The sequence below is a fragment of the Spermophilus citellus genome (genome assembly GCF_964194105.1).
Source record: "Spermophilus citellus genome assembly, chromosome: 17".
Classification (NCBI taxonomy): Eukaryota; Metazoa; Chordata; class Mammalia; order Rodentia; family Sciuridae; genus Spermophilus; species Spermophilus citellus.
Genome location: NC_138199.1, coordinates 57,404,781 through 57,464,458, shown reverse-complemented (window position 1 = coordinate 57,464,458; position 59,678 = coordinate 57,404,781). Strand labels below are relative to the sequence as shown.

The following is a 59,678-nucleotide window of genomic DNA, read 5'->3' as shown; positions in this document are numbered from 1 at the left end:
TCCTGATTTTAAAGATTTAGTGAAAAAAAAAGAAAAGAAAAGAGAACCTAACATCCCAATAATTATTTTTTTGTTGATTACATGTAGAGGTGAGAATGGTTTGGATATATCAGATTTAATAAAATGTATTATCTTTATCTGTTTCTTTTTAAACTAGGCTACTAGAAAATTTAAAAACTCACCTGTAGCTTGCTGTGAGGCCTACATTCTATCCTGTGGGACACAGGTCTAGACCCAGGGATGAGCCATGATGAATGTGTCATTGTTCCTTCAACTCAACAGGTAGACTTTCTGAGCACCTGCAAGGTGCAGAGAGGGCTTCCTGACCTCAGCTCTCCATCCTGGCCACCTTCAACAGGAGAGGGCAGGCAGTGAGCAGCCATGTCAACCTGAGCAGACAGCTGGGAACTGGAATCCGTACCTGTGACCCATCCAGAAATCCTATGGGGTGTGTGCTAACTCATTTGTGGGGGGACTCAGAGGCAGCTGGGGGTTGTGATCTAATAGAAGGACTTTCTACTTTGGAAAAAACACCCCTGAGTATTTCTTGCAATAGGTGAGCTTCCCAGCAATTTCAAATTCTTGGTCCCACTCCCCACTCTTTAGGAATCACTCCTCCGAACTGCCTGTGACGTCTTCTGAGTAAAAGTCACTCCTCTCAGATGATCAACCTGTTTGGGACACACCTGAAGCTCCATTCCAGCCCACAGGCATTTATTTCCTCCTGGAAAGTTTCAGAAAGAGGTGCTGGCATCATAGGCAGGGAGGCCAGAGGCAGAAGGCATGGGCACCTCCTGGCACTCCCATTGCCAGCCAGCGCCTGCTCTTTCCTGAAGCCTCTGCTTCTGTAGGCACTCAAAGATAACACAGCACCAAGGCAGGGAGGTGGCAGGTGACCCTGCACTGACCTTCAGAGCTAGAACTGCTGAACCTCCCCCGTGCCCTCTCTGCCAACTATCTACTAATAGCCTCAAATTTCAGTCGTTCAGGGGCCAGCAGTGGACTCAGCAGACCAGCAACTGGGAACCGAGAAGGGGTTAAGTATAGAGATGGAGCTGTTGAGAGGCAGGAGCAATGGAAAAAGTTAAAAATAGGGTATCCAGCCCAGAGCAAGGAAGCAAGGGACACTCAGACTTGGGTCCTTGACTGACGGGTTTGAGAATGCCTCTTGCCTTTTCACCCTGCACACTGAATGGAAAAGCTGCCCATCAGCCTCTGGAGATGCCTCAGGTGTTCCCTGCATCGGGGGCACTGAGACGCTGCAGTAGGGTGGGGACCGGGAATCTAAGTTTAACGTGACCCTGGGTCCTATCCCTGTGTATGAGTTCAGGTGGTCCTGGGAGTTCTGCCATTTGGGACTAGGGCTCTGATCTTGGCCCTCCTAGCTGCCCTCTCCCCAGGACCCTGCCTGGTGCTGCACGATCTCCTCCCTGTCCTGTTGTCCCTCCTTTTCCTGCTCCCACCTCCTTTCTTTTTTCTCTCCCCTGACTGCACCAGACTTCCAGTGCCGATGGACCCTCCCAGGGTAAGTCCTTCCCTCCACCTCCCCAGACAGAGCACCTCCTGGCCCAGAGGGGACTGACATGCCAGAGTAGGGTGGAAAAGAGGTTCTGGGCTCAGACTGCGGCCACTAACCAGTCTTGCCCACCCCAGCTGGGCAGAGAGAGTAGAGGGTGGGAACCAAGCACTGTGCCCTAAGAGTACAGCTGGTACTGGGCTGGTCCAGCTTTCTGGAGTCTCTGGAGTGAAGAGAGACTTTTTTGGCATTGGCCTTAACAGGGAGGTTGAGTGTCCTGCCTGCTTCGCCCTGTGCTCGGCAGAAGCCAGAGCAGGGGCAGTGTCTTTGTTGGGGCAGGCAAGGAAGGGAGGGCTGGGCCTCCACCCGGTGTCTGTTTCCTCGCCCGGAATGGGAGAGAATGGGAAGTCATGCCCCTTCCTCTCCTTGTGTTCCTGGGGGCTCCCTTCCTGCCCCCAGCTCCCTGCTCCCCCCCCCCCCCAGTAGTCAAGCTCCTTGCCAAGCCCCAGGAGGGAGAGGGCCTGAGTCACACATTAAGGCCATTTACAGAAAGGAGAGACACAGGTTGGTGTGAGCTCCGTGGAAGCCCCAGGATGTGATCTTTAATTGATATTCCTGGCCCTGCCTCCCCACCCCAAGCCCCAGATGACCTATGTACAGAATGCATAGGGAGCCAGGTCCAGGCCAGGCCAGAGAAGTCCCCACTCCCCACTGGGCACCGCCAGGCTGTACCGTCAGGGCGGGACAGGAGGATGCAGACAGTTGGGAGCCAGGATCCACTGGTCACAGGAAGTCTCTTCTCCATGTCCCCACCCCCACGGGCACGTGAGCACACAGACATGCCCATGTGTGCGGAGGCATTCACACTTGTGCAGAGATGTGGGTCCACATGCTTGTGCCCAGATGCATTGCCACTTGTGTGCCCATGTGCCACCTGAGAATGGAGGCCTCAAGGTATCATGGCGAGAGTGCAAAACCCAGCCCTTGACCAGCCTCAGGTTGTGGAGCAGAACTGGAAAAAGGGGCCACCTGCTCAGCCCCCTCACTTGGGCCGGCACAGTACTGAGGACCTCACTGTAGCTGATGTCACCCAGTCACCCAAAAGGCTGTCAATGGGTCCCAGACTCATTTGCCTCTGAGGGTGCTTTGGATAAGTAGGGAGCCATTTCCTCCTTGATTCCTCTTCAAAGAGGCCCCAGAAAGAGGGACACAAGCAGGCAACTTAGAGACCCTGGGGTGTTCAGAAATCCCTTCTGAGTCTAGATGGTGAACCCTGGGGTGGGGCGACTCCATCCATTGTGGCTTTCATCCAAAAGGTAGCCCTCTGCTCATCACTTTTAGGGTCACAGAGCCAGAGCTCCTGCATCTCAAGTGAGGGCCATGAGGGCAGGCTGGGGGCAGGCCTGTTTGTGGGAGGGCTGAGGAGAGCTGCAGGCCTTAGTCAGGCTCTCAGGCGTGGCCACATCAGGGTCAGAGGAGGACAGATAGGGACTCATCTGTAAACTTACTGGTTGGGCCTGGAAGGGATCAGGGAGTAGAAAGGGTTTGATGAGGCCTTGAGAACTTTTCTAGAAACCTAGGATGGTCCCCAAGACCTGCCCTTTCCTCATCTTCTCTTACCTCAGAGGCACTACCCCTCCAGGCACCGGGACACTGCTGGCCCTACCCACCTAAAGAGCCCTCCCTGGGAGGATGACCTGGCCTGGGACTGCCAGGCCCCGTCAGGGGGCACCTAAACCCTGAGTCAGCCCCAGAATTACCCTTATCGAAAGGGGAAGGTGTCATTTTATTTCAGGGACTGTATTTTCTGGTCCCCTGCCCCCACAGTACATGTGTCGAGGCGGGAACCAGATTGTTGTTTTGGAATTGAAGACAATCTGGGACATGTGGTCACCGTACCCACAACCTAGCCTTGGGCACGGGACAGGCAGCTTTGGTTTGAGATCAGCACACATACTTCTAAGCTCCTCAAGGCTGGGGTTGGGGGTGGGGCAAGCGGGACGTCCAGCCACTGGGTGCAGTGACAGGATTCCAGGTGGGAGCATCCCAGGGGAGGGGCTCCCTGAGATGACCGTACCTCAGTTCCTCCAGGCCCTCTGGTAAATGTCAAAATATCCCTATAGCTGCCCTGGCCCCAGCACCCCCAAGGTTACATTCATTAGTTAATATTCAATTAAAAATAAAAAGTAGATGTCAGCCCCTTCCTGCTAGGTCCTAGAGAGCTGAGTCCCTGGTACCAGCTGTCTAGTTCTGAAGAGGGGCCATCCCAGGCCGTGTCCGCTGGTGGCTGCCTGCCCCCATTGGGGCACCACTCCAGGCCCCCCCACTTGAGCTGTGGCAAACTGTGATGAAGGAAGCTACATTCACAGGGAGAGTTGGTGTGCAAGGCCAAAGCCGCATGAGGTGGGGTGGGACCGTGAAGGAAATGCCCTCCAGGCCTGGGCCACCCTGGTGGTTCGAAGGGCAGGGCCACAGCCCCCACTCCAAACCCCTGTGGAGCCAGGAGTTGAAGGGTTGGACCTGGAAGACATTTGCACGGTGCCTCCCTCTGTGGCTGGGTGGGGGCAGCCTCGTGGTTCAGGGCCGAGACGGTGGGTGCCAGGCTCGGAGGGAGGGGGGTGGCGCTTAGGCCCCTCCGGACCTGGAACGGAGAGGGGGCATCAGGGGAGGGTATGAGGCAGGGCCCAGAGGGAGAGCCCTCCAGCTGGGGAGTCAGTGCTGGGCCCTGGAGGCAGCAAGTCACAGGCTGGCCGGGAGGGGGTCTGGTGGGAGGTAAGACAGCGGTGACATGGAAGACAAAACAGATGGGACGCAAAAGGAGGATCCCTTCCCAGGGAACTGGGGCTGCAGGGGGCACAGCTCCAGGGCCCACCTGGCCAGGTGGTCAGGCCGTGGGAGGGGCAGCAGAAGATGACCGCGGCCCCAGAGGACGAGGGGGCAAGAGGAAGGGGTGGGGCAGGCTGAGAGCGTTCATCCCAGGCCGCCTGCAGGGCTGGGGAATCGGCCCCCAGCTCCCGTCAACAGAATGCCAGAGCACAAATGAGATGGAGGAAACAAGGACAGCGGGAGGGATGATGTGGCCGGCGTCACACTGCCCCCTGCTGGGTCGGGTCGTACCTTCCTCTGCGGATGTTTCTTCAGGAGCCAAGGCAAGACAGGGGAGAGAGAGAGAGGAAAAGGAAATCTGACCTTCCCCTGCTCTCCAGGGAGGGGCCTCCCAGCCCTTGTGAGACTCCCTGACCTAGAGAGAGGCCTGGGTCACCAAGACCTGGACAACTAAGGACAGGGCCAGTGGGCAATACTGAGATCTACCAAAAATGGGCACTGGGTTCAATTCCTGACTCTGCCACTAACTCACCATTTGACCCAGTGCCTCAGGTTCCTCCTTCGTATATCAAGGGGGTTGGATCAACTCCAGGGCCCCACACTTAGATGACCAAGGGGCTCTTAGGTTCAGTGGGGACTAGGGATAAGAGAACACACACCCTGGCACAGGTGAGCCTTGCAAGCCTCCACCCGGCTGTGCTGAGATACACTGAGGCACACTGGGGCCCAACATATATATTATAGTACTGGGGAGTGAACCCCAGGGTATCCTTCCACTGACCTCCATCCTAGCACCACCTCCCTTGTTTTTTGTTTTTTAATTTTGTGACAGAGTCTTGTTGCCGAGGCTGGCCTCAGACTTGAGATCCTCCTGTCATAGCCTCCAGAGTCATTGGGATTATAAACATGTACCACCACTCCAGCCAATCTTTATATTTTTCAAGAGAGGCTGGCAGTTGGGATTGTTAAACGTGAAATTTCTTGGTTTCTAAATGTGAGCAATTGTTCAAATGTTGCAACGAGACCCTGTGGGCTGACTTGGACTGGTGATGTGTGAGCTCTGGTTTATGTAACCTCTCAGGGAAGTCCCCCTCAGCTCCGACAGTCTGAGAAGACACCAGGGAGTCTAGGGTGCATGTATGTGTGTGTGCATGTCTCTTACTTAAATCCCCAGCCCGTGCCGCCCAGGACGATGGCTGCAACCAGGACAGCCCCGGCGATGGAGCCAATGATGATGTTGGTACCGCTGGGACCTGGGGAGGAGGGCAGGGCTTGGTTGGCAGGGACAGGAATGGAGAATGGGAAAGACAGACCCGCCCTGGCCAGCTTGAGCCTCACCTTTATATCGCTCTGTCTCCCCGGTGGGTGGGGATGTGGGCAGGGGGTTGTGGATGCTGCAGTCTTTGCCTGTCCAGTCAGGCTGACAGATGCACTTCCCTTCATTGCTACAGACCTAGAGGTGGGGTGGCGCCAGCAGAGGTGAGTAGATCTGTGTCCCCTCTTGTAAGCCTCTCTCACCATCCCTGGCCTCCAGGCACCCACCCCGTGGTGGGAGCAGATCCGGCGTTCCCCACTGCCTGGGCAGGTGCTGAAGTTGAAGGCAGAGGCTGGCAGGCAGCGGTGGTCCAGGCACAGCATGTTGGGCCCACAGGCCGTGCCATCCTCCACATAGCTCAGGTCTGAGCCATCAGCCAGCTGCACATGGCCTCCCCTGGGAGATGATACAGCCAGCTTCAATCCCCATCCCCTAGCCTCCATCAGAGCTGCCACCTCCCCTTCCCCAGCCATGGTCCCAACCAACACCTGCAGTCCAGCTCCTTGCCCTGGTGGTAGAAGGTAACACTGCTGATGTCTCCCCCTAGGTCCCCTAGCCGAGGTGCTCCAGAGATGTTGACACAGAGGAGGAAGCCACAGAGCACATCCCTGTTGGGGCATGTGGAGATAGTGAGCCCAAGTTTGGTTCCAGACCCAACTACTGAACTCTGTTCTGCCCTTTCCACTGGGCTTCGGGCTCCTCCTAGAAGAACCTGAATATCACTTCCCTCCCCAGAGCTGGGGAGGCTCAGTAGGTGCCTTGACTACTCACTGCTTATTGCACTGGACCCAGCCTGACCCCTTGCGCCCACAGTTCCCACGCTCTGTCCCCTCCACATTCAGCTTCTCATAGCAGAAGCGATCAGCAGCCACTGGGGAAAGATGATGCCAGGTGTCACCCCACCCACCCCAGGACCTCAGGCCCACACCTCCCCGACTGTGGTTTGATTTCCAGGCCAGTTGGCTCTCTGAGATCCTGGGAGCCTCTCAATTCTGGGTCCCTCAGAGTCCCCTCTCCACACTTAGCCAGACTCACCATGGCCCCAAAGGGCCTGGCACTGTCGGTCCCGAGTTTTGCAGCGACCTCCATAGCAACGACCCTGAAGGAGCAGCAAACGAGACAAGAGATGGAGAGAGACACTGGGGGACCAGGTGGAGACGAGAGATTGCAATGAGCCATGAGGGGAAGGAGCCCCCTCCCCTCATACCTGCTCATGATCACAGTAGTAACCATCCAGCTTGTGCAAGTTAGGGGGACACTGTGGAAAGAGGGCTGACTGAGCAGACACCCCAGGGAGGCATACAGGCTTGCCAAATGCCTGGGGGCTGAGAATATAGCTCAACTGGTAGAGTGCTTGCCTTGCATGCACAACGCCCTCAGTTAAAATAAAAAAAAAAGCCTCCCCTGGGAATGGGGCTCATGTTACAGGGTTCTTGAACCTTAAGGACAAAAGGGATGTGTCTGGTTCTGGATTTAACCATGTAGATTCAAAAATCCTTTGGCCTCTCCAGCTTTCCTCAGTCTTCTACACCCCCCCCCCCCATCTCTGAGGACAGGGAGAAAAAAATGCCTATCACATAATTACCACTTAATTGATGTTAACCAATATTATTATCCACTCTGATCCCTAGCATACACTAGGTGCTGTGCCAGGCGCTGGAAATACCAGCCAGACTGTAAATGCTGGTTTAATGATTGAAGGAACAAAGCCAGGAGGCATGAAGAACCCCTTTTTCAGATAAGGAAATGAGATGATGAGCGGCTAGTGTCGCCAGCTGCGAAGCGAAGGGGCTCAGAGAGCTGTCACAGAGCCAAACCGATAGGGGTAGGGTCTGCCTTGCCCGGGGCTCCGTAGGACGACTTGGCCAGGCGGACCTGGCTTGAGTCTCCAGTGCAGGTCTCCGCGATGTCGCATTCGTTCACCGCCTCTCGGCAGGAGACACCTCGCGGCTCGTACTAAGGAAGGGATGTATTTCGGGGCTATAGATACCTCGGCGCCGTCCTCTCCGGGACCACACCCTCTTCCCCATGGGTTCTCATTTCCCTGTCCCCCCCCCCCCACTTAGGGGCTGCTCACCCCTCACCCCCATCCCACTCCTCAGAGCCAGGCTTTCAACAGTCCAGGGTGGCCGAACTCCCCGCCCCCAATCGCTCATTGGTGCTTCTTTCGCGCCAAGTCCCGCCCATATAAGTGCTCCGCCCTTAACAGTTCCGCCTCCCGTGTGTGTGTGTGTGTGTGTGTGTGTGTGTGTGTACACACGCGCACGCACGAGATGGAACCCAGAACCTCATGCTTACCAGGCAAGCGCGCTGTACCACCGAACTACACCCTGAACCACATCCCCAGCCCCTGCCGCCTCTTATCTAAAGTCGTCCCACCGTCCCTCCGTGGTCCCGGCCCCGCCCGATCGCTCCTCCTCACCTTGCAGCGGCGACAGCAGAGCCCGTCGCTGCACATGGCATCGTGAGTCAGAGTGCACTTCTTGCAGCAGTTGCCACCCGCTCGGCTGCATTCCTGAGGGTCGCGAAGAGTAGCGGAGGGAAGCGGGAAAGTCCTAATTCTCTCCACTCCGACCCTCCCCCGCGCCCACCTCCGCCTCCCTGGTCCCATCTGGTGGACGCATCGGCCGCTCACCTGCACCGAGCCGCAGTCACATTCCTCCCCCGCCTCCACGAAGCCGTTTCCGCACTCGGGGGGGTCCAGAAGCTGGACCGGGAGGGGGTGTCGGGAGTCTGGCTAGGACCTTGCCCAAGCCCGCCTCCCCTGTTCCCCGCCCCGGGGTTGGTACCTTGAGGGGCTTGTTGAAGAGGCAGCTCCCGCCGCCCTCCTGCAGAAACTGGTTGTACTCATCGATGCTGCAGCGCGAGAACTTGCGGGGCAGGTAGAACCTGGGCGATGGTGAGGGGATGGATGATCCCCCCCAGCCCGCCCTCTCGCCCTTGTTAACTCTGGGGAGCGGGCACACCAGGATCTCGGTCACCATCGAAAGGCGGCTGAATGTACTACAATCCTCCCGCCTGCCCTTCAAGGAATGAGCGGAGGACGTAGCTCCCGCCATCTCTGCGGAATCTCAGGATTCCGAGCACTCAGAAGGGACCGCGCCTCCACACGACGCTCGGGCGGCGCCCAGTGGCGAACGCGTGCACTACAGTCTGGCCAAGTTTCGTGTCCCAGCAGGGAAATCTGGGCCTTCTGAGTAGTGTTCGAAGAGAACTGGGCTTCTTGGAATCCCGTGTGGTCCCGTGAGCTGGGCTTTGGGGGCGCGGATTACATACAGTGCCTTCTCTGGGATTCCCCTCAAGACCCTCTCCCCAGTTCGTGCCCAAGAACTCACCCAGTATCCTCCATGATGCAGCCCAGCCAGATGTCTGGACACTTGCAGTCCCCTGAGAGGTGAGCCAGGAGGATATGAGGGAGGGTGGGGGACCGCTCCCTCCCACTTACACCCTCTTTACTTCTAGAGTTGCTGGGTGTGGGTCGAGGCTGGCTGTGGGATCACTTGGTGTTCTCTAAGGGTTGATACCTGCTGAGCTCCTGTGTTTGTTCCACATCATGCCCAGGTTCTGCCCCAGCGTCTGGGCCAGGGTCACTGCCATGGCCCCCATGTTGCCATACTAGGGGTGGGGAAGATGGAGCACAAAGATGTCTCCATCCTCCCAACAGGCAACTTGGGCACTGTATCCCCTCTCCCTCAACCCCACCTCAGCCAGGCCCCCCCTACTCACCTCGTTGACACCCCCACCCCTGGACAGGGAGCATATGCCCCCCACGTAGGCTGCACCACTGCTGGTGCTCTGGAAGGTCCTGCCCCTGGAAGGAAAGGGTTGTTAGGGTGATCTCCTGCCTTCCCTATGAGACTCCCTGGGGTGGTAGGAGGTCAGGGGCGGGGGACCCTGACACTAGAGTCCTTCCTTGGGGAAGCAGGCAAGCCCCCCGCCTTGGGCCTCATTTGCCTGAAAGTCAAGTAAGAGATTCCTATTAGATCATCTCTAGTTGCAAGGCCCTGTAATTAGATCCCCCCCACCCCATCAGGGTACTGGGTCTCTGAGGAAGGGATAATGGGACAGTCTGAAGGGGAAAGAGGGGACTGTGGGGAGGTAAGGGTATATGAAGGACCCCCTCCCCCAGGGCTAAGGCAATGGGACCCAGCCTAAGATGCAGGGGATGCCCAGCCAGTTGCATTTGGCTGGGGCAGGTGTCAAGTGCAAGGTGAGCCTGGCCCTCAGACTCCCCAGGCTCTGAGGAGAACACCTGCACAGGCAGGTGTTAAGAACCCTAAGCACCACAGAAGGAGCCCAGGCCAAGTGCATGGGTCAAGGGACTCACGAGAAGAGGTGGGTGGCATCACTGGGCTCAGGCAAACCCTCCCGCCGGTAGACCATGAGCCGGGCCAGGGTTTCCAGGAGGTCATCCTGCACCTGGATCTTGTCCCCATCTGCCCATGTTTCCATGGCAACCAGCACAATGCGGGTGTTGAGCTGCTCCTTGTATATCTGGTACCAGAGAGAAGAAGATGAGGAGGGTTGGACGGTGGGAGTGGTTGTGGGGGGACAGGGATATCCCTCCAGGAAGTGGGGGTCAGAGGCTGAAAGTGACCCCTGGATGTGTGGAAGAGTGTGGTGAAGATGGAGGAAGGGCTGCTCACCACATCTGCCAGGTTCACCACGGACTTGGCAAAGTTGCTGGTGAGGACCACAGACTGTCGCATCTGCTCAAACTGCAAAAGAGAAGAGGGGAGGGAGGGAGGCTTCTTCCTGGCCCCTCCTCCTGGTGTCACCCCCCAAGTCTGGGAACTTACCAGCTGGTGGTCATTGATTACAATCAGCTCCACATACTTGGTCTCACTGTGTACAGTGGGGTGGCCCCTGCGGACCTGGGGGGTGGGTGGGCACTTGGAATCAGTCCCTCCATGTTTGGCCTCATGGCCAAGCCATGGAAGACTCGATGTATGTGGGGTGATCTGGACTGCAGCGGGGGACAGTGCCAGCCTCCACTGTAGCGTATCCCATCCCTCCCCAGCCTGAGAATGGGCACAGAGGGCCAGCAGCCTTTGCTTGCCTGAGATGGGGACCTGTGTAGACATCAGTGTTAGGGAGGAGTTGGGGGACTCTTCCCAGAGATGGCTCCCTGGCCATAGGTGGGAGTTCCTGCCCTGGACCACAGCCTGATGTCTCTGCAGCCCGAGGTCTGAGCGGGCCCCGTACCTGCCTTTTCCTTCTCAGCCTAGGCCGGTTTGGAGGAGCAGAATGGGCGGGGTCAGCAAACAGGCAGCCTGTGGGGAAGGGCAGGTGAGGGGGGCACGGCCCACCCCCACCCCAGCCCAACCTTCCCTCCCTTACCTGGTTCCCTGCATCCGAGGGGGGCTGGGAGGAGAGGGGTCCGGTAAATGAGGTGGGGAAGGGGTCCCTGCAATGAGGGGGGATTAGTTCTTGGGGAGCCGAGCAGGTCTGCTCTGGGCCCAGTTGAGGGGGTAGCTCCAGCCCTTCTCTCCATGCCAACCTAGGGTGACCCAGAACTGGCCAGAGCTCCCATGTCGGATCTGATCTCCCAGACGCTCAGATTCCGGGGTCAAGACCTGGGGGTGCCCTGAGAGACATGGGGCAAAGGACACTGGAGCCCAATTGGAGGTCACTCAGGGGACAGAGGGGACATTGGAGCTGGGGGCATAGGGCGAGGGAACCAGAGCTGGGATCACTGAAGAGGGCAGTGAGTCTGAGGTTACTGAGGGAGGGAGGGAGGAGGAGGCAGAGACAGCTGTTGGGACGTCACAGCATGGCCATCAGAGGGGGTGGTGAGGGCTTACCTGGGGGGCTCCCCAAGGCCCAGCCATCTCTTGGGGCTCCACAATGTAAGTCAGGTTCCCATCAGAGAAGACCCCACTGTGGAGAGAGAGGCACAGATCCCCACCGTCCCAGACTGGGCAGGAGGCTCTCCCTGCCACCCAGCCCTTCGAGTACTCACTGCAGCCCCCGGCAGGTGGAGATGGCGGCAAAGGAGTGCGGGCTGCCCCGGAGCCTCCCCTGGTAGTAGCAGTGGTCTCCAGCCCCCTGGGGAGCAGCAGAACAGTAAGCAGAAGGCAACCCACCCTGGCACGGAGGCAGGAGGATGGTGGGGGAGCACAGAAAGCTCCCTGTGTGCAGGTGACTGGAGTCCCAGGTATACCTGGGCTTCTGGGGTCTGGTTCTATGCTGCTGGTGCTCCTCATTGGCTGTTTCCTAACCCTCTCTGTGCCAAGTTCACCTCTCCTATAAAATGAGGAAGTTGGACCATGGCAGGGGTTCTTAGCCATTTGTTGGTCACAGACTCCTTTGAGACTAATATCTAACATTTATATAGCACCTGCTGTGTGTCAGGCCCTCTTCTACGCACTTACCATGTATTATCTCATTTAATAAGATGACTGCAATGGACTCACCCTAACCCACACCATCTCACTTGAACACTGCCTCTATGGCACACACCTGGACATGTGGTCTGTGGCTGAGGAATTCTAAGCAGCATGGGTCCTCCTGGCCAGGCTCATGGGTCAGAGGACCAGCAGCACCCCCTTCCCCAACTCTGCTTCCTGCAGAATTACTTGTGCTCCAGTTACTGAACAGGCTGGGAGGGGGCAGCCTATTTATAGATACTCATTCATCTTTGTTCAGGCTCCAGGGCCTCCAGGGCTGGGACCCTGGTGTGGCAGGCAGCTGGGAATCCCAGGGCAAGAGAGGGCACTTCCTCCACTGCCTCCTCCCAGGAGATCCTAGGGAGACAGCCAGCAGGGCACAGTGAGGGCCCCTGTGTGCCCCCCACAAAAGGCGGAGCTGGCTTGGAGGCGGACTCCCGGGGCTGGGCAGGGGGCTTCAGGTCCCACACTGTGCGACCTGCCTACCCAAATGGCGATTCTCAGGGCTTCCAAGGTGAGGAGAGATAGAAGATCTCTAGGAGTCAGGCCCTCCTGAGTATCTCACTGACCTCCCTTCCACCAGCCGTCTGTCCCTCCATCTTTTGTCCCCTCAGGGCTGGGGATTGAACCCAGGGCCTCATGCATGCCAGGCAAGCACTTAACCTCAGAGCTCCACAGCAAGTCCTGTCCCTATACCTGTCCCTATACCCACAGAAACAGCAGCCCTATCCCACCTCCCTGTTCCCTTCCGAAGGTACTCACAGTACTGTGCTGGGTTGTCCCCTCCCTGCTGAAGTGGCGCTCTACATATTGTGAGGAGAGGAGGTGACTGAAACAGCAGACAGATTGGCAGAAGGAAGGAGAGGGTTGTTGGTGAGGTCGGGTCAGGCTTGGGGCCTGCCCCCAGCTCCAGGATCCCCGCTCCCACCCTCCACCTGGCACCAGCAGCCACGCCCAGGCACCTGCTGCCCACCCTCCCGCTGCCCTTCCTCCTGGGCTCAAGGCCACACTCACTGGTTCAGCTCCAGGTCCAAGGTGAAGTTTGAGTTGAAGGCTGGGATGACGAAACTCACCTGGGCCAGATGGACAGGCTGAGGTGGGGAAGGGCAAAGGGGAATCAGTCTGAGGCCCCTGGACGGAAGGAGCCCTGGGGAGGGTGCTGGCCCCAACATCTGAGGGGACCCCTCTTTCGGAAGATGCTTTGCACAAGGTCCTCTTCCTCCAAGACCCTGTTCCTTTCCTGGGGGGCAGGGCAGGGTGCTCACCCCTGGGCATGGCCGGCCCCACCCCCTGCCTCTGGGTTGAACTCCTGGGACCAGGTTCCTGGAGCAGCTGGGCCAGCGGGTGGGAGTGTCCCTCAGCCTGCTCATGGCCTCATCCAGGTGCTCCCTGCTGCTGGTAGGACCACCCCAACCTCAGGTGGAGTAAAGGAAAGGTCCCCAGAAGTAACAGAGATAGGGAGAAGAGTCCTGTCCAGGAAAAGTGAAGCAGGCCCTTTGCTTCCTGCCCAGCCCCAGTCCACACGGGAAGCCGTGGACTGTGCGGATATGGACGGAGTGGGCAGGAGCTGATCAGGGTGCCCTGGATGTTGGGCAACAGGCAGGTGCCATCCTCTGAGGAGGTAAGGACTTGGCTCCTCTACTCCCAAATCCATTGCCCTCGGCCTTGCCCAAAGCAGTTCATCTTTAATATTTCAATTCCATGGTTAATTTTTAAACACGGAAGTTTTCCTGATAAATTTTTCAGAGGGGCCTATGCAGTGGGGCTGGGAGGTTCCAGGTTGTCATGGCAACGTACCAGGCCTGAGCAAGATGGCTGCCCTCCCAGGCCTGGGCACCGGTTGCCGGGAGGGGATGGAGACTTCAGATCCTGGAGGGAGAGTCACTCCAAGAGAGGAAGGCAGGAAAGCCCAGCTTAGGGAGTGTCAGCCTTCTTGGGCCCTGAGTCACAATCACCCTAGGGGTACCTCTGGAGGCTCCTGCCTCCTCCCCAACTGGAGTATATGGCCTCAGGTCTTAGGAAGGCTGGAGGGTTCAGGAGCTGGAGCCTCCTTTCTGCCTGTCCATTTAAGAAAACTGAGTTCCAGATACCAAGGTGAGGGTCACAGCACTCTGCCCTGAGGATGGGAAGCTTTTGTTTCCTGCCTGGCTCTCATGGTAGGGGAGCAGGTCGCAGGAAAAAACGGGAGCCTGACATCGATGTCATGAAATTCCATAGCCTGCTGCCTGGTCTAGCTGCTCAACCACCTGACCATGACTAATCCTCACTGAGCACTTCTTATGCACCAGGCACCGGTCTGTCTTTGATGAGCATTATCATATTCGATCTTCACAACAACCCTGTAGGATAGCTGCTACTGTCATTCCCACCTGACAAACAGGGAAATTGAGGCACAGACAGGCTGATAAATTGGCCCAAGGTCACACATCTGAGAAGTGGTGGAGCTGAGAGTCAAACCTAGGGAATCCATTTCCAGGGCCTTCCCAAACCAAAGGTGAAATAAGATGGAAGTTGGCCTGGGGTCCATGAGAGACCCTGGGAGAGACAGCGAGGTGGGGCGGAGTGCCGAGCCTGGGTAGCAGATCTTTGAGCCCCAAGGACACTGACTCTTCCCCTCCCGGCTGACCAAGGCTCCAAGTCCCATTCTGAGCCCCTAGAACATCGATCAGACTCGAAATAGAAAGTCAAGGACAAGGAGTGACTGCTTTTCTCCCCACCCCTGCCCAGGGCCTCCTTGCTCTCCCCTCCCTCCCTCGGAACCAGGACTGGCTCTATCCCTGCCCCTCCCCAGCCCTTCCTGGACCATCTCTGCCCTCCCCTCCTCTTGGACGGATCCTGCTTGTTCTGTCGGTCCTCCACTGACAAGCCCCTACGCCAGCCCAGAGAAGCAGCTTGCCCCTGCCGCGTTGCCCTGATTCTCTGTCTCAGGATGTGCATCAGGGACCTAGCAACTTCTCTGAATTTCAAATTTTCCTGCTAAAAGTGATGAAGATGAAGGCCACTTTTGAGACTGAGTGGTTGATGTTGTTGTGGGAGGTCGTCCCGGGCCTGGAGGAGTCTGGCACTTTTAGAACTTTCTCTACTTGGGAGGTCAGCAGGCTGACCTCACTGTCCCCCTCTGTCTGTGGAGGCCAGGCTGGCCCGCTCTAGGGCATGCCCAAGACAGATGGGGGTGCAGTGCCAGAGACTGCAGAGTCCCTTCTGGCCCCACCTCTATAGCCTGTGAGGCTGAACTGTGGGAGAAGATCCCCGTTCCCCAGCAAGATATGGGGCTCAGGCCAGAGAAGGCAGGACAGCACATGCCCTGAGGCTGGTCCTGACAGAGGCAGATTTGGGAGCTGCCAAAAGGTGGTGGAAGAGAGAGGAGAGGAGCAGACTCCTTGCATGCTCGGAGGACACAGCTCTGAACGCTGTCTGAAGGAAGAGCTAGATCAGGCAGGGCCCCCTCAGTCCCAGGACTTCTGTGTCTCAGACACCAGAGTCCCCAGAGCTCCCAGCCAAGTTTTTCAGGCCAATGTTCTATCAAAGTCCAACTGTTCTCCTGGCCTACGCCTGTCTTATGCCCCTGACCTGCCCCTGGCCTCATTCCATCGCCTCCCAGGCCCTGGTGGACTTTCCAGTCTTGAGGTCACACCAGTCATCCAGAGACCACACCTCCCCCCCCGCCCCCAGTAACCAGCACAGCATGGCAGGGCCAACTCTGCATCCTGCACTGGCCTCTTGCTGCCCTGGCCACCGGCACAGTCACGTGCTCCACCTCATTTGATCTCGACCCACCCAGGCCGTCTGGACCTCATTTTACAAATGCTGGACCGAGGCTTAGCGAGGGACACTTGGAGGTGACAGGCTCAGGGTCATGGCCGGGGAGCCAGCTGTCGGGCCAAGTCTCACCCTTGAGCTGGGGGTTGCAGCTGGCAGGATGACGTTTCACCTCTCCACCTGAGCTTTCCCTATTCCTCATCCCCCACTTTCCCAGACACCTGCTTCAGGGGGACCATACCTCATTCTCTCTGAGCTCTGTGTGGGGCACGACCATGTTCAGGGTGCAGAGAGAAGGAGGCAAAGACTCTGCTGGCATCCCCCCTGAATAATTACAAACACAGATGCTGGTCTCAGACCCAGACCTGCAGGATCTGTTCTTGGGAAAGAGGAGATCAAAGATCTTTAGGGTTCTTAAGTACCCTAGAAAATCTGAACATACAGACCCCTGCTCCCTATGACCTGCAGGCTCTGCCCTTCACGCATGGGCCCAGGAACCCCCAACGGCACCTCTACTTCCCCACAGCCCTTCCATCCCACCCTCATCTGCATGGTTGGTGCCCACAACCTTGACTACCCCCTTGCCCTCTGGTCCTTTAAGCAAACAGTGTATATATACACATACACACTTTTTTCTTCAGAATCTCACTATGTTGCCCAGGCTGCCCTTGAACTCCTGGGCTCAAATGATCCACCTTAGCCTTAGTCTCCCTAATGCTGGGACTACAGGTTCATACCGCCATGCCTAGCCACACTCGTTCTTGATGTGTTTTTGTTTTGTTTTAATGACTGATTCACCATTTCACGAGGGCCACCTTTAATCCCCTGGAGCAAGGGGCTCAGCATTCAGTGGAGTGAAAGCAGCAGGAAGCCTAGGTGAGTTGCTTAATCCTCGGCCTCAGTTTCCCCATTGGTAGGATGGGACTGTCAGGAGGAGGAAGAGGAAGCCCTGCTCAGTGTGCTGTTATCATGAAGATGCGTGATAATAAATGAGAAAGGATATAGAAAACAATCCAGCTGAAGGGGGCTTTGAGTACCTGGATAAAAGACCCCCTTAGGCAGGGACAGGCTCCAGATCTGGGTGACTGATTTATCTGTGAGGTGTCTCTCACCTGCGGGCTTCTTTCCAGAATCCTCTCCAGCCAGCTGGGCTTGGAGACACCACCACCTCCTAGGCTGGGTGGCTGCACATGGGGGAGGGGCTAGGGAGGCAGGGGCCCCCCACGGGGGCGTGTCCTGGCTGGAAGACCCTTCTTTTCACCCCCCAACTGACTCGCTGCAGGGTCCCCAGCAAGGTGCTAATGCTGTATTTATCAACAGGACCAGGGGATTCCCAGACACTGAGAACAGTTGGACAAATTTCTGATGATGAGATTTGACCTAAATTTTTGAAGACAGAGTCACCTCCTCACAAGGTCATCAGTCCTTCTGGGGGAAGGTGCTGGGCAGCTGGGTTCCTCTAGGCAGCCAGGAGGGGTGCTTGGGAGAGGCCAAGCCCACAGGCTGGAGTCTGGCTGGGGAGGACTTGAGACGCCCGGCCTGCCCTGTGCCTCCTGGAGCCCCACCTGGCGCCTGATGGGTAACCCCCAAAGCCCCGACTCCTGTTCCTCACGCCCATCCCTCAGGCCAGCACCCGGGTGCCCCACTCAGGGGTGCTGGGAACGGGGCTCTGGCTGGATCCCAGACTGGACACCTGACACACATCATCTCTAGCTCTTGCAGCAGCCCTAGGAGTGGGACTGTCATCATCCCCGTTTTATGGAGGAGGAAGGGGGCTTCTCAGAACACAGGAAGACACGGTGGAGCAGGATCTGCACTGAGGTTCGCTCGCCCCAAAGCCACAGCCAACAGCCTTTCAGACCACAGTCCGCAGACCCTCCCGCCTGTGGGGCTCAGCACGTGGCCCTTGGGAACAAGCTGGGTCCACGGGTCCTGGCCATGGCTTTTAGCCACCATGTGCCTCCCAGGAACCTCTCCTTCCCCCACCCCAGGTTAGATCTGCAACTCTGGCCACAGACCACAGCTAGCCTTGGCTCTAGCAGGTGACAGCACTGGGTGATCACTCTGGGCTGCTGCCTGTGACACCCATCTTCCCAGGGCTGGAGGTTGAGCCTCCCTCAGTCGCCCCCACCTCTGTACAGCAGGGAAGCAAGAGGCTCTCTGCGCAGGGCTTCTGGGGCAGCATTTCCAGTAAATGCTGCTGTGGGCAGCTCTCAGAGGCCCAGCTCAAGGAGGAGGCCCCCTCCCCCTGCTGGCTCACATGAGCACTGTCTCCTGGGCCTGGGACCCCTTCACTCCAGACCCTGTTCGCTTCCCTCCATCCAGCCTCTCCTTGCTTCCCAAGGATTCTGGGTTCCCCATGGCCAGCTTCGTGTGAATCAAAGAAAGGTGACCCTCAGGACACATGCAGCCTCTTGGGCCCATGGATTTCATTCAGCTCTCTTACCCCTTGCTTGGGTGACTTGCACAGTCAACAACCAGTCTGATGGTACACTGTGGGCCTCTTATCCTCCTGCCTTACCCTTAGCTGTGGGCTGCTTGTGACCAGGCATTTCTGCACTTTCAGAAGCCCCTCACTTTTCTGGGTCACAGGCCTAACCTACTTACAAACTGGACAGAAGTTGAGGGGTTGAGAGCAAAGAGAAAGCAAGGGGTCCCTCATGTCCCTTTTCTATACAACCCTGAGTGAGGTGGGCAGTCCACCAGCTAAGCGTGCCACTCTGGGTTTCTTTCCCTTTCTCTCTTTCATACCAGGGATCAAACCCAGGGGTGCTCTACCACTGAACTACACCTCTAATCCTATTTATTTACTTCTTGGTCCTGGGATTGAACCTAGGGTCACTTAACCATGTAGCCAAATCCCCAGCTCTTTTTTTTTTTAATGTTTTTATTTTGAGAGTTTATGGCTAAGTTTTTAAGGTCTTGCTAATTTGCTGAAGCTGGTCTTCAACTTGCCATCCTCATGCCTCAGCTTTGTGAGTTGCTGGGATTACAGGTGTGTGCCACCACGCCCGGCACCCTTTATATTTTTTATCTTAAAATAGGGTCTCACTAAGTTGCCCAGGCTTGCCTTGAACTTACCATCCTCTTGCCTGGGCCTGCAAAGTCCCTAGGATTATGGGCATGGGTCACTGCACCTGGCTGGATATCAATGTTGACCCAGCTACTGATGTGACTTGGGAGAGTTACTTCCTCTCTCTTTGCCTGTTTTCCCCATCTGTGAAATGGAAATCATGGTCCCATCTCCTGGAGTCGGGATGAGGATTAAATAGACTCATATGTGTAAAGGCACAAGTGTGCCTGCCTTAATGGACTGGTAATTGTGACCTCTCTATCATCTGATTCTTTCCTGGTCACCTTCTCTTTCCCCTGTGCTAGTCCCATGTCCACTCCCACCAAGCCAAGGATCCCCAGCAACCAAGCCCTTTCCCATAGCCGCCTCCTGGAGCTAAGAGGGGCTGAGATTTATGATATCTTCATCCAGAAGAGGCTCAGAAAGGTGAACGGATCAGCCCAACACCAGGGCAGGTCAGTGCCCAAGGTTCCCCCGCCCCAGCCCTGCGCAGCAACACGTGCCCCAGGCTGCCCACGTGGCCAGAGACCTCGATGCCTGTCCAACTGCTCAATTGGAAGTCCTCACCAGGGAGATAACTTGGGACAGAAACCAAGCAGCACGGGTGTAGAGAGCTTCCTGCTGGACCAGGGTGGTCAAGGCTGCCCTGACACCACCATCAGCCCCAGAAGTGCCCCAACCCTGGGGACAAATGCTGGGTGGGAGATTGAAAGTCAGAGAAAACCTTCTGGACAGGTCACTTGTCTCCTTTGGTCTTCTTCCATCCTTCTTGCTCTAGGTGCAGTTGGGGAAGTGCCCCTTGACCCAGATCCAGAGAGCCCTGGAGGCAGAACAGTGCAGTGCAGGAGCCCTGGTCTTGGAGAAAATTACTCCCAGCTCCACTAATTAAGATCTGATTGATTTGGGGTAAGTTACTTAACCTCTCTGAGCCTGAGTTTGTTCATCTGCAAAACGGAGCAGACAGATGTTACCTGCCTCCCAGAGTTGCAAGACTTAAATGATGTGCTCACAAAGCTCAGCAGAATGCCTGGCCCAGAGAAGTCCAAGGGAAACTGAGGCAGGGCCCTAAGTCCCCTGAGGAGGCTATGAGAGAAGTCTCAGTCCCAGAGAGACCCCTACTGCAGATGACTACTGCCCACAGACCCACAGGACTCTCCACTCCCACCCCCGCCCCCAGGCACCCCTTAGGTGTATTCAGATTTGGTCACTAACATATACGCCACACATGCACACAGGCCACCCACTCACCCAGCAGAACAACACTCAAAGAGACACCCCACCATCCAGTCCCACTGCACCTCCCTGATCTCCCTCACAGCTACAGGCGCCTCCTCTCCAAAAAGGACCAGGCCCAAGAAGCCACTTGGATCCCCGACTTTTCAACCCTACCAGGCTCCCGTGATTCCCCTCATCTCTGCCCCCTGACCCCAAGGTGACATCACTCCTTCCCCAACCTGTCATCCGCTAAAGCACAATCAGAGTCCCAGCAGACAGGCAGGGTCACCAAGGCCCTACCAAGGCAGCCGTGGGGTGCACAATTCACAGAAAGCCAGTCTAAGAACCAAACTGCAGCTGGGACACCACATCCCCGCTTCGAGGACCATCCTTATGCCCACCCACCTGCTCCCAGGGAGCCTGGGCAGGCGCCGCCAAAGCTGGTCTCTCCCCCCTGGCTCAGCCACCAGCTCAGGACCATCAGCCCCCTCCTCTCCGGGTCCCCATCACTGCCCTGAGTGATGGCGCATCTATTATGCATGTTCCCTTCCTGCTCCACTCCATTTCACAGTACTCCCCACCCCTGCACCACCCCACACCCCCTCCCCCTTAAGGGCTTTTAACCAAGTACATTAGGCAGGGCCAGATGCCAGTCTGACAGATGTCTGTAATGTTAGCCTCCGTTTCCCTCCTTCCTCCCTCTGCCCAGCCCAATTTACCTCCCACCACTCGCAGCTGCCAAAACTTCCCAGACTTTGTTGTGCCCCTCCTCTGAGTCTCTCCTGACACCCCCTGTTTCTGTTGGGCCTTCATCATCCAGCCCTCTGCCGCCCCCATTGGCCTGGCTAACTTTCAGCATCAAGGTCCTGGAGAACTGAGGCACGCTGAATGGATATTCCATCTGGATGATTATTATTCACATGATATTAATTAATTATTAATTGCAATTAATCTCTTTCATTCCTAACCTTCCTGTGGGAGGCAGGAAGGGCCTGGCAGCTGAAAAGGACAGGGGCAGGTAGAGCTGGTGTTGGTGGGTGAGCTTGAGTCCTCCAACCATTTTCCAAGGTCCCACCTTCAGCCAGGACAGGAAGGCAGATCAAGTTTGTGCACAGTGGGAAACTGAGGCAGGAGCACATACTAAAGTTGTTCTAAGAAAGCTGAGGGTGGCTTTAGCGAACCTGGAAGTCAGAGTCCCTGATTGGGCACTGGGCAGCTTCTCCCTGGCCCGCACTGTTCTGTCCAAGCCCCATTTTAAGCAGAACCACTAGATGGGTCAGGGAGGGGGTGCTAGTGGAAGGCTGACCCATGACAGAACTGAGGCCTGGGTGAGCCAGTGTCCCTGAGGGCTGACAGCAGGGGGTCTCCACAATGATGGAAGGGACCAGGATGGGCAGGCCCAGGGCTTCCCACAGCCCATTGTACAGAAGGGGAAGCTGCCACGGCCAGCTGCTGAGGTGGTGCCCAACCCTTGGCTACCCAGTTGCTTCCCTTGGGTTCTGAGGCCTGCTTCAGCCCCCTTCCCTCACCACCAGCCCCACTCACCGGGCCCCCAGGTGGCTCCTGGCGCACCCTGGTATCCAGCTGCTGCTTTCGGACCTCTCCCCCGGAACTCTCCCCTACCAGACGGCTGGGCTCTGTGACCTCGGGGGCTTCTACAATCCCCACCTGGGGTGAGCCCCTCCAGCGCAGAGCTCCTACAGGATCCCGGGCCCCAAGACCTGAGAAGACAAGGCCATAGCTGCAGGCAGATGCCCTCCACGGGGCAGGAGACTTGGGAAGCGGGTGGGCACACCCCAGCCCCCAATCTGGTGTGGCCCTTGGAGCCTTGGATCTTAATCGGGTGGGAGGATCTGGCTGCCCTGCAGGGGAAGAACCCCAAGGGGAGGGGACCAGGAGCTTCGTCCTGCCCAACCGTCACGACTGCCCCCCCAAACCTGCAGAGACCTGCAGAGTCGGCCGGCCAACGGCAGGGGAATGGCCGCGGTGAGGCCGGCCAGATGGAGACAGGTGGGTGGACGCACCTTGCCTCTTCTCCCGTTCCCCCACCCTCCCGAGCTCTGGATCGGCTGTCACCCGGGGCACTGCAGGAAAATGTGGCTGCAGCAGAAACCGCCGCAAAGCCCGGGGCGGGGGCCGGACGGGGGTACCCGGCAAGGCGGGGGTCACTTACCGGGCGCGGGGAGCAGCGGCAGCAGCAGCAGCAGAGCCGCGATCGCCCGGCGCCGCAGCCGCCTCATGGTTCGCTCATAATCCTCCGGGTCCGGGGGCTGCGGCTGCCAGCGGCGCGGCGGAGAGCGGGAGGCGGGCCGGGGGCGGGAGGCGCTGGCGGCCGGCGGGCGGGGGCGCGAGCGGGCGGCGGGGGTCCGCAGGGCGGGGGCGGCAGGGAGGCGCCGGCTCAGCGCGCTCCGGCCGCGGCCATCCCGGCGGGGCGGCGGGGCAGGGTTAAGAGCGGCGCGGCGAGCACGTGAGCCCAGGGCCCGCCCCCCACCCCGCCCCCCAGCCCGCTGGCCGGGCCGCCGCGACGGGAGGACAAAAGAGGCGCCGCCCCGGGGGTCGCTTCCGACACCTCCTCTGCCCCCTCGGCAGGTGCACGGCCGGAGTGCACTCCCTCTCCGTCGGTCCCTTCCTCGGCCACCCGTTGCCTGAGGATCCGCGAGGACCCATAGATTCGTAGGGGGATGGAGGCAGGGTGCAGAGGGGGCCCTGGGTCTGTGACTCGATGGCCAAAGACAGCCAGTCTGGGCACCTGATGCCGGGGCGTGGCGGCCGGACCCGGTTTCACCCACTGGTGTTGCACACCTGCCATTCCAGCCCCAGATGCTCAGCAAGACTGCCCTGGCCTCAGCCTGAGTGTCCCGGCTGACCTAAGGCTGCGGGAGCCCGGAAGGTGGAGAGATGGACAGAGGTTTTGTTGTTGTTTTGGCGAACGCCCTGCTCCATGCCTTCCGGATCTCTTGTCCATCTGCAGCAGAGCAGGTCACTGCAGTCCTCCCACACCTGCGGTTGGGACCCCTTCCCACTTGGCAGGCTACTTCTTCTGGTCAAAGACTCCCCTGCCTCTAGGAGGGTATCAGGGATTGCTGCCATCACAACCACCAGGAAAGGCTGGCTTTCCTGTCTGGGCTCCTAAGTCTTTGGCATAGGGAACCTCCCCCTAAATAAAATATAAACCACCCAGGTGTTCCCATGCTGTTAGCATGCCCCATTTCTGCCCCTTTTGTGGTTGTCCAAATCTTTAAGGAACAGAAGATGCTTTTGCAGACTACCACCTCCCCTCTGGTCAGAATAGGTTGCCTTAAACTTGACCGCCCAACCCACCTTCCCAGCTGCGCCCTCAACCCAGTTACTGAGCTCCTGGGTAAGATGGGTTCCAGAACTAGAGGCTGGCATCCCTGACCTCTGCTAGGAGCCCCAAGAGCCCAATGCCTGGGTGCCTGGGGTGTGGTAGGGCATGGCAAGGGTAGATAAGCAACTGATGAGCTCTCACCTTGACTTTCCCAAGGCCAGAGCATCTTTATACACACCCTGGGGGACCACAGGTCCCTGAGGAGCAAGAGTGGAGGCAGGGAAGTCCTTCCTGGTTGTTCTGCTTCCCCAGGGCCTCTGATGGGAACCTGGGAGGTGCCTCTGGCTTGTGACAACCTCCCCTCTCCCCCAGCTCTATTTTAGGCCCAGGAGAGGTGAGAAGGCAATTTCCCAGGAGGCGCTGACATCAATGCTTGGAATGAGGTGACTATCCCCCCCCCCCACAACCACCTGCCATTCCAGCCCCAGATGCTCAGCAAGACTGAGCAAATTCTTTCTTCATTCTGGAGATATTTTGAAAACCTCCTCCAGGATGTAGGGAAAAGGAGGTTCTGGGAACGATGGCCTACTATGTGGTATTCCCTAGAAACTCATGACTGGTAATCCAGGATGGAAAGATGATCCTCTCCATTGTATGGATGGGGAAACTGAGGCTCTGGGACTACATGAGCTTCTTCAAATCACAGGGTCACTCAGTGAAAGATATATTCAAAATGCTAGGGCTCCAGTCCCTTCTGGCCAGTCCTATCCCACCTCCACCTCTACCTCTATTTGGGACTAGAGGGGACTGGTACATCTGGTTCCTTACCCTCCACCTATTTGGCACTCCAGATACCAAAGTGACTGTCCTGCCACTGTGCCATGCCATGTCCCAGGGCCACATCAGTAAGCCCTGACTCTCCAGGGCTGGTGAGGCTTGTTTCATGGTGCTGGGGCTGGAGGAATCCAAGCCTTCCATTTATTCAAGACCACACAGCAAGCCTAGACCTGAGGTCCAGCTGTTTTTCAGCTACCACCTACCACATCTGTGGTCCTGGTGCCCTTGGCTTCCTGTTGGGGTAAACTTCCCAGCCTTGGGGTGACTTTTGAGTCACCTGGCCAAACAGGAAGCTTGCTTCAATTTCCCTTTCCCTTTTTCCCTCCTAAGGTTGGGGGCTGTCTTCCAACTAGCCACCTCCATCACACAGGGACTCACAAGGGTGGGATTGCATTCCTCATCAGACCTGAACAAAAGGGCTGTTTGCGCCTTAGGTTGGGGAAGGCTTGTGACCTGTTCCTTTGGTCCCTGTGGCCATCACTTGAGAATGATGGCCTCTGTTTCTGCCATCCTGATGGCACCCTTGGGGTCACCTTTGCTGTGTGGCTCTGCTCAGGGCTGGGGCTCTGATCTCCACCTTCAGTCTTCCCTCAGGAATGACCGTCATCAGGAGGCCTGGGCTCAGCCCTGCAGCTCTTTCTGCCCTCTGGCTAATTCTTCCCTCACAAGGTTCAAGCTGGAGTAATTTGGAACTCGGACTTTGTCACAGCAACTGCAAGGTGAGGGAGCCCACTGCAGCGGGATGACAGGGATTCCTGGAAGTGGAGGATGGTGCAGCGGGCAACAGCAGGCCCTGGGCTCCTGGTTGGAGGCCCAGCTTCCCCTAGCTAATGAATGTGACCTTGAGCAGGTGCCCCAGCCAGGTTCCTCACAGTGCTTCCCGAGAGGGAGGATAGGCAGCTGAGCCTCACGGGCTTCAAGCAGTGCCTGGCACACGGAAGATGCCATCAACCTGATCTGGTGTCAAAGGTGCCCAGGAACTAGCTCCCCGACCCTTGTCCAGGACAAAAGGCCCCGTTATGGCTTGGGAGCCTCAGGACCCTTTCTATGCCGTGCACATGCAGACAGTGGGCCTGATGTGATCATGGTGAGGAGTGGGGAGCACAGGGAGTGCCACAGTGCCACCACTCCAAGAGACACCTCATGCTCTTCCTCCCTCTCCTGGAATCTATGGAGTTCTCAGGCTTTGCCCAGGCACCTGGGGCACCAGATCCAAGGCACATCTGTCTTTTCAAAGGCTTGTGGGGCACAAATGCCCCTTCCTCACACAAGAGATCCTCCAAGCTCTGGAGAGCCAGACTTTGGAAGGTGAGTATGGGGACAGGGTATCTTCCAGTGCTTCTTCATCCACAAATTTACCCTGGGGGTGAGGATATAGGTCACAGAGGGACATCACAAGATGGAAGATTAGTGAAGTAAGCTCAATTTAGGAGGGAAAATGCACAGGTGTGTAGGGGGTAATAAGTGGGTTTGCTAATGTGCCAAGTACCTCACACAGATGCAGTTTGATTCTTTGACTTCCTAGCGAGTAGGAAGTAATGTTACCTCCACTTCACATTAAGAAAACAGTTTCGGGCTGGGGATGTGGCTCAAGCGGTAGCATGCAGCGCGGCCCAGGTTCGATCCTGAGCACCACATACAAACAAAGATGTTGTGTCTGCTGAGAACTAAAAGATAAATATTAAAATTCTCTCTCTCTCTCTCTCTCCCCCCTCACTCTCTCTAAAAAAAAAAAAAAAGAGTTTCAGGGGCTGGGGATGTGGCTCAAGCGGTAGCGCGCTCGCCTGGCATGCGTGCGGCCCGGGTTCGATCCTCAGTACCACATACAAACAAAAATGTTGGGTTCACCAAAAACTAAAAAATATAAATATTAAAAATCTCTTTCTCTCGCTCTCTCTAAAACAACAACAACAAAAAAAAAAAAAAAAAAAAAAAAAACAGTTTCAGGAGTTTGCCAAAGGTCAGAGGTAAGTAGCAGGACCTGGACTTGGACTTAGGCCCTCATGGCTCCACACTATAGGGGAACATGGAACTTGGCCTTGAACTGTGGGCATTTGAGGGTGGGACCAGGGCAAACTTGGAAGCTGAACTGCCTATGGCGTTCAGACAAGTGGGCTTACCAGGCTGGATGGGACTGGGGCTGGGAGGTGGCAGAGACAAAGAGAAGAGTGGGTGTGTGGAGTAGGACATTCAGGAGGGAGGAAACAGGACTTGGGACTGATTGGATGTGACTTAGAGGTTGCAGTTGGAGAAGCTGGGGAAATGAGCACAAAGGGGGCCCTGGGTCTTGTTTTGAGTTGTCTCAGGTCTGTGCATGTGGCGGTCGGAAAGGGAAGTGATTTGGTGGGGTCATGGCATTTTATTATTGAGAGGACCTTTGAAATCATTTCATCCATGCCCCTCATTTCAAGATGAGGAAACTGAGGCCAGAGTAGTGAGTTTGGGGAGCAGCGAGATCCTGCTTTTGCTCAGCAGAACCACCCTTCTATGAAACTGGAATTCAGAGGGGATGAGAGGAGGGATTACCTGTGCAGGTCACACTGTAGTGAAGTGAAAGGATGGTGAGAAGAGAGAGTGCAGGTCCTGGAGCTCGTGTGGGGAAAGCAGTTAGAGCTGAGGGCTCATCCAGGTCGGGGGCTGACTTGAGGGGGACACCTAAGGTCTGGGCTGAATGATGGCCAGGTGGCTGAGTGGGCAGGCAATGGTCAGCAATGGGGCGGGGGTAGACCCAGGCTAAGATGGGTTTGCTAGGACTGAGGTTTCAAAAGGAGGAACTTGACTTTAGCAGGCTATCCAATGACCTTGGAATAGACAATCCCAAAGGCAATGCTTCAGTCAGAACCACCAAGGAAGTTCAGAAGGGGAAGAAAGGCAAGATGGAGGCAGCTTCAGGAAGGAGCCAGAGAACAGGAGGAGGAGCCCTCAAGCTGCCAAGTCAACTCAAGTTACCTTCTAGGATGGACAGGCATTGAGTTTTCAGGCAAAGGAGAGGTGGCGAGTTGAGGAAACCAAGGTGGCTGGAGAGCATAGGGTCAGTGTGACTTGGGGAAAAAGGACAGAGTTTCCTTTGAAAGAGAAACAATGAGCAAGATAATGTTAAAGGGGATGTCAGCAAGATGACCCAGGGCCGAATGAGTCAGAGTCAAGGTCATCTGCTGAGAAGGGGTGTCTGGGGAAAGTAGACTTGAAGAACAGCGGTCTGAACAGTCAAGGAACCACTGAAAGGCCTAACTTTGTCAAGCAGCACCCATAGGTCCTGGGTGTCTCAGGTATTGGCCGTTCCACTCTAAGCCTGGAAACTGGACGGGACAAATGACTGGATACTGTAGCCTGGAGGTTATGGCCTTGCAGAAATGTCTGAGGTCACCGTGATTGAGATGGGTCAGAGATGAGGCGGGAGAAATGGGCCCTGGTGATGGCAAGGAGGGCATCAGAACCCGTGTGATAGGTGTTGAGTGAACAGCTCACAAAGGTAACAGCAAAGTCTGAAAAAGAGGAGAATCGGGTGCCATGATGGGGAAGGCAGTGGGGAGCAGTCATCTCTGTATGTCACAAAAGGAAAGGGACATTCCTAGTAGGGCCCAGAAGTAAGCCATTATCAGGGCCCTGAGGAAGGGGAGAGGATTTGGAGCAGGAATGCCCATTGGGGCAGAGGAGTTTTCTTGGTGGCGGGTGATGGGCATGCCCTCTGCTGGGTAGCAGAGCCAAGTGAGTGCCCAGACGGGAGTAGGAAGAGGCTGAACAAGGATGGGTGCTCCTGTTGCCCTCAGCACCCAGGCCAGGCCACAGGAGGGTGGTGATACTCACATTCCCCACTTGCAGGGGGCCCCATTCTGCTACCCAGCTATTTTCTTGGTATCTGCTGGACCCTCACCCCTGCCTCAGGTCACTGAGGACGGAGACATTGCACTCCATCTCTTTGCTATTTAACAAATTTATTCACATTTCCCAAATCAAGATGAATTGTGAAATTTAACAGGAATGGCATAAAAAGGCCAAACAGGGCCTCTAAGGAGGGCTGCACACAGTTGCTCTATTTCCAAACTAACAACTCAGGTCTTCACCCGCAGCTAGGCCCCCCTTTCTTCCTCTGAAAGGAGACACAGAATAGCACCAGGCTTCAGGGAGCTTCAACATTTAAAGAGACAAACACACAAAGGCAGAAGGGTGAGAAGAACCACAGTACAAATTGTAATAAAAAAAAAAAAGTGGCCAAAGAATCGATAGCAAACTCATTTCTGTCTCCAGATTAATGGCTTGGCAGTAAGAAATGGGGGGAGGTCCTTGGGGAAGGAGGGAGGGAAGAGGGAGATGCAGAAGTTGGCAGGTGAGACACTGACCCTGGAACAGCAGAACTCCGGGTGGGCAGCTTGAGCTGAGGCTGCAGAGGAGAGCTGAAGGGTCCCCAAAGAGGGCTACAGCCGCATCCTGGGCTCAGGGGAAAGGTCAGTGCTGGGCCCGACTAAGTGCATGGGGGAGGGAGCACTGCAGTGCTGCAGCCTGGGCCCCTCCTCTGCTTCATATGTTCCTGAGGATCTGTGTGAGCGTGGGGGGCTGGGGGAGGGGACACGCACAGGCATCCGAGAGCAGGAGAGACCACATGCTTGTGGGAAAGGAGCCTGGGTGGGGGTGGGGAACACCAACAACTAACCCTCTGCTCTGCAAGAGACAAGAGCCTGGATGCTGGGCCGGCAGGCCTCCTGCCACCCCAGCTTCTTCATGGTTCCTTCCCTATGCCAGTCTTGCCTCTGCCTCCGGGTGTGGGGCTGGCCATGGCTGGAGGTAGAGGCAGGAGAGAGCAGCCCCTAGCCTAAGGCTCTTGGTCCTTCCCCCAAACCTGCAGGCAGGAGGTCTGCTTTGTGGGCTCCGCAAGGCTGGGCATAGCTACTTACTTGTACCTCAAAGACCAGACCTAGGGCTCCACTCCCCTGGTCTTAGCTGGCCCTGGCCAGTGTATAACACCAAGCAAGGTAGAACTTAGATCTGTGGCTCTGCGGGCTGGAGCTGGCCGGTTGTGTGAAAACCTAGGGACTCACAGAAGCAGCTCTGGGTGAGGGCTGGGCCTGGGAGACAGGGAGACAAGGCACTTGGAGAGATGAAGGGGCCCAGAACCATCTGGAACAGCTAGCTCCCATGCTGGCTGGCAGAGGATGGGGAAGTGAGGTGGCCTGGCTTCCTGCAGGCCCTCCCACGAGGGAGTGCAGGTGGGCAGGCAGCTGGTTGGGGCCTGTGGGACAGCTAGGGGGCTGGTCAGTCTGCTGGGGTATAGGACCAGGGGCTGTACACTCAGAATCCTCAGGTCCCAGGAGCCATTCTCTCCCAGGCCAGGTGGGTTGTGTGGTCCAAAACTCAACTGGTCTGTCTGTGGACTGCCAGGGTAAGGGGTCTGGGAGGGAGCAGCAGGCCTGTGTGTGGCAAAAGGGCCGGAGGGAGGCTTGGGGCTTAGATTCACAGCTGGGAAGAGGAAGGGAGAGAAGATGCCTGCTATCAGCTGCCCTGGGGCCACAGGGGCTGGCGGCTCCAGGTACAAGAAATGAGGCATTTGGCCTCTTCTCAGCGATGCTGCTGGGGAACTGAATCTTCCGCTTGTGACCAACAGATGCCAGGTCCAGGCCAGAGGAGAGGTCCATAAAATCAGAGCTGGGCAGGAGGTGCTGGTAAATGGGGCTCCTGGAAACTGGTGTTTTTGAAGGGTCCACAAGCACATCAATTGGTCCCCCTAGCTCCTGGCAACTTGCTAGTGGTCCAGGTACCTGGCCGGTCCCTGCAGGCTCAGGTGATGCTTCCACGTTGTCCACCTTTCCATCCTGCTCTGGGGTACCTGGGGCCTGGCAGTCATCTTCTTTCCTCATCCTAGGAGATGCTACCCTGGGAGGGGAGGGTTGGCTTGGGGACAATGTGTCAGGATGGAGAGCGTCACATTCAGAAGCTGTGGAATCTGACTGCCTGTGGGGACAGAAATACCCAGTGAGCGCAGGTTCAGCTTCAGAACAGGCAGCAAGATGGGAACCTCTTGGGCTGGGGCTGAGGACAGGGCAAGTGGCCTCTTCTGGGTTTAGTGCTGAAGAGAGCTGCCCCTCTGGGAAAGGCCTCTCTTGGTCTGATACTGTGGAGCAGCCAAAGCTGTGTGCTCCTCTTGGCTTTGTGGCCTGTGGTTGGGGCTGGCCAGAGGAATAGGGTAGAGGCTCTTCTACTGAATGACTTCATAGAGGAGGCTGTGCCCTTTGGTAGATGCAGACAGTAGCAGAACCTGGCTGTCCAAGCTGAACCTGGGTGAGAAGTGAAGCCACAGCTCCAGGCAGGAGAGGGTCTACCCTTGGTGGGTAGCTGGAGAAGCTGGGCTCAATGAGTCTGGGAATCTCCACCAAACCCCAGGCAATCCTTCTTTCTGAGAGTAACTTCCACAGAGGGAGAAGGACCTTGCTCACTACCCTCCAGAGGGACTCAGGAACTATGTCCACTTCTAGCTAACCAGAACTGCTCACTCTCTACTGTGCCAATGGCCACCCCTAAAACAAATAGGATAGAGGATGGTGGAAAGGTGAGGAAAATATTATAGACTGGTCCTGCCAACCTGAGGGTTCCTTCCCAGCTGGGGAGGGCAACAGGAGAGAGAAAATGCAGGTGTGTCTGCAGCTATGGCACTCACCTGGGGAGGCTGGCCTGGGAAGGGACTTCTATAAAGCTGTGGCTGAGCTGGGCGATGATCCGATCAACTTCTGCATATGAACGGGCTTCTAGGGCAAAGGCTTGGTGCTGGGCACTTTGAAGATGCTGTCCAGGGCAAGAGATGGCAGAGGGCATTAGACAAGTTTGGAATGGGATGAAAGGAACTTCCAGCCAGCCTCAGTGGAGGACATGCAAGGTGGAGACTGCAGGCTGGGCGCTCTCAGAACAATGTGGGGAATGGGGAAGCGGCTCACCACGTGCAGATCCTCAAAGGCCCCCCGGCAGCACTCGCAATAGCCCTTCCTCCTCCTGGGCATGGTGCACACAGCTGACTGAACGCTTGGCTCTTGGTCCTTAAATTCTCTGTGAAAGATATAGGGTCGGGGAAAAGAGGTCACTACTAGGGTCCCCAGAGGAGGAGCTGCTGCTCAAGGCCTAGAGCTCAGGTGAGGGAGGGGAAGGACCAAGATGGCCAAGGGGCCAAGCAGGCACAATGGGCAGGTTTGTCCTACCCTCGGTGCTAGTTGTCCAAGGGTGGCAGGAGAGGCAACAAGGAAGGTGAAGCCTCTGTGTGGGTAGCCTCTCTCTCCCTCTCTCCTTTTATTTGGGAGTACTGGGGATTGAACTTGGGCACTCAACCACTGAGCCACATCCCCAGCCCTATTTTTAATTTTATTTAGAGACAGGGTCTCACTGAGTTGCTTAGTGCCTCACTTTTGCTGAGGCTGGCTTTGAATTTGCAATCTTCCTGCCTCAGTCTCCCAAGCTGCTGGGATTACAGGTGTGTACCACTGCAGCCTCTCTTATCTGTCTTCTCCGCACCCACATCTCTGAAACCACAGGTGAGAGTAAGTAGGGACAGCAGAGGCCATCACTAGAATAGTTTGTAGGAAAAATGGAAAAAAAAAAAAGAAAGAAATTCAAACACACACACACACACACACTGCACCCTGATGTTCTATCTGACCCAATCCTGTGCCCAGGGAGATACCAAAGTTTCAATGCCTCACTGTCTTCCCTTTATGGCCTCCCAGCTCCTCTGCAACCCCCAGGTCATACCAAGCTTAGCTACCCTGCTTTGCCTGGGCCACCTCCTAACTGGCTCTCCTGGTATCCCTTGTACCTTCCAGGAAAAGAATTAAGACATTTGGGACTTACCCTCAGGCCATTCTCTCCCAGTTCCTGCCTCCATCTACTGCCACATTCCTTTTTCCCCTCCCATTTGCACTATGTCCTGACCCACAGCCTCTGTCTATGAGAAGCTCACAGGCTGTCCATGATCCCAGGAGCTTTTGGGCTGAGACAGCCCATGAACTAGCCCTTGGCTCAGAAGTTAGAGAGCATCTGAGAAGACAGCTAGTCCACCACATGAGCTGAATTCTTTGTGAAGTTCAAACTCTCTAACATCTGTGGAGTATGAACATAAACAAAGCTACAAGCTGCCACGGCCATACAATGTAGAGAGTCCCTTTGGTCTCATTCCTAGTTATTCCTTGTGTTTAGCCTAACAGGACTCAAACTTTGATGTGCACTGATAACACCTGGAAACTTCTAGGAATGCAGTTTTTGGGGCTCAATGATCAGAGATTTTGATTCTATAGTTGTGGACTTGAGTCTAGGAACCATCTATCTCATATACACATACATATGTGATCAGAGATATTAAAAACACCCATGTTTTTTGTCATATTAGGGGTTAAATCCAGGGGTCATCTACCACTGGGCTACATCCCTAGGCCTTTTTATTTTAAGACAGGGTCTTATAAAATTTCCCAGGCCAATCTCAAACTTGTGATCTCCTGCCTTAGTGTTTGGAGTCACTGGCAAGTGCCACAGGCATATGCTACCACTCCCAGAGAGAACCCGCACTTTTCAATGGCACCATAGGGGCACTCTCATAATGGTGGTCTACAGATCTGAGTTTGAGAAACCAGTCTATTGCCCTCTGGACACTTAAGTTAAATTCCTTAGTAGAGATGAAGAACACCAAATAAAATGGATGAATACTCCCAGTGCCTCTCTTCTCTGGGCTAAGTTCCCAGAATAGACTTTGCCAAAGGAGCAAACAGATGGCCATTCCCAAATCTGACCAGCAGGGCCCTGAGGGGGAGGACTTTGGCCTGTCACCAGTCCTTGGTACTCAGGAATCAAAAAGACCTACCTGGTACAGTGTGAGCTGCCCGGGGTTGTCAGGGTCTCAAAGGGACTTGCATCTTTGGGTCCCAGAAAAGAAATTTCAGGAAAGGATTTAAACTGATGGTGGAAAGGACGAAACTTCCTGAAACACAAAAAACTTCCACTTTGACTATAGTGGGGAAGGGAGACGATGAGGAAGGGGGCTAGCCTCTCTACGGAATTCTAATCCTGACATTTTCTAAGTTCTAAAATAGAACTCTTACCAGCCTTTCTAGGTAAAATTAGTACCATTAACTATGCTGTCCCTCTCTTCCTTTTCTTCTCTTTGTGGTAATGAGGATTGAAATTAGGACCTTGTATATGCTAGGCAAGTGCTCTACCACTGAGCTGCCTCCCCAGCTGTTTGTACTTTGACAGTGTCTTGCCAAGTTGTCCAGGCTGGCCTCGAACTTAACAATCCTCTAGCCTCCGTCTCTAGAGTAGCTGGGATTGTGTGCAATGCCTCGCATTCCTCTACTTTCCCAATGTGTACATATTCATGCTTGTTTGAATCTTATAAGCACCCTTTGGGCTGAATGGAATAAGTGGTCTTATCCAATTTGACAGAAGAAAGGAAACCCAAAAGGCTCTGTGACTTGCTCAAGAGCTCATGACTAGTAAGTGGCCAAGACCACACTACAAACCTCCACTACAGATTCCTGGGCTGGTTCTTCCCATTCTGCCTCTTGACCCTACAACTTTCACGGACTTTAACCTGGCAGAACCTACATGGAAGAATGTTTAAGTCATAGCAGTGATTTTTCCGTTCTATGAAGGGAAGTGTTTTTTGCACTAGGAGGGTCCTTGGCACCATTTGAGGGCTGGTGTTCTGAACAAAAAACAGAGGTGCAAATGAAGATTCTGGATAGCCAGACCTATACGGAGGGTTCTGGCAGTTTGCCTGAAGTTGAAGACATTTAGGAAACTTACAGAGCCAGAACCGATTTGTGTGTACTCTGTAAACCCTGCTGACTGAGGTCACTGCCGGGCACGGGCGCGCTGTGCTTGGTTGGAGTAGCCCATGCTCTGGTTGTGGTGGTGGTGGGGAGAGTGCCTGGGCCTCAGAAGGGAATTAACCAATAAGTCTTTTTGGATCCTTAAGCAGAATGGGTGCTTGCAATCCTGGCACCTCTCTTTCCCCTTAACAACACTTTCTGCTTAGGAGGTTTCATGTTGGTCAGGCAAACCGGCTTTGAAAAGCTACTGCTTCAGAACAGCACATGAAAAGAATCACCAGAAACTTCAGTTCTGCTTGAATTTCTTCTCTGGTCTGTGATGCTGGGAACACACAAGCTGTGTAACCCCTCTGGTGACAGTGATATGACCTGTGCCTGCCATGTACAGTACCAGTACCAAGGCAGCGGCAGTATCTCAGACACTGCATCTGAGTTCCTTGTGTTTATCTTGTGGTGCAGGGGCTGAAGAGCACGTGCTTCACTCCTCTAGAACTGGAGGGAGTGCCTTCCGTGTGCCTTTGGGCCACCAAAGCCAATCCTACTGTCTGCAGACACTAAGAAGGGAATGTAGGCCCATTGAGAAGATGGGCTTGGAGCTCTGGGGGTGCCCTGCTTGAGGCTAAAGGACCCAGAAAGTTCTGGTCCCAGTAGTCCCTGTTGTGCACAAATGGTCTTTTTTTCCTTTAAATCTTTTTTAAAAAGGAAATAACTATTGATTCACGTGGACTTTTGTCCTAGTATCAAAGACACTGATAACCAAGGTGGCTGACAAGGGCTCATCAGGTTAACATTATCAAGGTGATCCTCCTGCTCTAGGTAAGGAGACATCACAGTGGACAGAGGGCAAAGTAAGGGGGACCAATTAGGGCAGTCAGGGACCCCGGCTGTAATTTACTAGCAAAGTGGCTGTACAAGTCCCTGGCTTCTCTGACCTCAGTTTTCCCTCTAGGAAAGAATGGATTTATGCTGTTTCTCACCCAGGGCTGTCATGAGATATGTGCCTGAAAAGGGCCTTTCAAAGCCAAACTGAAAGCCTTTATCATGTACGAGGTGGTCTGACAAGGGAATCCCCAGTGCCACCTCATGCATTTATACTTCAGCCAAGATGTCGTGGACTGTACTAGCACTGTGACTGAACCAGAAATGAATCGACATTAAGTGTCAGCACACACCCAGCAAGGAGCAGCAATAATGAGCCAGGATGGGACACAAGGAGCTCATAAAAGGAGAGTATTAAATGAAGGTAATTCACACACAGGATCATTAACCTCTGACTCATCTCCCAGAGGAGTATCAACTGCATAATGCCACCCTCAGAGGCTCCCCTTGGTCTGTGTGAGACTTCTCTTCGACAGTGGAAGAAAGCAAATTGTGGGGAAGATGAAGATGCAGGGTTGAGGCACTCCATGTCCACATGTCAGCTTGGGTCCCCTGAGTACCTCTCCCTCCTCCTCTCTGCAGGCCTGGGAAGGGGGAAGAGGAGAGAGGAGGTTCTACTTACATGCTCACATCTTCGATTTTGAGGAATGGTGCCTTTAGTCTGGCCACTGGAAGGGGAAGAAGCACACATTAGCTCTCTGCCTGCCTTAGAGCACAGCCCACACCACACACACAGGAAATGCTCCAAGAGGCAAGGCTCTGCCAAAGCCTAAGAGCCTGTGCCTTTCCATTTGGCAGAAGTGAGCACCCCTCCCATCTCTTCCAGCCTCTCTTAGGGAGAGTGAGTTGCACTAGCGGAGGCTGCAGAGTAACTGCAGCACTAGCTGCGTCCTCCCTCAGCAGGACCTCCTGTGTGCATGTTCTGGAGGCTGTCACCCACCAAGGGTACCACGACCATTAGAAACATGGCTGGTAGAAGAGACCCAGGCCCTGCTGATTTCTGCTAAATACAGAGTTATGGTCCACAAAGTTCCTAGACCTTGGTTCTTGGTATCTCAGAATCCTAAGGGACCTGAAAACTCCCCAGGCAGCATTCTTCATGAGGATTATGGGAGGGAGCAAAGGGGAAGAGGGATAAAGTATGTTCAGTGATCTCAAGTTCCTGAAAAAAAAATAGGGGCAAGGGGTGCTGATAAGACAAATTCCGAGTCAGGTGACCCACCCCTCTCCTCTATTATGCTAGTTATTGCACAACTTACAAAATCAGTTGGGCACTATGAACCTCTCTATCTTCCCACCGTGACTAGGAGTCCTGTCGGAGGTGTAGTCTAGGCAGGCTGGAAGCCCAGGAAGACCTAACAGCCACAGATTCCCTCGGGAGGCCGGTACCTCAGAATTCCTAACCCCTCTGGAAGCCATCCTAGCACCTAAGCAAAGCAGCCTTTTCTCCTTGGGCTGCAGCTCCCATTAATTACTTTCTGGGGACAATTTCTTGTCTTTCTAATTAACAGACAATGATTAAAACCAATTCCCCCACAGACTTCCTTGATTTTCGAGCATGAGGAAGTGCCAAGTGACTTTTCTTAGCTCCTTCTTGTGCAGGAATAAATGCCACTTAAAGAGCATATTTGGGAGAAACATCCAGGGGGAGAAACTCTCCTGCTGTCCAAGAGAAGCCAGGAGACACAGTCCATCAATCTGCCTGTTTGTCAGTTTTGGGGAGTTTGGCATTTCTGAAAACGGTAGGCAGCTGTCAAACTGCCCACCCCAAACTGCTACTAAATCAGGAGAAGGATGCTAAACTTCAGTCAATACCCAGGAACAGCCAGAGGATATAGAAGCCAAAGGGCCTGCATGGGGTCCCAACTCTCAAGGAGAAGCCCTGGCCCAGTAGCTCTACATTTGTACCTGGGCATACCTCTCTCGCCCCAGAAATCTGAGGCCCAGGCCCTGGAAACATGAGGGGGCAACACAACCTGGACTTGCTTCCTGCCACAGAGAAGTGAACAGATGCTGCCTCAGAGGGAGTCGTGGGGAAGTGTTTATAGAAGGAGGGATTGCAATTAGATGAGGAAAAGCTACCATACTGACCTTTCCGCGTTCTTGACTCCACTCCTGGACATGTTCCCTAAATGGAAAGGGAAAATAGGTTAAGGATGTGAGGGAGCCACGGGGGTCGAGGAACTGGGACTGGTACGCGGAGTTACTCAGTCTGTCCCACTTTGCTTCCTGCTGTTGAGAGGCTGCAGAACCCGACTCCTAGGCTGTGAGCTACAGCAGACAGGGGCACAGTGGCTCCCCCTGCCTCTCAGGGCCATGATGAATGGAGAGTCCTCTCTGAATTTCAATGGCGGCTGGCTCTTTGAGGAAAAGATGCAGGACTGTGTAGAGAAGAGTTTTGGAGTCCCTCAGGCCTGGGTAGGAACTGGAGCTGCACCGCCAGTACTGTGAGGGCCATTTTCTAACCTCACAGGATGTGGCACAGATGAAACTAAAGCAAGTGAAAGCACCAACTTAGAGGAGATGCTTTTATTTTCTAGGCACAGCTGCCATTTCAGGTCACCTAACAGAATGAGGACACTTGGTTTCCAGTGGCCACCTTGTGTACCCTTATTCTGTGGGCCAAAACTAACATTTAAACTAAGGTCAAATAAAGCTGATATTAAAAGCTAAATGGAGGGACTGGGGTTGTAGCTCACTGGTAGAACAGTGAGGTACAACCCCAGTTGTGATGCCTAGGTAAGGAGACATCACAGTGGACAGAGGGCAAAGTAAGGGGGACCAAGTAGGGCTGTCAGAGACCCTGGCTTCTACATGCCTGGCACGTATAAGGCACTGGGTTTAATCCTCAACACCACATAAAGATAAACAAATAAAGGTATTTTATCCATCTACAACTAAAAAATATTACAATAAAAACAAACAAACAAACAAAAATCCTAAATGGAATAAAATAATCAGCTAAAGAGCTGGGGAAGGGAACCAGAATGAGAGATCCAGTTGGTCCATGACTGCCTGTGCTTCTGAGCCCAGGGTGGTTCCAGATACTCCTCTAGGCCACACTTTGAGGGCAAACACAAGCCAAAGAAGTCCAGCATATTCCCTTGCATATCAGCAGATTATGTAGAAATCTTATTACAAAAAACTCCAAAATATCTACAAAATAGGTTATTAAGTCAAAGCAAAGTTAAAAAAGCATTTGTATAAAGGGGGGAATTTTTGATAAACTGGCTTATATGTGCACAGAGGCCTAGAAGGACACAGAAAAACTGCTTCCACTGTTTGCCAGGGAGGCAGGTCAGTGGCTGGGGAGTAGAAGTAGGAGGACTTCACTGCATATCTTTTTGAATTTTGAACAAAAATATATCTAGCAAAAGGAAAGCCCCCAAACTCCAGCCACTTTGGATGTGGTTTGCTACAACTATTAGTTCTGCTCCCAGACGCCAGGCCATGCAAATAGATCTGCAGGTTTGATCCTTAGATTTAGGCTTGGGTGAAGACATGGCAGCTTTAAGTGAGCCTGGGCTCTCTTGATGGGGTACCCAGAGTTCTAACCCTGATAAAGAAAGGAAAAATTAAACACAGAATTGGAAGACAGCTGCTATTTCATGATACAACTCCCTCCCCAGTCCATCCAGTTGTGGGCTCATTCCCAGGCCAAGAACTGTTCCTACAATGACAGCCTTGCCAGGAGGTCAAGAGCACTTGGGAATTTCTATCTAGGTCAGGATGACCAGGTGCAGTCCTTGGCCCAGGGTTGCAGTGAATGCCTTAGTGGGGTAAGTATCACATGGGACATCCACAGAGTGAGAGAAAGGGCAATGTAAAGCTGTGGACATACAGAATGAGGTGACAGAGGAGCTGCACTCCTATTACATTTTTCAGAATGGCCAGGAAACAATGGCTTAGGTGGGTCAGGGATTTACCAAGTTGTCAGAGTCCACTGAAAACCACCCGTGGGTTTGACCTACCTCCTGCTGCTTCGGTTCTTGTTTCTTTACACATGAAGAACCATGGGACAGCTGCTGCATGTGCATCATCATTTCTGTAGAGAAGACAAAGGCCATAGCAGAGGCGTAAACTTCTTAGTTATCCCTCATGGTCCCTTTCTGGGCTGGAGGACTAACTTGGTCACCTGGCCTAGTCAGCTGGATCATGCCATCCTTGTCTGCCACCTTCTGGCTACAAGTTACCTCTGCACCTCCTGACAACAGAGGTAGGGGCTGGGTCCTCTATGGCAGGAACCACCTAAACTGGCTTCATGTTTTTTTGTAGCTTTGAATATAATTCAGTTTTGGACTGCAGTGCCTTATGGCTCAAAGACTGTAAAGAGTGGCATCTGTGGGGAAAACCCAGAACTTTTAGCTATGCAGGTGTGTCCTCAGGTAGAAAACCCAGCAGGGGCTAAGGAGGCAGGAGCTTCCCTAGCACCACGAAAGGCAGAAAATGAGATCAAGTCAGGCAAGGATGACATTGCAGTGGGATGGAGTCCCTGCCTCCACCCCAGACCAGGAACATCCCCTGCACAGCCCTTTGATTCCCTTGAAAAATCTTGGTAGCACCTAGTTGGCATCTGGAGACTGTCCTATCTAGATCAACTCCTCTATAATGGATCAGGGAAAATCCCAGACTCAGAGTGGAGCTGAGCAGGAGATCAGACTCCATAAGCCAATTATGGAACACTATTCTATTATAGACTTACCACAAGAGCAAATCGGTCATTTATAGTGTGAGGCAACCATATGGAAAAAAGAACACAGCATTTACTGTCAGACCAAACTAGGTCAGAACATGGGCCATGCTGCTCATTTTGGTGAGACTGTGGACAGTTTACCTAATCCCTCTGAGGTGCACACACTCTGCTATATGCTATCCTGCTTGCCCCACACCCTCCCACTTTCGTGGAGCAACATAGGAACTGAGTACGTCTGGCTTCCAATACTGGAAGCTTATGCAGCCCTGATCCCTCTAAAAGCCGACTTTCCTAAAGTCATCAATGCTTCCCTCCACAGGTGCCCAGCAGGGACCAGTACCGTCCACATGCAGGACCCTTACTCCCCAGGAGCGGGCATTGGTCAGGAGGCTGCTGCTGTTCCCACTGCCTCTTCCGCTGCTGCTCCCCTGAAATGACAGAGTAGAAACACCACAAGGACAAAGCATGATGGGACAGGTTGACATTACTGTGAGAGCCCTGGGTCACCCAAGCGGGGATTTGGATGGAGGCAGGGGAGAGAGCATACTATCCCCAAGGAAGATACCCTGTCCTCCATTCTGGGTGGCCAATCTAGGAGGACACACACTGAATGTGCCCACATGTTCTGTTCTAGCCACCTCGTGACCATGAAGGAGCATGTGTTTCTAAGAGAGCTCTGTTGGGAGGGTTCTGTGAGGGAAGCTCTCAGTACACCACAAGTACACACGATGACTACAAGTGAGGTTCTCACTGACAAGCCGGAAGCTATGCTGGTTCAGTCTGGTAGCACAGTCTCCCTCATTCTGGCCAAGGTTCCCATCGTTTTTTTGTCTTGAGATGAGGTCTCATTTTGTTGCCCAAGCTGGCTGGCATCAAACTGGGTTAAGCAATCCTTCGGCCTCAGTCTCCCAAGTCATTAGACTACAGTCACGTCACCATGCCTACTCGTACCCATCTTTTTTTTCTTTTTCTTTTCTTTTTGCTATTTGATACTAGGAATGGAACCTAGGGTTGCTTTACCAAGGAGCTATATCCCCAGTCCTATTTATTTGAAACAGAGTCTTGCTAAGTTGCTGAGGTGGAACTCAAACTTGCTATCCTCCCAAGTTGCTGGGATTAAAGGCATGGCCACCATGCCTGGCCCAACTCACCTGCTTTGTGATGGCCTTCTGCAGAAGCTCCTTCCCTCTGCTCAAAGGCACCTGACAGAAAGAAAACAAAATATGTAGACCACAAAACATATACACAGATATTTACACATAAGCTGGTGGTAGTGTCTTAAATGTCCCTTGGAAAGTTTGGAGCAGTATCAGCTGAGGATAGGCAGAAATGAGAGTTTAGAGAACCTTTAGGAGGTAAAGATAAACCCATCTGTAAGTTTAGATCACGCACAGGTAGCTGCACCATTGGCAGCCTGAACCATAATGGAGAAAGACATTTTGAAAATATGCAAGGTCAAACTGTCACAGATGTTCTCAGACCTTTCTTTAAATAAGAGTCTCTGGACTCTCTAGCAGATAATGTTAGCAAGTGTTTCATTTTATAAAATCTTTTCTTTGCTTCTTGGAAGACTCGTCCCTCATCATGAACATCATGAACAGGGTATATTCATGGACATCTTAATCTTAGCCTAACTAAACAAAAACAAACATGCAAGTCCAGGGGTAAAAAGCCATGGTGCATATATCAAAGAGATGGCATGTGTATTGTCCCAACTGTTGGTGGTTCATACATGAGAACAATGGAAAAGGGAACTGCTGCATCCTGGGTGTACTCCTGCCCAAGCCAGGCCAATTCCAACAAGTCCTCTCTGCTTTATAGAGGACTTTCCTCTGGTTTCTGAACTTGTGACTCTGAAGTCCTCATAAAGGGTGACATAGAGCATAGAGGGATAGCATGAGGATGGAGCATTGCTGAGGTGTTTAGATTCAGAACTGTGATAAAATATTATCAGTCTCTGAATTCAAATGAAATTAAATTAAACCAGCTAAAACTCAAACTAGACTACCTCTACCACGCGGCCTGCGCAGTGGTTTCATTAATGAGGTTCTGGCATTAAGTTAGTTAGAAGAGATCAAAATAAAACACACAGACAGTACCTTATTTTACATTGCTAGGTCCGAGACGGCTCGCCTCCCTGTTTCCCTGCCTCCAGCCGCCCAGCAGGGCAGCGAGGATTACTCTGGGCTAGCAGGAGAGAGAGAGAGCGAACACGCCGGGGAGTAGCCTTTTATTTGGGGGGACAAGAGATTCAGGGGAGAATTCCATCCAATGAAGGTTGAGGGGGGGCTGCACTCCAAGGTCAGGGTCAGTGATTGGGTCTCCGGGGTCAGTGGTCAGGCACACCCCCATACGGATGGGCTCTCTCATCAGGAAAGGGTCGGGATAGCTCCGACACAGCCAGAGCGCCTCAGGCCCTTAACGGGAGTCACCCAATCACGTGTCAGAATGGCTCCCCACAACTACCTAAAAGGGTTTACCAACACCTACTTGCTTTTTTTGTGGACCACGTCTTCCCTATCCCATGAAGTTCTTACCGAGTGCACAGGTTTCTGTGAAGGCTTGGCATGGTTGCCTTTGGGACTGGCTACAGAGGATGTTTCCACTTTGACCTCGCTGGGGCTGAGGCAGCCTCTGTGGCCTGTCTCACCACTTTCTGTCTTTGCTTCTCTGCGGCTGGACACGATGTAACTTACTTCTTTGCTCAGAAAACCCTCAATTACCTGAAACCAGATCACAGAAGTGGCTGAAAACCAAAAAGCAGATGTAGAATTGTCAATATCAAGAAGCTGGAAAAGGAAATCTTGGCTGCCAGAAGTTCCAGAATCAATGTCTTTAAATAGACTAAATGCACCTCTGCAACGAGTCCCCAAGAAAACATCATTATGAAATAAAATATATATATATTATATATCCCTCCAGGAACTGCTGTTCCTGACCCAGGCCATAGGCTTTGAGTTCTTTCACTGGTCTGAGTCTGCACACACACACTGGAGGTGCTGTGCAAGAAAAGAGTAGCTTGGTTTGGCCATGATTTTTTCTGTGTAAGACACACTGGGGCATCCAAATGCTGCTGTTATCTTGACCATAATACAAAAAGGAGCATAAAAAGTCAAACAAAAAAGGGTTTGACTGACACTCAGCTATAATATAGGTGTCTGCTCACCTTAACCAGACTACAAACCTCTTGAGAGCACTGACTTATCTTGGTATCCCAGGAACTCAGCACAGTACCTGAAGCATACTGACATTTAACTTGCCTTTGTGGGAACACAACAGAAATAAACACTGAATCGGCAGATACTTAGACCAACACTCGGGGGAATAAAGAAAACTGCTCTGTACATTTGTTGATTTCTGGGCTAATCACTATGGCAAATTTCGAGCTATCAACTAAACACCTACAAATGAGGAGCTGGGAAGAGATAAAGTTTGGAACCACCGTGATGGTTACACAACAGTATAAGGGTAATGATGCCAATGAACTCTATACACTTCAAAATAGCTAAAATGGCCGAGAATGGTAGCATACACCTGTAATCCCAGTGTCATGAGAGGCTGCAGGATCACAAGTTCAAGGCCAATGTTGGCAACTTAAGAGATCCTTTCTCAAAATCAAAACAAGGCGGGGGTAGATATGGGGGATGACAGAAATGTAATAGTGGTAGAGTGCTTCTGGGTTCAATCCCTAGTAAAAACAAAAACAAAACCAAAATGGTTAAAAATGGCATTTTTAAAAAATTTGTGGGCTGGAGTTGTGGCTCAGTGGTAGAGTGCTAGCCTATCATGAGTGAGGCACTGGTTTGATCCTCAGCACCACATACATGTACAATGAAGATATTGTGTCCATCTAAAAAACTTAAAAAAAAAATTGGTTTTTGGTTGTAGCTGGACAGCATGCATTTATTTGTTTAGTTTTTTATGTGGTGCTAAGGATTGACCCCAGTGCCTCACACATGCTAAGCAAGTGCTCTGCCACTGGGCTACAGCCCCAGCCCTAAAATGGCATTTTTTAAAAATAAATTTTCCACAATTTAAAAAATCTTTATAGTTTGAAAGAGTACATCTATCTTCCTCGTTATGGCAAAAAGAAGTATTGGAGGATAGGAGCACAGCAATGTTTATCTTCCATGAATTGCTCAATGGCCAACGTTCCTCCCACCTCAGCATACCCATTACTTTGAATGTGACTTTGTTGTTCCTTCCATTAGGAGGTGGCACCTACTTTTTTTTTTTTTGGTATGGGGGAATGAGCCCAGGTATGCTTAACCACTGAATCACATCTCCAGGCTTTTTAATTTTTTATTTACAGACATGATCTTGCCAAATTGTTTAGGGTCTCATAAGATTGCTGAGGCTGGCTTTGAACTCATGATCCTCCTGCCTCAGCCTCCAGAGCTGCTGGGATTATAGGTATGCACCACTGTGCCCAACTGGAGCCTACTTTTTTACCTCTTAAATCTGACACATTGACCAATAGAATGTGGCTAATGTAATATATAAAAATTTTAGAATGCAGGCTTTGAGAGGCCTTGCAGCCCCCCACTTCACTTTCTGGGAAGGGTGCCATGTATCCACTGTGTAAACCAGCTAGTCTAGCTTTCTATAAATACACACAATGCTATAGATGTGTTCAATGTAAATAAGAATGTAAGAAGTTTCTCATACATTGTACAAGAAGTTAGAGAGTGCCAGATGTGTGATGGAAGCCACTTTGGTCCTTCAGCCCAGCTGACCCTCCAGCTGAATGCAGCTACAGGAGTGAGCCCCAATGAAACCATTAAACTATGCAGCCATCCACATAACAATGCAAATACTAACATATTGCTTTTGTGTGTTTGTTTGTTTGTTTATTTTTGTGATGCTGGAGATTGAACCCAGGGGCTTGTACATAGGAGGCAACTTTACCAACTGAGCTATATCTCCAGCCCCTAAAGTATTTTTTTTTTTAATATTTATTTTTTAGTTCTCGGCGGACACAACATCTTTGTTGGTATGTGGTGCTGAGAATCGAACCCGGGCCGCACGCATGCCAGGCGAGTGCGCTACCGCTTGAGCCACATCCCCAGCCCTAAAGTATTGTTTTTAAGCCCAAGTTCTGACGTGTTTTTTTATGCGGCAGGAGCTAAAAGAGACTAAAGTTCATGCCTTTTTTTTTGTTTTTTTTGGTACTGGTGATTGAACCCAGGGCACTTAACACTGAGCCACATCCCCAGCCCTTTTTTGTATTTTATTCAGAGACAGGGTCTCACCGAGTTGCTCAGGGCCTTGCTAAGTTGCTGAGGTTGGCTTTGAACTCGTGATCCTCCTGCCTCAGCCTACCAAACCACTGGGATCGTAGGTGTGTGCCACCATTCCCAGCCTAAAAGTTCAAAATATAATTATGGGCCAGTTTAGGGATGATCCTTATTCTATTATCTGCCCTGAGTTTCTGTATTGCTAAGTTACTGGTTTGTTTGACAGCAAAGAGCCTCCGCATTTGAAACATATTCATGCAGTTTCCCCAGTTATCATTTTCTTTTGGGTTGAGCATTATCACACTATTTCCTAGACATAAGAGATATCTAGTGTCAATCTATTACTAAAATTACCATATGATATATACTTTTAAGATATTTTAATAGATTCAACCAAAATTGTTCACCAGTGTCATTTCTAAGAGCTCAAAATTAGAAATAATCTAAATGTTTATTAGGTAGCTATTAAATAAATCAACAATCCACTCAAAAATATTATACTCTAGGCCATGCATAGTGTTGTAAACCTATAACCCCAATGACTCAGGAGACTGAGGCAGGAGGATTGTGAGTTCAAAGCCAGTCTCAGCAAATGGTGAAGTGCTAAGCAACTCAGTGAGACCCTGCTTCTAAATAAAATACAAAATAGAAAATAGGGCTGGGGATGTGACTCATTGGTCGAGTGCCCCTGAGTTCAATCCCTGGTAACCCCCTCAAAAAAAAACCCAAAATTATACTGTATAACATTACAAATAATGTGTACTTAGGCAATAAAGACAGGAAAATGCCAATGCTTTAAGGTTATGGATAAAAAGTTGGTAATCAAAAATATAATCGGGGCTGGTGTTGTGGCTTAGTGGTAGAGCACTCCACCTAACACAGGTGAGGCACTGGGTTTGATTCTCAGCACCACATAAATATATATATATATATAATCATAGCTGCTAGTACATGTCTATAATCCCAGCAACTTGGGAGGCTGAGGCAGAAGAGTCACAAGTTTGAAGTCAGCCTCAGCATCTTAGCAAGGCCATAAGCCACTGAGTGAGACCCTGTCTCAAAATTAAAAATAAAAAGGGCAGGGGATGTTGCTCACTGGTTAAGTGCCATAGGTTCAATCTCGGTACCCAAAAACAACCAAATCAAAACACACACACACACACACACACATACATAATCATGATCACAACTATACAGAAAATGAGCTTAAGAAAACAATGGCAGAACAAGAACCGAAAGTAGAGTGTTTACCCAGGGCCAGGGACCAGGGGTATGCAGAGAGACTGATAATAAATGTGGGGCTTCGGGGGCTGGGGTTGTGGCTCAGTGGTAGATTGCTCGCCTACCATGCACGAGGCACTGGGTTCGATCCTCAGCACCACATAAATGTAAAATAAAGATATTGTGTTCACCTAAAACTTAAGAATAAGTGTTTAAAAAAAATAAAAAATAAATGTGGGGCTTCTTTTTTATTTTACTTATTTATTTTTTAGTTATAGGTGGACACATATCTTTATTTTATTTTATGAGGATCAAACCCAGTGCCTTATGCATGCTAGGTGAGTGCTCTACCTCTGAGCCACAACCCCAGCCCTGGGGCTTCTATTCTGGGGTGCTGAAAATGTTCTAAAATTGACTATGGGATCACATGATTTGAACATCCCTGTGAATCCAGTTGTCCCCAAGTATCTATGGGGAGTTGGTACCAAGACCCTAGATGGCACAGTCTTTGCATATGACTTATGCACATACTTCCATACACTTTAAATTATTTCTAGATTATTTGTAATACCTAATGTATTGTAAATGCCACATAGTTGTTAGTATATTGATTAGGGAATAATGGCAAAAGAAAGGTTTGCATTGACACAATTTTTAAAAAATATCAATGTAGGGCTGGGGATGTGGCTCAAGCGGTAGCGCGCTCGTCTGGCATGCGTGCGGCCCGGGTTCGATCCTCAGCACCACATGCCAACAAAGATGTTGTGTCTGCCGATAACTAAAAACATAAATAAATATTGAAAAAAAAATATCAATGTGCAGTTGAATCCATGGATGAGGAGCTCATGAATATGGAGGACTGACATACCAAAAACCACTAAACCAAAGCCGGGCGTGGTGGCACATGTATGTAATCCCAGCAGATTACAGCCACTCAGTGAGACCCTGTCTCTAAATAAAATACAGAATAGGGCTGGGGATGTGGCTCAGGTTGAGTGCCCCTGAGTTCAATCCCTGGTACCAAAAACCAAAACAAAGCAAAACAAAACCCCCACTAAGCTGTGCCCATTTTTATTTTTATTTTTGGTACCCTGAGGTACCAAAACCACTGAGCCACATCCCTAATTCTTTTTATTTTTTATTTTGAGACAGAGTTTCACTAAGTTATGTAGGACCTTGCTAAATTGTTCAGGCTGACCTTGAATTTGTAATCCTCCTGCCTCAGGCTCCCAAGTCACTGGGATTATAGGCATGCACCCAGCGAAACTGTGTACTTCAAATGAGTGAATTTTATGGTATGTGAATTATTTCTTAAGAAAGCCTTTAAGGGAGGAAGAGAGAAAGGAAGAATAAAAATCCCTCACCAGCTCCTGACTAGTCACCCACAAAACATCACGGGATCACCGGAGAGAAACGGCTTACGTACCCCACCCAGCTGCTGGATGGCTCCCGTCAAAAGCTGGAGATTCTTGCCAGCAGGCAGATCCAAGTAAAAGGACTTTCCAGAAAATGGCTGTTTCCTAGCACCTCGTGAGCTTTTCTGGTATTTTCCCAGACAACTGGAGATGCCCAGCCGAGCCCCTAAAAAAACAACAAAGAGGAGCACAGTAAGAAGTTTGGGGTAAGAAAGAGTTCCTCAGAGACAACCCTCAGTGACAGTCCAGTCTGTGCGCTATGCCTTGTGCTAGGCTCTGGGAACACAGAGACACCTTCAAAGCTAGTGTACTTAGCTTCAAGAAACTTAGATGTGGAAAAACCAGAGCTCTTACACTCTGCTGGTGGAAATGCAAAATGGTGCAGTCACTGTGAAAAAAAGAGTTTGACACTTTCCCAAAATGTTCAACACAGAGTTAACACGTAATGAAGCAATTCTATTCCAAGATATGTACCCAAGAGAAAAACATATCTAGATAAAAATTATGCACAAATGTTCATAACAGTATTATTTATGAGAGCCAAAAAGTGGGAACAATTCAAATATAAATGAATAAACAAACTGTAGTATATCCATACAATGGAATACTACTTAGCAATAAAAAAGAATAAAGTATTGATACATGGTACAAAATGGATGACCCTCAAAAACATGCTAAGTGAGGAAAATTAGACACAAATATTATATGTTGATTCCAATAACATGAAATGTTCATAAAATGCAAATATATATGGAAAAGGTAGATTAGTGTTTACTCAGGTCTGGGAGTAGGAATAAGGAATGACTGCAAAAGGGCATGATGTTCTTTTAGGGATGATGAAAATGTTCTCAAATTAGATTTTAGTCTTAACTATACGACTCTGAAAATTAACTAAAGAGCCACAGAGAGTAACACTCCATTTGTGTACAATATGAATTTTATTTATACCTCAACATAGCTTTAAAATAAAAACCCACAGAAATACCCTTAAGAATTGTGCACTTTGGAGGGCTGGGGATATATCTCAGTTGGTATAGTGCTTGCCTTGCATGCACAAGGCCCTGGGTTAATCCCCAGCAACCCCTGCCCCCGCCCCCCCCCCCAAAAAAAAAGAACTGTGAGACTGCAAACTGCTGCAACCACTTTGGAAAGCAGTATGGAGATACCTCAGAAAACTTGGAATAGGACCACCATTTGACCCAGCTATCCCACTCCTTGGCAATATCCCCAAAGGACTCAAATCAGCATACTACAGTGATACAGCCACATCACAATGTTTATAGCAGCTCAATTCACAATAGCTAAACTATGGAACCAACCTAGATATCCTTCAACAGATGAATGGATAAAGAAAATGTGGTACACATATACAATAGAATATTACTCAGCCTTAAAGAAAAATGAAATGACGGCATTGCAGGTAAATGGATGGACTAGAGAATATCATGCTAAATGAAATAAGCTAATCCCAAAAAAACAAAGGCTGAATGTTTTCTCTGATCAGTGGACACTGATCCATAGTTGGGGGTGGTGGATAGGGAAGAATGAAGGAACTTTGGATTGTGCAGAAGGGAGTGAGGGGTGGGGTGAGGCTGTGGGGATGGAAGGATAGTAGAATGAGACAGACATTATTACCCTATATACATGTATGATTACACTACTTGTGTGACTCTGCACCATGTACAGCCAGAGGAATGAGAAGTTGTGCTCCATTTGTGTATAATGTGTCAAAATGCATTTTACTGTCATGTATGACTAATTAGAACAAATTTTAAAAAATAGAAGAGAGACCAATAGAACAGAAGAAGGGGATCAGGGGAGGGAGGGGAGGGAAAGGGGAGGCACTGGGGAATGAAATTGATCAAATTTTTAAAAATTAGAATTGTACATTTTATTGTATATAAATTTTAATCAAAAGAAAAAACTACATACAAATATGGAATTCTAATCAATTAAATGCATGCTAAGCCACTTAGAGGAACATGTACTAAGGTCTAAAAGTTACTTGAAATTCATGAGAAAAAAAAATTGGATAGGAGCTGGGGGCTTACCTCAGTGGCACAGTGCTTGCTAACATGTGTGAGGCCCTGGGTTCCATCCCCAGCCTGCCACCACCAGGTTCAATAAAGGGAAGATAAGATGAATGGGAATGTGATAAAACAAACATATTAAAATGGCAACAAGAAACTTTAAGCTGTGTGCCTACGAGCGCTCCTTTTAAAATTCTTTTTTTTATGATAATGTTTGAATAGTAATCATTTAGAATATCTGTAATTTGTTTCAGGTATCTTTTTTTTTTTTTTAAAGAGAGAGAGAGAGAGAGAGAATTTATTTATTTATTTATTTATTTTAGTTTTCAGCGGACACAACATCTTTGTTTATATGTGGTGCTGAGGATCGAACCCGGGCCTCACGCATGCCAGGCAAGCGCGCTACCGCTTGAGCCATATCCCCAGCCCCTAAAATTCTTTAGATTGCTGCAGATTTGAAAATTTTCATAATGCAATGTTAAAACTTGAAGAAATCTTAAAACATTCCCTAACTATATAATGCCTTTAATCCTATAGAAGCCTCACATATTAAACCAATTTCCTTAAACTGAAATATTACCCAGTTCTTTATATTCTTAAAATTAACAAGTAGTTATCAACACCACCATTATTAATTCCACTAAAAATTCCAATAATTAAAAAAAAATCCTAATAATAAAATCACTCAAATCATTAAACACTCGAGTCTCAGGAAAATCTTCAGTAATAAGATAGTAGTAATAGGGAAAAATATTTAAATATATATGGATAGATAGATAGATAGGGCTGGGAATGTAGCTCAGTGGTTAAGCACATCTGGGTTTAATCTTCAGTACCAAAAGACAAAGACACACACACACACTCCAACACTGAGCTATATCTCCAGTACTTTTTTTTTTTTTTTTTTTTTTACATCAGGGCCTCACCAAGTTGCCAAAGCTGGCCTCAAACTTTCAATCCTCCCATCTCAGCCTTCTGAATCACTGGGATTATAGGCATGCACCACTGCACCTGGCAAAAAGCCATATCTGAAACTACATATTGAAAAGACACGTCACATACTTGAAAAACTTAACCCAGAATACTAATACACAGTCTAGTAAATTGGAATTTAAAATGAGGGGTTTTGAATATTTTAAAGTTATTTTATTTATTATTACCATTCGCTGTTTTCAAGATGGGAGTCTTACTTATGTTGCCTAGGCTAGTCCTAAACTCCTGGGCTCAAGTGGTCTTCCTGCCTCATTCTCCTGAGTAGCTGGGAATATATGTGCTTGCCAACACAATCAGGCTTTGACAATTTTTAAAAAGCTACCTGGCTTGGTTTGTTTTTGATGTTATTTTACATTATAGCTTGTAAATAAACAGTATTACTCAAAATAGTCAAATATACCCATCAAGTGATGAATAAATAAAATGTAGTTATATCTGTACAATGGAATGTTATTTAACATCGAAAGGGAATTACATGGGGCTAGAAGTGTTATTTAGTGGTGGAGCACACGCTTAATATACAAATGGCCCTAGGTTGGTCTGATGCCCAGAATTTAAAGAAAAAATGATATAGTGATTCATGGTACAATTGGATGACTGTGAAAACATATTGCTAAGTGAAAGAAATCAGTCACAAAAGAGTATATATTATGTGATTCCATTTATATGATAATGCCCAGAAGAAGCAAACTTAGACAGAAAGTAGATTAGCAGATATCTAGGCTTGGGAGATTAGGAGAAAATTGGGAACGATTTTAGTAGGTGTGGGCTCCTTTTTGGGGTGATAAAAATGTTCTAAACTTGGACTTTGGTGATGGCTGCACAACTCTATGAATATACTAAAAGCCACAGAGTTGTACACTTTATAGTGGGTAAAATGTGTGACATGTAGGCCATATCTCAATGAAACTATTATGAAAAAATTTAACCCTCCATATCTGCAAAGTCTCAAAGTATCTCTTAAAGTAGTCAACAGTAACTACAGTGGAGAAATCTGGCAGATACCACTTTGATTGTATGATTAAAGTCAATGTGACCAAAAATGAGACTCATGTGCCTCCTGACACATATATCGGAAAGGGCACAATATCAAATACCAAAATGCGTGGCCCAAACTGAGGGTTGTTCAGTTGTGCTTCAAAAGAACTGAGGTCATTAAGACAAAGAAAGAAGGACAAATTCTTCTCAGGAGACTAAGTTTTTATGACAGCCAAAACAACGTATGATCTTGGATTGGATCTTAAACCAGAAAAAGGACATCGGGGGACAAGTCGTAAAATATGAATAAGGGGGATAAGAGCTTGCTTAGAATGCTTGAGGCCCTAGGTTTGATTCTCAATGACATAAACATACAAAAAGAAATACAGAGGATAGGGAAAGAAGTGTCCAAGAATAGCAGAGGCATTTGTAAAGGGGGAATAAACAATGTAGGGTGGAAAATACTTAAAGAGGAAATAATGTTTCAGACTTCTGAATGAATATATAGGGTGAATAAAGAACTTCTGTTCTCGTCCCAGACCTCACCAAACACACACACACACACACACACACACACACACCCCAACAAAGAGAGAGAGAGAGAGAGAGAGAGAGAAAAGAAAAAGAAAGAAAGAAAAAATCTGTATAAAGACACTAGCAAGGGGCTGGGGTTGTGGTTCAGCGGTAGAGCACTCGACTCACACGTGAGACCCTGGGTTCAATCCTCAGCATCACATAAAAAAAATAAATAAATGAGTGAAGGTGTTTGTGTTCAACTACAACTTAAAAAAAAAAAAGACACTGGCAAGAAAAGATGCTATAAAATTTTGGAAATTGGAAAGTAGATGGGTGAGTAAAACCAGACAGGAAGACCAGCAGGAGCCAGATCCTAAGCCAATAAGAAACCGCTAATTAGGGCTGGGGATGTGGCTCAAGCGGTAGCGCGCTCCCCTGGCATGCGTGCGGCCCTGGTTCGATCCTCGGCACCACATACAAAACAAGGATGTTGTGTCCGCCAAGAACTAAAAACTAAATATTAAAAAAATTCTCTAAAAAAAAAAAAAAAAAAAAGAAAGAAAAGAAACCGCTAATTAGGGACGAAAAGTCTTGAAATTAGGGGGACCAATACAGGAGAATGCTAGAATGAAACAGTGAGCTAAAAAGAGAATTATTTGAAAACCTTTAAAAGGAATAGTTACCTTCTCAAAACCTCTCTTAGGCCCAGCAGAAGGCTACGTTAGGGTTAGGGCATCTAGTTTTTGCAAAATGAAAATACTGTGATTACTCAAGGATTTTAATACAAGAGTGATATAAAGATATTCTCAGGCATATAAGCCTCAGAAAGTTTATGACACAGAGTTCCCTTTTGAAAATACTCTTGGAGAAGGATCTCCAGCAAAAAGAGAACGAGATCCAAAAGTAAGTAACATGATATGAGAAGGATGAATAAAGTAACTTATTCAAATGTATTATTACTTAAAATGTAACAAACAAGAACTAAAAGTAATAGATGCTGAAAGAAACAGAAGAAAAGGTATGCAGGGGTAATTATGTGTTAAAAAACACTTTATCTAACTGGGTATCTATGTAAAGTTTATTGATAAAATAACCATGAATATGGGCTTAATAAATTACTCCATAAATTTTACCATCAATTCCTAAATGATCTATGACACGATCACCCCCACCCACTCCCCCCACACGCACACAAAACCACTAAGTAATTAGAAGACTCCAACAGGGATAAAATTTTTCGGCTTTCCAGGAGGCCCTGAGGCAGGGGTAGTAACTGTGACCCTGCACCCTCATTTTTGACTGGTTACCCACCTGGGTCCGTAACAGGGAGCCTACTCTCAGCCATGGAACTCTCCAGCCCGAGGTATCTGTCGCCTGAGAAAGGACAAAACAGCAGCAGCTCAACTCTCTTCCCCAGGCTTCCATCTTCCATCCCTCCTTCTCCCACCCCGGCCTCCGCCCCCCAAACTCCATACCCTTCGACACCGCGACTTCTTTCGGACCCACATTCCATCTCAACTCCCCCGCCTCCTTAAGGCTCTGGTCCCACAGTCCCTCCGCCCCCTCCGCCACATTCTGCTCCCCCAATTCCCAAGACCTCTTGACCATCCCTTGCACACCTCAATTCCCGTCCCTCCTTCTCGGCTCTTTCCCTACAGTCTCTCAGCCCCCTTTCCACCTCTGCTGCCTCAACGCCAATACCCTGCTCTCCAGCAAACCCCTCCTGGGCTCCTCTACGCTCCTCAGCTTCAGCACGGATCCATTCAATTCCTAAACCCATTTCCCGATCCCGTACCTTTTCAACTCTTATGACCCCTGCCGCCTTCCTTCTTACCCCTTTCTCCCCTTCCCGGCATCCGTACCCTTTCCCCGCTCACACATCAAATCTCGGCTCCTTATCGGCCTCCGTACACGGGCCTCAAGGTCTCCGTTTTGCATTCGCAGGCCCCTCGGGCTCTTTGAGACTCCTAAATCCCGTTGTTTCAGTGCAACTACAACATTCTCCAAGCGCCCTTCGCCGCGGCTTCGGTTTAAATTTCCTGCCGGCTCCGCCTCCCAGTGCAATAGCCGCAAATTTGCCCTACGGTGTCCCTGGGAGGACAATATTAATCGGGCCTATCCTTCCTTTCCCACTTCTACAACCACTTCGCCTTCTGCTCCAGGCTCTGAAGCTAGCTTTTCATAGCTCGCGGTTTCATTGGCTGGAGGACTTTGCGCCCTAATGGCCGGCAAGCTGGAATCTAATGGAAGCATTTTACTGATTCTTCACACTGCCTGGTTTGAAATTTCTAGGAGTTCGAATAATAAATAACAGAATAATCCTAAGATTTATAGACTTTTGCAGTTTACCTAAAACTTTCATATACAGCATTTCGTCTTCCCACCTTTGTTCCCCTTCTTTTCTCCATTCTCTACCTGACAAAAAAAACTAACAGGTTATCTCCATTTGCCATTTGTTGTTCAATAATGTAGTACCCACCCCCACCCGCCGCACTTTTTGGGAAGGATACTGGGGGTTGAACCCAGGGATGTTCTACCACTAACCTATATCCCCAGCCCTTCAGCCCTCTTTTTAATTTTATTTTTTTGGATAGCATCTCACCAAGTTGCTGAACTTGAACTTGTGATCCTCCTGCCTCAGGCTCCGGAGTTGCTGAGATTATAGGTGTGCGTCACGTGACCAGCCATGATTTTTTTCCAATTTATTTTTTAGTTTTAGGTGGACACAATATCTTTATTTTATTTTTATGAGGTGCTGAGGATCAAACCCAGTGCCCCAGGCATGCTAGGTGAGCACTCACCACTGAGTTACAACCCCAGCATACTTCCCGCCCCCCGATTTTTTAAAATTTTAAAATTACATTTTGATCCTCACCTCTCCACTTAAACCGTGCATGTTCTGGTCCACTGAATTCCATCTTTCCAAATGCTATGGTCACACTTCTATCTTCATTGTGTCCAACTTCTAGAACATGGACTATTTCCTCCTTGAAATACTTTCTTTGTTTTGATGATACAGCACTCCACTGGTTTTCATCTTACTTCAAAGGTTTTCACCTTACTTCAATCCTTTTCAAGCTCTCTTTGTTGGATTCAAAGCCACTGATCATCTATACTTGTTGGAGTGCTCTAAAGCTTTTGAAAGACCCTCAGACCCCCAAATCTCCCCGTCCAAAAGAGAACTAGCGTCACACTGGCTGCAAAAGCAAGAGGCAAGTTTATTAATACACAGGCGCCTGCGGGTGCACAGCAAAACCTCAGCCGAAGCTTTGGTGAACTGGCACACCGGGCTTTGGGGTACAGACCTTTTATAGGGAAAAAGGAGTTGTTTCCCGCCTAGCACAATAATAGGTGTCTCATTGGTCCCTTTGAATCCAGCGTACAAGTCACTTAAAGGGTAAACTTGTTTTTCACTATGATAAACTTGTTTTTCACTATAGGTTCCCGAAAAACTCATAAATCTCACAGGTTTACATTTTGTTTCCTCCCTGTTCCCGCTTATGATCCCAGTTCGCTCAAGCATGTCCTGTGATGTGGGCAGGGTGCCCTTTCTAACAGGTTATGTGGTGAGCTCACCCTGTTTACTGCGTACTTTCTACTTTTCATAATCGGGCCTTAGGTTATGGGGCTGGGGTCTTTCACTTTGTCCTTTAGTCTTCTTCCTTATCTCCCTAGGAGATCTCCAATTGTATATGCTAATGTCCCCAGAACTTATGCCTCTAACTCTGATCTCTCCTCAGCTCCTTGATACAGAAGGCTCAATTCTTGTCTCCCTTGCCAATGCAGTAACAGGGACAAGGTTTTGAGAAAAAGTAAAATATTTTATTGATTTGCTAGCAAAGAAACATGGGACTCCTGTTCCAAAAGCTCCTGGTCAGGGGGAACACAGGACTTTAGAATAATACAGGGGCCTGTCATGGTGATGCATGCCAGCAGGCTGGGAGGCTAAGGCAGGAGGATCAAAGTCAGCCTCTGCAAAAGTGAGATACTAAGCAACTCAGTAAGACCCTGTCTCTACATAAAATACAAAATGGGGCTGGGGATGTGGCTCAGTAGTCTAGTGACCCTGAGTTCACTGGTACCCCTAAAAAAGGAATAATACAAGAGCTGGGATCCAAATATTAACAGTATATATGATTAATTAGTGTCCACTGGGTGTCCATGAGATGTTGCTACATTTCCTAGATTTGGATTCTTTATTCTTGTGGGTAGTGACAATCTTCTGTGTTGTGAAGGACACCATAGCTTATCCTGGAACAGGAAGAATGTTAAGCTTGTTTCCCCTGCTGTCAGGAAACGGATGAAGAAGAAGAAGAAAGAAAAAGAAAAAATGTCAGTTTTAAAATAAGCCACCAGAAGTCAAGCAAAAAGCTTTGTACTCAAGGCACAAAGTGGACCCCTGATACACCAAGATATCCAGATGTACATATTCAGGAGTCTATGAAATAATTTAAAAATTTGGATGTCTAACAGGCACCTCATGCTTAACATCTTCAAAATTAAACACTTGTTTCATTCTCTTTTAAAAAAAAACAAAACTAATTTTTTCCCAGTCTTCATCTCAGTAAATGTCATTGTCATTCACCAAGTTGCTCAAACCAAACACCTAGAAGTTATCTTTCAGTACTTTCCCATAAGTTCATCCCTACTCCAGAAACAGATCCTACTAACTCTGACTCCTAAGTATATTTTGAATCAGACCAATGGTGCCATCCTAGTTTAAGGTACATTTCTTGCCTAAAGTACTGTCTAAAGTACTTTCTAACATTGCTTCTACTCTTGAGTAGCTTCCTGCTGTCTCCAGTATAATCCATTTTCCATTCAACAACCAGAATAATATTTTTCAAACATCATTGTAGTGGCAACCCCTCCTCCACAGGAAATCTTAATTAAGCTTCTCCAGAAATTTTCACCATAATTGATCTTAGGACTATCAGCAAAAGAATCTCTACAAAAGAGTTCAATGTAGTTAAACTTCTTATTTCCTGTTACTCTATGTTATTTAGCCACCAGTCTGAAAGAGATCAGCACTCCAGCTGCTGAACACCTCTTTATTAATTTTTTCAAAAACATTTATAAATGTTGATAAACTATCATTATATATATATATATATATATATATATATATATATATAATGATAGTAAATGATAGTTCATCAACATTTATATATGTAAAACAATTTGTAAAGGTTTTCAAGGGAAGTGTGTCTGTGAATGCAGAGTATGATAAGAAAAACAGATTCTTTTAACTAGGCCTCTGGCCTTGGGCCTGAGCTTCACAGATAAGTTTACATTTCAAAGATAGAGAAGAGATTACTAATTGGGCTCTCTGGTAACAGCTGGCAGCTGAGAGGAAAGAAAGGGGAGAAGAAGCTGTCCCCTTCTCAGGTGTTTTCCTTGAAGGGTTAATTTGCCCAGATAGTGAAAGAAAAAGCTGCTTTTGTGTGAACTTACGCAGACTGTGAACTTCTGGGCCCCCTCCCCTTACATGCTGGGTATAAAGTTCTGAAACAGCCTGAACTTGGGGTTTGGGGGCATTAATTGATTACAGCGAAAGCTATACCTTCTGAACCTGGCTGCAACCAAATAAAAGTGTTTCCTGCTATCTTCGGTGCCCTGCCTCCTCTGTTCTCTTCTACACCATGATAAATGTGTTTATAGCACATATACATGGTAGGTATCCGTTCCAGTGGGGTCCCTCCCTTCAGGAAAAGTACACATTCTAGCCCTGACAAACGAAATTGTGGCCGAGTGAATTGCATTGACTCTTGGAAAAAGAAAAAACAAAACAAACAAAAGACCGAAAAAACAAATTTAAAAAAACACAGGTGCTGGGATTGTGACTCAGTGGTAGAGTGCTTGCCTAGCATGTGTGAGGCACTGGGTTTGATTCTCAGCACCACATAAAAATAAATAAATAAAACAAAGGTATTGTATAAAAAAAAATTAAAAACACATTATTTCCCAGTAAATGCTTTAACCAGGCGCGGTGGCGCATGCCTGTTATCCCAGCAGCTCAGGAGGCTGAGACAGAGGATCATGGGTTCAAAGCCAGCCTCAGCAAAAGTGAGGCTAGTAACTCAGTGAGACCCTGTCTCTAAACACAATACAAAATAGGGCTGGGGATGTGGCTCAGTGGTTGAGTGCCCCTGAGTTCAATCCCCAGTACCCCAAACAAACAAAAAACAAGTAAATGTTTTAAACTTTAAGAGCAAGGATGGTTGGCTGTGTTCCCTTTTCCACATTGACATAACTAGAAACATCCCAGCTAGAGTCTGTGAATGTCAAAACTTGTGTTCCTTAGTGAAGATGATATGGAACAGAACCCTGGGCAAATAAACCTTTATTGTCAACTATTGAAATTTTGGGACCATTTGTTACTATATCATAATCCAATTCAAGGTTCTCAAAGTGTAGTTCATGGTGCCTCTCCCCCAAGAAGTTTCAACCAGGTCAAAACTTTTTTCTCCCAGTATAGTCAAAACCTTTTTTCTCCAGTATTGGGGATTGAACGAGGGGTCTTTACCACTAAGCTACACCCCCAGTCTATTTTATATTTTATTTTGAGACAATGTCTCACTAAATTACCCAGGTTGGCCTTGAACTTGTGATCCTCTTTCCTTAGACTTCCAAGTCACTGAGATTACAGATGTGTACTACCATGCCAAGCCAAAGTCAATTTTTTTTTTTTTTTTGGTACTGGGGATTGAATTCAGGAGCCCTTAACCACTGAGCCATATCCCCAGCCCGATTTTTATTTTATTTAGAGACAGGGTCTCACTGAGTTGCTTAGCACCTCGAAGTTGCTGAGGCTGGCTTTAAACTTGCAATTCTCCTGTCTCAGACTCCCAAGTGGCTGGTATTACAGACTTGCACCACCGCACCCGGCGGGATTTTTTTTTTTTTGTGTGTGTGTGTGTGTGTAGTTGTAGATGAACTAAATGCCTTTATTTTATTTATTTTTATGTGGTGCTAAGGATTGAACCCAGTGCCTCACACATGTTAGGCAAGTACTATACCACTGAGCCACAACCCCATCCTAAAACTAATTTTTACAGTACTACTGAAAAATTATTTTCCATGTTCACCCTCATTTCCTGATGAATGTTTGGTAGAATGTGCAGAAGCTGAAATGAGAATACAACTGTATTCTGTTAAACCAGGTATTAAAGAGATTTGCAAAAAGGTAAAGCAATGCCCTTCTTCTTATTTTTATTTTGAAATGCAGGCCCATCCTGTCAACCTGGAAGAAGTGGTATAGGGAGCTACAGGAGACCCTTTCCAGGGTCAGCACTCAAACTAACTTGATGACAAATCCTGACTCTGAGTGACTGAGGTTCCTAATGTGTCTTGGGGAGCTGTTTTGCTTGCTGGGATTAAGATGGACCTTGTTGAAATGAAGAAGCTTTTGGACTTCCGCAGTCCCTCCAACTTGCAGCTCACTCAGGCTACTGTAATGATAAATTTCAAAACACCATGTGGAGCTGTTTGAATCTTTCTGTTACACTCTAATATTTTTAGTAAACTTGGTACAACAACAACAACAACAACAACAAAAGATGGATCTTGTTCTCAGTGCTGCATATTATGTTTATTTTTTTAAATACTGTACATCTATCCAGCCACATTGACAGAAGGTGACATCTTCGGGACTCCTGATTTAAATAAATCTTAGTGCTTATATCCTTTATTTCTTC

General features: G+C 50.3%; 2 protein-coding genes across 9 annotated transcripts; both read right to left on the bottom strand.

Annotated features, from left to right (window-relative positions):
* Positions 1-4,452: 4,452 nt before the first annotated feature.
* ADAM11 (ADAM metallopeptidase domain 11) lies at positions 4,453-23,008 on the bottom strand. The gene is made up of 26 exons (XM_081271348.1): positions 22,267-23,008; positions 21,639-21,814; positions 13,061-13,137; positions 12,809-12,875; positions 11,620-11,705; positions 11,462-11,537; positions 10,998-11,064; positions 10,863-10,930; positions 10,457-10,531; positions 10,304-10,375; positions 9,985-10,151; positions 9,384-9,468; positions 9,182-9,272; positions 8,993-9,044; positions 8,447-8,546; positions 8,293-8,364; positions 8,080-8,172; positions 7,533-7,613; positions 6,865-6,915; positions 6,693-6,756; positions 6,429-6,528; positions 6,146-6,265; positions 5,885-6,053; positions 5,681-5,795; positions 5,505-5,595; positions 4,453-4,651 (listed from the first exon to the last, which is right to left on the bottom strand). The coding sequence occupies exons 1-26, from the start codon at positions 22,331-22,333 to the stop codon at positions 4,603-4,605; spliced, it is 2,331 nt and encodes a 776-aa protein (XP_081127474.1). The 5' UTR covers positions 22,334-23,008; the 3' UTR covers positions 4,453-4,602.
* A 4,575-nt stretch (positions 23,009-27,583) lies between these two features.
* Positions 27,584-54,927, bottom strand: DBF4B (DBF4B-CDC7 kinase regulatory subunit). Of its 8 annotated transcripts, none has more exons than XM_081271384.1 (13): positions 53,293-53,673; positions 47,476-47,630; positions 42,129-42,314; positions 40,743-40,793; positions 39,932-40,019; positions 38,870-38,943; positions 36,990-37,026; positions 35,521-35,566; positions 33,050-33,166; positions 31,143-31,251; positions 30,869-30,993; positions 29,973-30,165; positions 27,584-27,704 (listed from the first exon to the last, which is right to left on the bottom strand). In XM_081271384.1, exons 1-13 carry the CDS (start codon positions 53,492-53,494, stop codon positions 27,684-27,686), a joined length of 1,404 nt encoding a protein of 467 aa, XP_081127510.1. In that variant the 5' UTR covers positions 53,495-53,673; the 3' UTR covers positions 27,584-27,683. The 8 variants fall into 8 exon arrangements, with proteins under 8 accessions (XP_081127510.1, XP_081127506.1, XP_081127504.1 ...); XM_081271380.1 differs by lacking the exon at positions 27,584-27,704 and adding an exon at positions 54,857-54,927 and having other exon boundaries at positions 28,209-30,165; positions 53,293-53,355; XM_081271378.1 differs by lacking the exon at positions 27,584-27,704 and adding an exon at positions 53,844-54,087 and having other exon boundaries at positions 28,209-30,165; positions 53,293-53,355.
* Positions 54,928-59,678: the final 4,751 nt, after the last annotated feature.

What these genes read in the sequence shown, in the direction of transcription:
- ADAM11 (XM_081271348.1), bottom strand. Translation starts at nt 22,333, where the DNA reads ATGAGGCGGCTGCGGCGCCGGGCGATCGCGGCTCTGCTGCTGCTGCTG. An exon ending in CAAACACAGGAGCTCAGCAG is followed by an intron (nt 9,045 to 9,181) that starts GTATCAACCCTT and finishes CTCACCTCTCAG; the next exon opens with GGGACTGCAAGTGTCCAGAC. An exon ending in GGAGACAGAGCGATATAAAG is followed by an intron (nt 5,596 to 5,680) that starts GTGAGGCTCAAG and finishes CCTCCTCCCCAG; the next exon opens with GTCCCAGCGGTACCAACATC.
- DBF4B (XM_081271377.1), bottom strand. Translation starts at nt 53,494, where the DNA reads ATGGAATGTGGGTCCGAAAGAAGTCGCGGTGTCGAAGGGTATGGAGTT. An exon ending in GGCAGCTCACACTGTACCAG is followed by an intron (nt 31,252 to 33,049) that starts GTAGGTCTTTTT and finishes TATCTTTCACAG; the next exon opens with AGAATTTAAGGACCAAGAGC. An exon ending in TCCCAGGCCAGCCTCCCCAG is followed by an intron (nt 30,166 to 30,868) that starts GTGAGTGCCATA and finishes CTGTCCCCACAG; the next exon opens with GCAGTCAGATTCCACAGCTT.